Raw genomic sequence first — 70,482 nt, 5'->3', positions numbered from 1 at the left:
TCTGAGATGCCCCAGATGCTCCTGACACCCTTCTTATGTACCAATATACCCATTCATTCATTTAACACATATTTGCCAAGCACTGTGCTGAGTGAGGAATTGAATTGGCTTCTGTTTCTGTCATTTATGACCCAAACCGGAATCACCTAGGTATCATGTTTATTTCACAGGTACGAACGTGGGGTACAAGAGGGCATGGGTGAGCCTAAACTCACCCTTTGCCAGTGAGCCCTGGCATGGGTGAGCCCTTTGCCAGTAACAGTGGAGCTGGGGAATATACCCTCGTCTTAGCTCCTTCCCTCAGGGAGATAATTGTCAAAACTTGTCTGCATTCTGCTTAGACCAGAAGGTAAATATGCATAGTGTGTTATCTCAAGAGGGACACACGACCAAACCTCCTGGGTAAGGTTGAGGAATTTGATGATATTCCTGGCTTTTAAGGAAGTACACTATAGTAATTGTAAAAATGGACTCTAGGGGTGCCTGGGTGGCTCAGTCGGTTAAGCATCTGACTTTGGCTCAGGTCATGATTTCACTGCTTGTGAGTTTAAGCATCGTATTGGGCTCTGTGCTGACAGCTCAGAGACAGGAGCCTGCTTCAGATTCTGTGTGTGTGTCTCTTTCTCTGCCTCTCCCCTGCTCGCACTCTGTCTCTCTGTTTCTCTCTCTCTCTCTCTCAAAAATAAATAAATATTAAAACATTTTTTTAAATGGACTTTGAGGGCCAGGAAATATGGGCTCAAATCTTTATCACTTCTGAGTAGATGACCTTGATTAGCTTACTTTCTGAGCCTCAGTGTCCTTCTCTGTAAAATGAGGATGTTTATAACTACCACTCGTGTTGGTCATGAAACTTCACTGAGATAATGCATGTAAGGTCTGAGCTCTACATGCTTGGCAAGAGCAAGTGCTCAGTGAGTACCGCTTGTGATGGTGATGATGATGGATGATGATGGTGATGATGATGGTGATGCTGCTGCTGCTGGAGACCAATGCAAAGTTGTTCAGGTTGGCAGACGTACTATGGCCCCAGGTGGTTAATACTAACGAGTTCTATTCAACAAGTTAGCCTGCTTTATTTCCTGGTGGTTATGTTTTATGGTTGTGAAGGGGATGATATTGGTGTGTGCTGTGGGGCATGTGAACGGTCAATGGTGGGTACCTTCATGTTGTCCAGGTAAGGTTGCCTTTGCTACCATTCGTGCTAAAGACCTCTGGGAAACTCTAGCCCGGTTTTTGATTGGGTCCTCCAGAGCATCCAAGTGGCTCGGCAGAAGAGCATGGGCTGGGCACAAGGTGTTCCAAAGCCCAGTGTGGGCACAATTAACGTGGCATTCTGGGTAAGACAGAGATCCCACTCAGCACCTTAAAGTTGCACCATAGCAGCAACATCTTGCTTGAGGTCACTGGTCTTTCAACAAATAACAGAGTTTGGGTTCATTTTGGAAGACACAGTGGGTCTTAACTGCCATGCAATTTCTATCAAAATCTCAGCAACTGGGGAAAGCTTTCTGTCTTCCTTTGTCCTACCTTGCCACCGGGATGGGAGTAGGGAGAGAAAGTCCCCAACCAGGAAGTGGAGCTGAGCTCAGACCCAGGGTGAAATCCCTAGCAGGTCTTAGGGAAGCAAACCACTGAATCTCTGTAACTGGGCTGTGAGTAAGAACAGTCCCTTGGCCCAGATCACTGTGCAACAAGCCCTTCATGAACAGCTACACAAGCACTTTTTAAATAATTTTTTAATGGTTATATTTGAGAGAGACAGAGTGTGAGTGGGGGAGGGGCAGAGAGAGAGGGAGACTCAGAATCTGACACAGGCTCCCTGCTCTGAGCTGTCAGCACAGAGCCCGATGCAGGTCTCGAACCCACAAACTGTGGGATCATGACCTGAATTGAAGTCAGATGCTTAACCAACTGAGCCACCGAGGCACCCCATACAAAGGCAATTTTAAAAAAAGCTAAATATTATTGTATAATTTAAAAATTTAATATCTTAATAAAAAATTCATGTATTATTTAAATACCGTCTTTCCCTATAAAGAATCTGGGGGAGGCAGAGAGAGAGAGAGAGAGAGAGAGAGAGAACCCAAGACACGGACAGAAGTAGAAAGAGAGAGCTTTCAAATATCATTTAATGCCTAAATGTCACAGGTTTAAAAAATTCAACAGAATTCTCACGCATTCTTTTCCCATAGGGGGATACCCTTTAAACAACGACCTTTAAAAAAAAACTGAAGCAAACAAACAGCTTTGATGCTGACATGTTCTTTATAGGCCTGGAGAGTCCATTGCTGACAGGAAGTTTACCAGCCCACATGGTCAGTGTTGGGGGCAGTGGATCTTGAGATCCAACAGATTCTTGTGGACCTCATCTGTCTGGGGTGATTGAGTCCCTGGTTCTTACATGATGAAATGGTTTAAATACCTATCATTTCTTGTGGTTGTAAAAATTCAATTTTGACCTTCTAGCTGTGATGATTTATCTGAAGGCTCTGGGGAGACGCAGGGTTGGAGCACAGAGTAATCTATAGGACAACATATCAATTACATTGCAGATGCTTCCTCCCTAAAGATCTCAGAGTGGCTCAAAAGCCAAGGCTTCATAGTGGAAAGGGCATGGTACTTGATGTCTGAAGGCTTGGGTTCATGCCTTGATGTCATTAATAAGCTCCCAGGGGGAGCTGTAGGGCCAGACAAAGCAGTCTTTCCAGATAATAGATGTTTTGCAAGCCTACCAGAGAGCAACTCTCTTGATATATAAATATAAATATGGGTGGTAAGAACTGCTTAAAGTGGGAACATTGAATAATTACACACTGAGAGTCTGATAAATCTTCGTAATTAATATTAAACATGTTGATACATGGAAGTGACCTTCCCAGCTCAGACTGGTGTGGGATCAGACCAGCTCGGGTCAAGTTTCAGCAGGTCCTTGGTGACGAGAAGAAGGATCTGGGTTGGCTCTACATATAGAAATAATTTTCTTAGCTAATGGACTCATTAATTGCTGATGAGGAGGAATTGGAAGTTAATTATCTGAATTTTACTCTATATAGTATGATTACAAATATTCTATTCTCAGTCCTTTGACTGTCTTGAAAAATGGCAGCCCTTTAGTGTGTTAAGAAAAAGGTAAACTCTGTAAACAGTTGTCTCCAATTCCTTTCTTCTGTTCTCTCTTGAATCCATTCTGATTAACTCTTGTCAGGGTCCCCAGTGACCAAAGCTAAATCCAATGGTCAATTCTTAGTTGTCATTCTCCTTGAACTCCCTAAGCATTTGGCTTGGCTGGTCACTCCCTCCTTCCTGGAATACTTTCTTCCCTTGGCTTCCAGGGCACCATATTCCCCCAGTTTTCCTGTTGCCCCTGCACATACCCCACCCTCACCTCCACTGCTCCTATTCCTTCTTAGTGTTCTTAGTGTTCTCTCCTCAACTTCCTGACAGTTTAACAATGGAGAATGCCAGGGCTTGGTCAAGGGACTTGGTCCTTTCCTTCTCTACATCCAATCCTTGGAGATCTGACCCAATGCTATGGTTTTGACAACCATTTCTCAGCTGAACCATTAAAAAAAAATCATCACTTTGTGGGTCAAAATAGCGGAATATCGGCATAGTCATATGGTTAAACCCAGTGATTCCCAAACGTTATTGCCTGTGAACTCCAGATATCTCCATCTACCTGTATATTGGGCTTGATCTTTTCTCTTGGATGTCAAGGAGGTATTATAAGCATGGCTTGACCAAAACCAAACTTGTGATAACCCCTTACCACTGCCCTGTCCCCTACCAAGACCTACTCCTCCTGCATTCTTGCTTATTTCAGTCAATGACAATTCTACTTTTTAAACTTTTTAAAATGTCTATTTTTTAGGGGCGCCTGGGTGGCGCAGTCGGTTAAGCGTCCGACTTCAGCCAGGTCACGATCTTGCGGTCTGTGAGTTCGAGCCCCGCGTCAGGCTCTGGGCTGATGGCTCAGAGCCTGGAGCCTGTTTCCGATTCTGTGTCTCCCTCTCTCTCTGCCCCTCCCCCGTTCATGCTCTGTCTCTCTCTGTCCCAAAAATAAATAAACGTTGGAAAAAAAAAATAAAATGTCTTTTTTTTTGACAGGGAGAAAGAGAGACACAGTGTAAGTGGGGAAGGGGGAGAGAGAGAGAGAGAGAGAGAGAGAGAGAGAGAGAGAATCTGAAGCAGGCCCTAGGCTCTGAGCTGTCAGCACAGAGCCTGACGTGAGGCTCAAACTCACAAACCAAGAGATCATGACCTGAGGGGAAGTCAGGCACTTAACTGACTGAGCCATCCAGGTGCCCCCATTTTTTTCAAGTTCTTCAGCTAAAAATCCTTGGAGTTATTCTTGAACCCTCCATTTCTCTGACAACCAACGTCCAGTCCACGTGCAAATCTTTGTGACTCTAACTTCCAAATATATCCAGCCCTAGTATGCCCGGGTGGCTCAGTTAAATGTTCAACTCTTGATTTTGGCTCAGGTCGTGATCTCATGGTTCATGAGGTCGAGCCTCAAATCAGGCTGAGTGTGGAGCATGCTTGGGATTCTCTCCCTCCTTCTCCCTTTCCCTCTCCCCTGCTCATGCGTACTCAGACATGCGTGCACTCACTCTCTCTCTCAAAACAAATAAATAAACATTTAAAAAATATATATTCACCCCTGCCAACATTGGCCATCTCCACTGCACGTTGGCTGAGCCATTATTATCTCTCTTTTGGCTTGTGCAGTAACATCCTACCTAATATTCTTGCTTCTGTCCTTGCCCCCTAAAGCAGCCCGGGGACTCCCGTGAAAACGCAATTTAGATCATGTTCATCCTTTGTTCAGAAACTTTGACTTTACTCAGAATAATAGTCAGACTTCTTACAGTGGTCTCCCACTGTCTGTTTCATCCCTGGACTTAACTGTGGACTTCTCACTCTCACCTACTGCAGGTACACTGGCTCTTTTTCTGTAGACATGCTTCTGCCCCAGGGCCTTTGCGCTGGCTAGTTTTTTTCTGCCTGGAATGTTTCTCCCCTGATAGCTATATGGTTCCCTCCCTCATCTCCTTCCAGGCTTTGCTTAAATGTCACTTTTTCGTGAAGCTTTCCCTGACGACCAATTTCAAAAGTGCAGCCCTCCCCCCAACTTTCCTGCATTCATTTTGGCACTTGTCAGTCTCTCCCCCACCAGGTAGAGGATTTCTCTCCATGTATCCCAACACCCAAAACAGTATTGGGATGTAGTGGCGTTCAATCTATTTTTGTTGGATAAGTAAGGAGGTACCAGGATCAAGCTGTCCGTGGGAGGGGGGATGTAGCCAGAAAACTTTCAGAGAACTATTTTTCTTAAGTCGACACGGAAGGAAGACAGGCCTGAAAGCAGCCACACAATTTCTACTATCCGCCAGTGTGTGCCAGGCTGTGTGCGAAGTGCCGTGGATACCGCCGTGGTACCTACGCTCCCGGACCTTCTGTTTAGTGGGGGAGACAAATATTCATCGGGTAGTTGCACAGACACGTGCACAGGGGGAGCTCAAACGAGTGGTGTGAGGGAGAGAGCCTCAGCGCAATGAGAACTTACTCAGGCGGATCTGGGAGGGCTTCTCGGAGGTGGCACTTGAGCCGGGACTGCTGGAGGGATACGCTCCTCTGAGCGCACTGATTGGTGCAGAGGTGGGCACGTGACTCTCCATAGGCCAGCGACCCTCTCCAGGCCACCATCCTGGGGACGGTTCCCGAAAGGGCGTGGGAGACAGTGATCCTTTTTCTTCCAGGTAGCTGAGCTTTTGGCCGTGAGCCCAGCGCGGCTGGAGGCCACATCGCTGTGGTGTGAGGGGCCTGCCTGCTGGGGGAAAGAATCAAGAACCTCTGAGAAGGGAAGACTGGCCCGAAGGGCCTCTGAAAGTGGGGGAGGCCCCTGATCCAGTGTCCTCCCAGTTCTTTCCCTGGGTCATATGAGCCTGTCAACCCGTTCAGCGGTGTAAGGATGCTCAGTCAACCCAGGGTTTCTCTGCCCCTTGCATTGCGGGTATCCTGACCAATCCTCTCTATTCCGTAAGAGGAACATGCGGCTGGATGGTAGAGGTGAGTCCGGGAAGGAGAAGCCCAAGTCCACAAGTCTCACGCTCTCCCTTCCTCCTCAGTACTGGGGGTCTCTCTCACGAGGGTGGGGCCAGAGGAGCAAAGCGTCAGGGACTCCGTGGGGCGGGCCTTGTCCACGCCAAGGATCATGACACGGCTGAACCAGGTGGGGCCTCAGCTGTCTAGCAGGTGTCTCACCTTTTCTAAAGGGACAGTTAGGGGCTGGAGAAGAAAACTCTCTGGGTCCAAGATAAAGTAATGATCACCAAATGCTCTATCAGAAGTCCTTTTCCTTTCTTCTCTCTCACCGCAGGGGCTTCCTGGTATAAAATGCAAAAAGCTCATAGTGAAAAGTCGGTCTCTCTTTGTCCCCCGCAATGGTGAGTTCCTCCCTTTAGAGACAGTTTCCCGCATAGCCTTCCAGAGGACAAGCGAGTATATAAAGCTGAGTGCCCACGATTTCACACAAGTGGTTTCATGCCACACACACTGTTCCATCCCTTACCCTTAGTACTTAATGTATTTTAGATCTCGCTCCATATGCACACATGAAGTGGCCTCATTCTTCCTCACAACTGCAGAACATTCTGCTGCGTGGAGATAGTATAGGTGTTTATCCAGTTCCCAGCTAATGGATGTTTAGGTGGTTTCCAATCTTCTGCTATCACTAAGGCTTTCTTGAATGTCCAGTATGATACATGCATTGTTGGGCCCGTGCACAGGGCTCCCTGTAGGGTAAATTTGGGGCATGTTTTCCCATTAATTTTCATTTTATCCTTCTGTGGATCGGAAACACACTCTCCTGGCCCAGAGAGAGGGCGCGATTAGGTGCAGGTCACAGAGTGAGTGAGGAACAAGCTAAGTCAGAATTAGAACTCAGATGCCTGGTTTCCTGGTCCAGCACCAGCCCTGCCCACCTCCATGTGGCCTCCCTGGGAAGGGACAGGAGTGGACTGGGGGAGGGAAGGTGGTCACACCCCAAACTGTGGATAAGCAGGGGACCAAGGGAGGGGCCCCCCAAGGGTGTCTAGGATCTGGGGAACAGGAGTGTGAATATGTAGGACCAAGAGTGAATTTAGGGGTGAAAACCGAAGGCGGGTGTCCACTCTCCCTTTCTTCCATTGTAACAGAATTTTAGCTGGGCTCATGGCCACCCACGATAAAAAAGCACGTTTTCCAACTTCTCACTTGACTAGGCTCTGACTCCCAGGCTGTAAAGAGATGTGTCCGGGATAACCCCCAACAACCTTAGATAAAAGGTAGGTTATGCACCAATCGCCCCTCTTCTTCCTCATCCTGCTCTGCTACCTGGAAGGCAGGTGCCTTTGGTATGGGTTGTGGGATGAAGGCCACACCTTAGGGATGGTATTGAGGGCGCCTGGAAACAGCTGGGTCCCTGACAACTTTGTGGAGTGGAGCTCTCCTAACAGCCTGGACCTCATGCCTCCAGACTTTTACCGGCAAGATTAAAAACCATTGTGCTTGGGGCGCCTGGGTGGCTCAGCTGATTAAGTGTCCGACTTCAGCTCAGATCATGATCTCATGGTTTGTAGTTTTGAACCCCACATCAGGCTCTGTGCTGACAGCTCGGAGCCTGGAGCCTGCTTAGAATTCTGTGTCTCTGTCTCTCTGCTCTTCCCTACTCGACTCTATCTCGTTCTCAAAAATAAACATTAAAAAAAACTAAAAAATGATTGTTCTTAACCCAGGACTGTTCTGGGTTTCTTTCTTTCTTTCTTTCTTTTTTTTTTTAATGTTTTTACTTATTTTTGAGACAGAGAGAGACAGAGCATGAGCAGGGGAGGAGGAGAGAGAGAGGGAGACACAGAATCCGAAGCAGGCTCCAGGCTCTGAGCTGTCAGCACAGAGCCCGATGCGGGGCTCGAACTCACAGACTGTGAGATCATGACCTGAGCTGAAATCGGACGCCCAACTGACTGAGCCACCCAAGTGCCCCATGTTCTGGGTTTCTTTGTGCAGCTGAGTTGAGTCTTATCTGATACAAAAGGCCAGCATGTTGAGCACGTGGGGTTCTTACACTCATGACTGAATTGTCCCAGGCTACTTGGGTTCCATCTGCTAGATCACCTGTCAGTGTGGTCGGTAGTATAAATGGAACGGTGGATGGGCCTGAGGAGTCAGGGAAGCTGGGTCCTCAGCTGGCCCTGCTGCTGTCATTAAGGTACATGGCTTTATGCAAAGAACTCTCTTTCCCAGGGTCCCTGTTTTCTCATGTGGAAGATGAGAAGTTTGAGCAGGAAGTCTCTAAGAGCCCTTCCAGCTGTGATGATCATAGCTCTGGATCAGACACTCAACCTGGGTCCTTTTCCCTTCCCACCTCTGCCCCTGTAACTCCCCACATTTCACGGGCGCCTCCTGTGGGACTGTGGACATAGTCGACCTTGCACATGCCTTCCTGCTAAGCTCTCTGAGGTCAGGATCTTGGTCTTTGTCTAGCTTCTAGAATCGGGCCTTGGGTATAATGGGTGTTCAGGACACATCTGTTGAATAGATGATCTTGTGGCTCAAGACAGATTGGAGACAGAGGGGCAGAGAAAGTTCCGACAATGATGAAAATCATGATGTGGGGTTCTTCCTGGCCTTGCGTGGTGGCCTCCTATGGAAACAGGGTGGACTCGCTGGGGTCCTCGTGTAAAGGAAGGAGTGTTGGCATTGGAGGCAGGCAGGCCGCTTTGTCCGTCACCAGCCGGTGGCCTTTGGCACTTTGGCAAACTTCTTTGAGCCTTAGATCTTTCTTTTTCCTGGGGGAATATTATGCCTGCTCTTCAGACTGTCTGCCTCGACGAAGGTACTCACATCAGCTCTTACTGTAGCCCGTGGCATGCAGGGGGGCTCGGGGAAAGTCCATTCCCTTCCCTCCTACACCCCAAAGTGTTCTTGCCACATCCTGTCGGGGCTGGGGCGGGGGCAAGGACCAGTGGGCTGCTCGCTTTCTCCAAGGGAGAGAGCATGAGTGACCCTGGAGTGAACTCTCCTGATGTGCTTTTGGATTCGGCACCTTCAGGCCTAGCCTTTTTGAGTTCATTCTATTACCGTGATCTCCTTCATGCTTCAACATACCAGCAGACAGAAGAAGCTGCACTTGAGGCGACCTGAGCTCAAGATCACAGCCATGAAGTTCATTTTGGGTCGTCTGCTTCCTCCTGTTAGATCATCTGCCTGAGTATCTGTCACCGGTGTGGGCGTTTGCAGGACCAGGCTGAGGTGCCACTGGCCAGGAGCAGGTGGGGTCAAGAATAAGTAGGCCTCGGGGACAGTGGTGTGCACCAGGAATCTCGGGTCCCAGGATAAGGCCAGGGACTGAGCCCAGCAGTGGGGCAGAGTCTGGGGATGGAGCAGGGACCAAGGACCAAGGAGGGACTTTGGAGGGAAGAACGAAGCACTCTTCAGTCATCACATGCCAGGTTCTAAAGTGTGAATAGAGGCCCACAGACCTCGGCCTGACATCCAGCCTGCTGTTTACCAGTGGTGTGACTTGAATCTATCCCTTAACTCCTCTGAGCTCTTTCCTTGGGAAACCGGGAATAAAAGAATTCCCATAGCAAGCTTGTGAAGATTCATGAGATAGCACGCATCCTGGCATGTATCAGCGGGTACCATTCTTAACAGCTCTATTCTCTTCTCCTATATACTCAGTAGGTAAGTATTATTGCCCCATTTCAGAGATGAGAAAACAAAGGCTCAGGAAGGCTAAGTTTTGGCTACAGCCATAGGCTGGAAAAAGACACAACAAGAATCTCATCCCAGATGTTCATGCACTGGGGACGCCCCCTACCCCAGTCTGCTTTGAGCTGGTGGAAGCTGGGAGAGAGAAGGGGGCTGAGGGCTGTGGTCCACACCCACCTTCCCCAGCAGCTGGTAGGTGGATGCACAGCTGCACCCACACAGGGTTTCCCTGTCTGACCTTGTTGCTAATTTCAGTCTCTGTGGCTTGGTCCTCCTCAGTCACACCTTCCTGTGAAGTCCTCCAGTCCCCACCCCCCAACCACACCAAAGGCAGGGAGATATCACTGATACTGCACTGGGCAGGGCTTTGCCCAGGCCTTCTATTTCTTTCCTTTCGAGTACTTTATCCTCCTCATGTCACCCCTCCCACCCAAGAACTCTGTGAGCATCACTTTCTTCTAGTGTGAACACCAAAAAGAGAAGGAACAGAGTGGGTGAGCAGCTTACCCCCAGTTATACAGCAAGAAGGTCTCTGTAGGCAGTCAGCTCCTTAGTGGCCACCTTGAGCAGAATGTGACAGAAAAAGGTAAAGACCCCAGCCCTACAAGGTTCCCATTCGTCTATGCTCCGTGTGTATCAGAATCTTTCTCTGTGGCTGGGGAAATGCCCACCTTGGTTTTGCAGGAGGGATTTGGATCTTCCCAGGCATCTGAACCTTCCTCCATGCGCCTTCCCCTCTCCCTCACACTGCCCACTGATCGGCCCCCTCTACCACAGGGAAATCCCGGTCCCTGCCGCCTGGTCTCTGCTCCGCTCTGGACGACACCACGTTCTGTCATATCCATGATGGTCCACCATTCCCCTTTGCTGTCGGTAGCATTATTATCCTTATTCTAGAGAGGAAGACACTGAAGTTCAGAGAGGTCCCATGACTTGTCAAACGTCACAACCCTGGTAAGGTGTACAGCTCAGCTCCAGAATCGGGTCTGTAGACCCCAAGCCCGGTGCCCAAGCCCCTACGTGGGATGGGGTCAGCCATGCTTTCTTCCACTCTTCTGACAAACTGCTTTGCTTTTTTCAAAAAAAATTTTAAATGTATTATTTATTTTTGAGAGAGAGAGAGAGAGACACAGAGTGCAAACTGGGGAGGGGCCCAGAGAGAGGGAGACACAGAATCTGAAGCAGACTCCAGGCTCTGAGCTGTCAGCACAGAGCCCGATGTGGGGCTCAAACACACGAACCGTGAGATCATGACCTGAGCCAAAGTTGGATGCTTAACTGACTGAGCCACCCAGGTGCCCCCAAACTGCTTTTCTTTAAAAAAAATTTTTTTTAACATTTATTTATTTTTGAGACAGAGAGAGACAGAGCATGAATGGGGGGAGGGCCAGAGAGAGAGGGAGACACAGAATCTGAAGCAGGCTCCAGGCTCTGAGCTGTCGGCACAGAGCCTGATGCGGGGCTCGAACTCACGGACCGCGAGATCGTGACCTGAGCGAAGTCGGACGCTCAACCGACTGAGCCACCCAGGCGCCCCAACCCAAACTGCTTTTCTTTTTTTTTTAAATTTTTTTTTTCAACGTTTATTTATTTTTGGGACAGAGAGAGACAGAGCATGAACGGGGGAGGGGCAGAGAGAGAGGGAGGCACAGAATCGGAAACAGGCTCCAGGCTCTGAGCCATCCGCCCAGAGCCCGACGCGGGGCTCGAACTCACAGACCGCGAGATCGTGACCTGGCTGAAGTCGGACGCCCAACCGACTGCGCCACCCAGGCGCCCCACCAAACTGCTTTTCTTAAGAACACAAGCGCCACAGTTGACTGTGGTAAATCAAGCACTGACTGTGCCAGGCATGGCTCTAGCTCCCTGAATCCTTATGTCACCCATAGTAGTAGGAGATACTGTCATTGGTTTATAGCCAGGGAGGCTGAGGTCCAGAGAGGCGAGGGACTTGTCCGTGGTTACATCTCATGGTTGGCAGAAGTGTGAACTTGACCCTGGGACAGACAGCCCCAGTGCCCAAGGATGGGGCCACCTGCCTGGAAGGAAAAGCATGGATCTGAGAACGCCGTAGGTGCGGGTTTGAATCCCCTCTCTGCCTCTGTCAAGCTGGTGAAGGCTCCTACCGTGGGCTCCTAGGTGTATAAGGTATTGTTGGGTTGTGTTCAGGCAAGAGAGGCATCCAGAGATAGAGCTTGTTATAGTCTGGTCCTGGGCACAGAGTAGGGGCTCAGTCAACTGCCTTCCTTTCTTCTCTTTCTGGGCTTCAGCAAAGGCCCTCTGGCCTTAGACCCTGGGGAAGCATCTTGGGTTACAGCAAAGGGACATTCTGCTGGATTGGAAGCAGACTCCTTCTTGGGTGTTTCAGCTCCCTCAACCTTGCTCCGTGGGGCTGTGGGAGAGGCTATGGCTCATGGCTTCCTGAATTTCGTCTCCTTTCCATCCTGAATTTACTCTCCTTCCTCTTCCTGCCCACCCAGGCATTCTCTCCCCACCTCTCTCTCAATCACACTGCCCGTACGTTTCCACCATGGAAAAGCCCCTCTGTTTAAACTCCTCTCTGCTTCCTGTGGTTATCTGGGCAGATTCTCTGAGTGGGCACATCTCTCTGAGTCACTGTCCCCTCCCCAGCTCCTATTGAGTCAGCAGTGGACTTCTCTTTGTCTTCTTCCTGTCCCCATGCCCCACCAAAGTGAGCTCCTCCCTGTCCACTCTGACCACCCTCCTCCTCCTTTGCCAGCTGCCTAGAGCCTCAGATAGAGGGCAGGGGTGAATTCCAAGCCCCCACTCTCTCTGAACAACTACTCGGCGCCAGGCACTGTGTTCAGCACTTTCCATGCTCTGTCTTATCAACTCTCACAACGTCATGATGTGGTCATGATAAGTTAGCAATTGTTTCCTCTTAGAGGCTCAGGCAAATTAGGGAATTTGCCCCCAAATTATAGAACCAGCAAGTGGTAGAGGCAGGACTTAAACCCACGTCTGGCTGACTCCAGATTCCAGGCTCCTGAACATACTGCCCCAAGTAACATTTGGTTCTGAGGCAGACAGAAAGACAGACAAGAGTCCTTGAAGCTGTGAGAGTTCAAATGCCCCCTTGCTCATTCAACTTTTGGGGAAAATGTGGCTCCTTTGCACACACTTTGAGCCCCAAAGCAGCCCTGGAATTTCCCAGAGAGTGAAGAGGGCCACTGTGTGTGGGAAGGAGGAAGTGTGAATTTTCAGGGGCCTGAGGCTTTCTCAGAACTGAGAGCATCAAAGCCTGGAGTCCAGAGGTGCTGGGGAGGGTTTCTCAATGACTCGGAGGTCAATGATTTGGACTGGGCTGCTCGTTTCCTAGCAAACCTTCACTGCAGGCCATGTGTGGACCTGCTCTTTGCCATCAATGACCCCCAGCTAGCCGGAGAGACAGACTTGGCCACCAGCACTTGGCAGGGCTGGGTGACAAGGCTTATGATGGAAGCAGGCAGAGAAGGAACTCTGGTAGCTTCGAGGAAGGCTCTGAAGAAGATTAAGGACCTGCTGTCCCCGAAGGTCGGTAAATCTAGTGCAGCATAATGGAAGGTCAGAGGCTGCTGGGTTCAAATCTAGGCTCTGCCATGTCTGAGCTGGAAGATCTCCAGCAAGTTTTCTCTGAGCCTTATTTTTGCAATCTGTGAATTAAAAATAATGATCTATTTCACTGGAGTGTTATAGCTATTAAATAAGTTATAGTTATTAAATAAGGTGGTGTTGCAAAACACCAAAAGATATCAGATGCTACTCCCTGCCTCCATGCTGGCCTTGCCCCATCATCGAACAAATAGCTGCAGGAACCATCTCCCCCAGCAGCCACGGGTGTTTTCAAAGTCAATGGCTTGACTCTCAGGTTAGACAGTATCTCTGGGCTATACCCTTGTTTTCTAATCACAGACAGTTTTAGATAAGAGACTGAGCATGACTTGGGGGCCACTTCCATATCTCCACTTAAAAACAAAGCAAAGAAAAACAAACGAACAAAAAATTGGGGTGTCACAAGTTCTGGGGAATGGGAACTTAAAAACCAAAAGATGTGATTCAACTCCAAAAGGGAGGTTTTGCAGAGAAGGGTTAAGAACCTAGAATTCTGGACCCAGACTATCTAGGTTCACTTCTTGGCTCCATAATACAGACGATGAATGAACTTGGACACCTTTTTTATAATGCCAGTCACCTTGTATTGGGTCTTAGAATCCTCAACTGTGGAATGGCCTTCTTAATAGTACCATCAGGATCTTCCTCCTGGGGAACACGTGGGGGATAAAGTGAGGTAGGGTAGCAAGAAGCTGAGCACACAACCTGGCGTATAGAAAGCTCTCAATAAATGTAGCTGGTTCTTTTATTGCTGCTTGGAAACTGTGGCTTAACCTTAGAGAAGGGCAGGGCAGATGAGGACCCCTGGGGGGCTATCTAGATGCCTGGTTTTCACCTGGGGTGCTCCAGAGTGTGGGGAAGAGCTCCAGGAGCCCCTTGTCACAGTCCAAAAAGGGGTAGAGGGAGAGGAGCCCGCCTCTCCTCCACCTCTACCTCCATCTGTTTCGTAGTTTGGAGTTCCCTTTTTATTGACATATAGCTGACACCCAGTGTTACACTAATTTAAGGTATGCAATATAGTGATTCCACAACTCTATATGTTATACCATGCCCACCACAAGTGTTGCTACCACCCGTCACCATACAATGCTCTCACCGTACCATTGACTATATTCCCTATGCTGTACCTGTCATCCCCATGACTGAGTCATTCCATAACTGGAAGCCTGTAGCTCCCACCCCCCTTTACAGTTTGAGGTTCCCTTTAAGAGTTGTATGGATAAAAGCGCAGGGAGGAAAGAAGTTGTGTTGGTCTAAAAAGTTTGAAATCTGCAGATTTGTCCCAGTGATTTCCAACTCCCCCCACTCCATGAGGACGTTTTGACGGTCTTTTCCCCATGGATACTTATCATATTGCTTCCATGATCCCATTATACATAGGTCCACATGATCTATGAGTTGAATCTCAGATCCACATAAATGTACTCTGGAAGAATGCATGCTTGGAAACATGGTATCTGGGAAAAACCCTCAGATATGGACACTGCACAACACGTGTGTTCCTTGGAGCGTAAACACAGAAGCAAGTACCCACACAGAGATGCTCAGATACTCAGACACATATATGTATCTCGACGCACATAAGCACATGACACGCACACATGTACATATATGCCCAGATTGGAATGAATTTTCTTTGAGGCCAGTTTGATCAGCTCTGTCTTTGGAAAAAAGAGAACTGGGATTTACAAAAAGGAAAATTACACCAATAATAGGGTACAATTACATTTTCACTAAATTGGCAAAAAAAAAAAAAAAAAAGGTGGATGTGAGGGTTGGAATGATACACCCAATACTGAGAATGATTTTTTGTAAAACAGATGTATTTATGCATCGCTGCTAACAGACTACACTTACATTTCTTTTGGAGACATTTTGCCTATATGTTCCAGGAATCAGATTCACACCTCCTTTTCTTATAATTCCACTTCTAGGAAGTTAATCTAAAGAAAAACATCACAAGGTGAAAATGTGACTTACAGAAAAGTAGTCACAAATATTGTTCTTTAGGCAATAATGGTAGCTAGACAATACCTGTAATTAAAGATGTCAACTCTGTTTGAGGTAATATTTTTCAGTTATCACAATGGCAATTAGGGAGGCTCGGGGGCATTGCAGAAAATATTTCTGATAAAACCAGTGAAAAAGGACAGCACAGAATTGGGTGTTTGCTGTCATTGGGATGATATGATTTGTCCGTGAAGAGCTAAGCAATGCTAACTGTGAGAAAAGAACAGTTCTTTGAGGGCTATAGGACTATTAATGATATGTTTGTGTGTGTGTGTTTACTTTAATGTTGTTGTAAACTGATTTCAATTCTAAAAGGTATCTATAATATAAAAGATAAACCCATTCTAGGCCAACCTGATAACTGCACTAGAGATTTAAGCCATTTATGGATAATGGAGACTTAGCAGCTCATATGTATGAGAAGCTCTATGTACAGACATGTCATATATAAGAGTGCCACATGTTTGTTTGCCTTTGTCTTTTTTTAAATTAATTTATATATTTTAAGAAAGAGCACAAGCAGGGGAAGGGGAGAGAAGGGGGGCAGAGGATTCATAGTGGGCTCTGTGCTGAGAGCCTGATGTGGGGCTCAAATTCACGAACCGTGGGATCATGATCTGAGCCAAAGTCGGATGTCACCCAGGCACCCCTCATTTGACTTAGTCTTAAATAGCAAACTACAAAGTATCCATGGTACTTTACATGTCTCAGACTCCGCTCTGTTATTCTTCCAGGCCCTGAACTTGAGTGCTTAATCTCTGTTTAACACCAATGTCTGACCTTACACTAATCTTCCCGGATATGCAGATCTGTCTCCCAGGAGATAAGACTTGGTGGACAAAGATGTCTGGAATCAGGAGGGCTGGAGACTAAGTCCTTGATTCCGCACCATCTAGCTCTGTAAGCTCCAGCTACTATTGTTAGTATTCATTGGGAATATACTCTGTTGTGTGCTGTGGTGAATTCTTAATCCTTGCTTCTCAAATTTTTGGAGCACCAGAATCACCCAGGAAAACGGTAATACAGAGATTGTTGAGCCTCCCCCCAGAGTGGTAGAATTTTCAGTAGATCTGGGGTAGGGGCCGAGAATTTGTATTTCCAAGAAGTTTCCAGGTGATGCCCAAGCTGTGGCCCGGTATTGACAACCACTGCTCCACTTTTATTGTTTCATTGCTCAAAATAACCTTGCTGATGAAGTACCTTAAATATCCCTCCCACTAACTAAGGGGTCTGAGAACATGAATGTCTTGGCAAGTCATTTAATGGGCTTTGTTTCATTGCATCTAAGAGAGAGTCATCAGATTATCTCCTTTCCTTTCAAGGACTAAAGAATAGAATGGGTATGAAAGAGCCAATCCAGATAGTGGCCAGATTTGCTTTGATACATATACCAGCACACACACACTCCACACATATCCACACATACCCCCCCCCCACCCTGTCCCACCATGTACACACAGGGACACAGAAGCACCCCCCACCTCCCAATACACACCCTCTTCTATTGTGGAGACCAGCTGCCTGCCTTCTCTTCAAATGTGAACCCTTTCCAGGTTCCAGGCCCCTGACTTTTCTTTTAGTTGGAGAGAATGAGTCAACTCAAACACAGCCTACCTGCATGACTCCCGCGGTCACTTGGAGGGCTCAGCACAGTGACAGCATGCACTGCTAAGGACTCTGCAGATGCATCAGGCTTTGTGGCCTCAGGCTTAGCATTCAGTCCACTGTGCTGCCTGCATGAGCTGGGTGCCAGGAGCATGCAGATGAGCAAGAGGAAATGCTAGGTGTTTGATGAGGGCCTTGGCAACCTCCCCTTTCTTGGAACCAGAGGGCAGGCTTGATTCAGCATCTCCGAGCTGAGCACATCCACCCCAAACTCTGTGATGTGGGGACAACAGGGACTCCGGACTCAGACGGGCCTGGGTTCGAATTTGGAGCTACTACTTCATAGCTGTGGGCCAGGATCTCTGTGCATCTCAGTTTTGTCATCTGTAGTCTGGGGTAAATGATGCTGACCTTCCCTGGGTACTTGTGAGGTTTCAGTGAGCTAGTACATGTAAGAGCGTAGCCTGGGGCCCGGCAGAATGTTTCCTGGAACTTGATGATATGGCTCAAAAGTTTGTATAGGAGGGTAAGAAAGTAAAAATAGCCAGAACACTTCTGGTTGAAGAATAAAAAGCAAACAACAAGCGAAAACAAAAACAAAGAGATGGGAGACTTGACTTTACCAGACACCATGACTCACTATGAGTTATAAGTCAATGCAGCGATTGACAAGTTGACCAAAGAAAGGAAACAAGAGAGCCCAGAAACAGAACCATATATGTATGAAGCCATGGTCAAGTTCATACATTACATCAAAGGGGAAAGGAAAGACTGTTCAAAATTAGCTCTGGAAAAATGACAATCCATATGGAAGAAAGATGAAACCAATCCATTACACCAGATACAAAAATCAAGTCCAGATGCTTGAATGGTTTTTTTAACTTTTTAAAGTTCGTATGTTTATTTTGAGAGAGAGAGAGAGAAGGCATGTGCACACATACACATGCACAAGTAGGGGAAGGGCAGAGAGAAGGAAGGAGAGAATCCCAAGCAGGTTCTGAGCCATCAACACAGAGCCTGAGGTGGGGCTTGAACTCACAAACTGTGAGATCATGGCCTCAGCCAAGATCAAGGCTTAACTGACTGCACCACTCAGGCATCCCTAGTTGCTTAGATGTTTAAAAACGTTTAAAAAATTTGTAACAGAAAATTTAATAAAAATAATTTTTAAACTTTGGGGAAGGAAGAGATTTCTTAAACAGGACATAAAAATAAAAGAAAAGATGGATAAATGTTTCTGGATTAAAATTATGAGCCTTCATTCTTAAAAAGACAGCTTAAAAGTAAAACTACAGATTGGAGAATATATTGCAAGACACATACTAACAAAAGATTGATACGAGAGTATGTCAAGAGCTCTTTTATATCTGAGGGAGACTCTATTCTTGTTTAAAATGATTTGGAATATGGGAATGCAAGCTGGTGCAGCCACTCTGGAAAACAGTATGGAGGTTCCTCAAAAAACTAAAAATAGAACTACCCTACAACCCAGCAATTGCACTACTAGGCATTTATCCACGGGATACAGGTGTGCTGTTTCGAAGGGACACAGGCACCCCCATGTTTATAGCAACGCTATTAACAATAGCCAAAGTATGGAAAGAGCACAAAGGTCCATCGATGGATGAATGGATAAAGAAGATGTGGTATATATACGCAATGGAGTTATTACTCGGCAATCAAAAAGAATGAAATCTTGCCATTTGCAACTACGTGGGTGGAACTGGAGGGTATTATGCTAAGTGAAATTAGTTAGAGAAAGACGAATATCATATGACTTCATTCATATGAGGACTTTAAAAGACAAAACAGATGAACATAAGGGAAGGGACACAAAAATAATATAAAAACAAGGAGGGGGACCAAACATAAGAGACTCATAAATATGGAGAACAAACTGAGGGTTACTGGAGGGGTTGTGGGAAGGGGGATGGGCTAAATGGGTAAGGAGCACTAAGGAATCTACTCCTGAAATCATTGTTGCACTATATACTAACTAATTTGGGTGCAAATTTAAAAAATAAAATAAAATAAAATAAAATAAAATAAAATAAAATAAACAATGAAAGCCCATAAAAAATGATTTGAAATATATTCCCTACATCATTGGCTTTGTTTGGACTCAGCCATGTAACTTCCATGAACCAATAGAATGTGAGCAAGTATGACACCTGCTATATTCTAGCAGAAGCCTTAAAAGTATTGCAAGTTTCTGCCCATCTGCTTTTTCCTGGACCCTCTGCCAGGAGAATGTCATGTCCTAAGTGAGAGCTATTCCTTCAGCCGGGGCCCAGGTGTGGGAAGACATAAACAAGGATCTGACCTGACCCACAGCTCAGAGAGGAGATTCGGTTGACCTATTGAGAGCAAAAAAAGAAAGGTTTCTTGTTATAAGCCACTGATATTTTAGGGATGCTTTTGTTATTGCAGCGAAAGCTGACCATTACAGAAACTAGTACCTAGAAGTGGGGTACTGCACTCACCAAAGAATAAAGTGTTTGGCTTTAGGGCTGAGTGGCAAGTGGCGAAGAAATTATTATAGGGGACGAGAAGAAGCTATGTAAGCTGGTAGTGAACTATTTGGTAAAACATCACATGTGATCATTTGGAAGGTGGGAAACATACCTACGGAATTTATGGCTTTGGAAGAGGTTTTGAGACAGAATGTGGTTCGTGCGAGCTGGTTGTTACTAACTCCATTTTATAAGGTTCACGAAGGAGATGTCAGCAGAAAAGAATCGGTTTCTTTGCAAGCAGAGCTGAAAGGGAATCTAGAAAGTCTAGAAATTCTAGGGCTTCCAGAGTTGAAAGGGGCAATCATCCCTCATTTCCAATCTCTTCAGCATAAAATGTTCTCAAAATAGGACACAGCTTAAGAAGCTGTGGTTATGAATACTCAGTCTTTGAGGTTCAAGATCAAATCAAGGGTGTGACTTATGGAAAAAAACTGGATCTTACAAAACCTGATAGCGTCAAAGTAATTGACATCACAGCTAGAGAGAAAAAGAAAGGCATGGCCTCAAAGTGAATTGTGAGTTTGGCTGCTGATGTTCCAAAAAGTTTTTGAGAGAGTTATATTACCCAAAATGCTGCTGGTCTACACTAAATAAAACTGACTTTTCAGGCCATAAAATGAACTTGAGCCCCAGCACTCTACAGGCAGGAAGCAGGCTGATGGTATCAATATGAAAAACAAAACACCCAGGAGAAAAATAAAAAACAACAACAACACAAAAAAACAGGAACAGACAGTTCACAGAAGAGGAAACATCTATGGCTGATAGACAAATAAATGTTTAACCTCATTGTCGGTCAGGGAAATGCAAATCCATACAGAAAGTGATCTCGATGAAAAATAATCGGTTAGCAAAAACTGAACAGTCAGATGATACCAGATGTGGATGAGAGAATGTGGATCCATACGATCTCCCATACTTTGCTGGTGTTTTCATGCAGCTACTTTAGAAGATGATTGGAACTATCTCCTAACAGTGAATATTCTAGACCAGCAATCCTACTTTTTTGTATATGCTTTGTAGAAGTCTTGCATATACAAACATGTTCAGAGCTGCACTGTTTACAATGGCAAAAATCTGGAAAAACTCAAATGCGCCTTTGAAATGCCCATTTGAAAGCAGATGAGTCAATAAGAGTATACTTAACCAGTGTAATTTTATACAGCAGTTAACACAAATGCACTGCTGTGGCACTCAATAATGTGAACGTATGTTGACAAAATGCTATACAGCACAAAGGAAGTCTCTAAAATCTAAAAGTATGATACCTTTGCAGTAAGTACAATTAACCTATGTAAAAACATATACATTTTAGAAACCCATACAGATTAAAACTATGGAAAAGGGAAAGCGAGGGAATTCGGGGTGTTGGTTATGGTGGGTTGGAGGAGTCAAGGAGAGTAGAAGAGGGAAGATATGGTTGGAAGGAGGTTATTTACAAGGTGTTAGCTTTGTTTTGCATGGTGGTTCACATGGGTTTATGGCGTTATCAAAAAGAAGTGTTAAAAAAGACTCTTAACTATAGAGAACAAATTGGTGGCTACCAGAGGGGAAGTGGGTAGGGGGATGGGTGAAATGGGCTTAAGAGGGGATTAGGAGCACTTAATCATGACGGGCACTGAGTAATGTATAGAATTGTTGAATCCCTATATTGTACACCGAAACTAATAGAACACTGTGTGTTAATTGTACTGGAATTAAAATAATTTTTTTTTTAAAGAGTGAAAACTGGAAACAGACAAAAGTCCATCAACAATAGAATGCACAGATTGTGTTACCGTAAGTAGAATACTATGTTGCAGAGAAAAGTAATGAACTACTGCATATATCATATGCGTGAGTCTCAAAAACATACAGTTGAGAAAAAGAAAAGTAAGTCATCTAAGAGAGTGCCCTGGGATTCCATTTATATAAAGTGCAAAACTGAAAAAGAAAAAAAAAAAGGATAGATAGATAGATAGATAGATGATAGATAAAATCAATAAAGAGAATCAGGAGAGTGTTATAATTAATAATCAGAATAATGGTTACTTCTGGGGTTGAGGGAGAGGCGTGGTCAAGGAGAAGCCCATAGGGCTTTTAAGCCCCAATAATAAGGATCTAAACATGAAAAAAAAAATGAAATTACTTCAAGAATCTGCATCCCAGGGGCCCCTGGGTGGCTCAGTCAGTTAAGCATCTGACTCTTGGTTTCAGTTCAGCTCATGATCCCAAGGTTCATGAGTTCAAACCCTGCATTGGGATTCTCTGTCTCCCTCTCTCTCTGCCCCTCCCCATCTCCATCTCTCTCTTTCTCTCTCTCAAAAACAAACAAACAAACAAACAAACAAACTTAAAAAAAAAAAGAATTTGCATCCCAGGGGGGAAAAAAAAGAAGTAAAATGTTAAAAAAAAAAAAAAAGATTGTTTTGATTGCTATTTTATTTTTTTTAAATTTTTTTCTCAACGTTTATTTTATTTTTGGGACAGAGAGAGACAGAGCATGAATGGGGGAGGGGCAGAGAGAGAGGGAGACACAGAATCGGAAACAGGATCCAGGCTCCGAGCCATCAGCCCAGAGCCCGACGCGGGGCTCGAACTCACGGACTGTGAGATCGTGACCTGGCTGAAGTCGGACGCTTAACCGACTGAGCCACCCAGGCGCCCCTTGATTGCTATTTTAAAATCACAGACTATTAGAGTTAAAAGCATCCTCAGAAGTTGGTTTGTTCTCCTATTTTCCAAATGAGAGAACTGAGGCCAGAAGGGGGAGAGACGAATCCAAGTCACGCAATTCCTTCGTCCCTTGGCCCAGCCTGCTCCTCTGGTAACCCTCCTGTCTCGCACGCCCAAGCCACAGCTCCATCCTTCTGGATTCTCCCTGCCACGGAACCCCTCCCTCTGTCATTTCTGCTGCTACAGCACACTTGGGTCCTTCCACTGAGCACCACCTCCCATCAGCAGAAGCTGCCAGAACCTCTTGCATGGACTTCTGCCATTACCTCCTGGCTGGTCCTCCTACATTCTCTCTTGCTCTCCAAAAAAACCTGTTTTCCATACAACTCAGAGAAAAACCTTATTATTACATTTTTCAAGTCGGTTCCTCACCCTGACTAAATTTCTCGGCTGTCTTCCCAATGTACTTTGAATACAATTCAGACTCATCATGGCCTACCAGGCTTCACATGAGCTGTTCCCTGCCTTTCTCTGACTTCATTTCCTACCAATGTCCCCCAATACGTTTCATATGCCCCCCTCACTGACTTTTCTTTCTGGAACACTCCAGGCTGGTCTCTGCGCATGGTAGACGTGGCCAGTACCCTGGTCACATCCCTCAGCTAGACATTCTACCTTCAGCGCCTGCCAGCTGACCTCAGCCACGCAAACCTGCTCCTCCTGTAAGCCAGGCTGGACAGAAGTGTCAGGGAGCAGCCCTCACCAGTGACAGGAGTTGGAGTGTAAATACCCCTGCTCCCTCGCTCCTGTGTGGCCTAGCTCAGGACCTTGCTTTGCGCTGTCTCCCATGGTATCCCCTGGAGATTGAGTTCTAGTCACCTACCGTGGAGCTGCCTTATTTAGTCTTCCCCTTCCTCATTTTATACCCTACTCCCTTACTAGTCTTTCCTGCTAATACTCCCTTACTAGTATTTCCTCCCAAATAAACCACTGTCACTTAAATCTTTGTCTCAGGTCTTCTTCAGAGTGTGGTGTAAGCTAAGGCGCCATGTTGGGCCTCAGCACAAGATGCTCCGGCCTAGCACATTTCACCCCTCTGTCTTCATATCTTCTTGTCATTCAGGTCTCAGCTCAGATGATAGTCTTTTCATCTCCACCCAGTCGTGTGCCTTTGTTATGTTTCTTCAATGACTTATCCTATTTGAAATTATCTTGTTTATATAATTAGCCTTGAAAATTATGTCTTTCCTGCAGGGTATTAACTCTACAAGGGCAAGTGCTATCTGGATCCTGGTTCCCAGGACATAGGAGAGTGTCTGACACCTAGTAGGCATCCTTTAAGTATTTGTTGACTTAGTTAAAGGGTGTTTGTTGCTGGGAGGGATGTCATATACTGCATCAGGAGTAAGATTTACAGAGGCTGTTGGAGTATACGCATTTATAATTGAACAGCAATTGTTGGCACGTAAATGGATATTATGATTGTGTTTTTGAGTGGATGATTCTCTTTTGTGGGCTTAATCTGCTTCCAGCTACTTTAAAGAGCTCACTATTGCTCTGCTAATTACAAATCCCGATAAACTCTCCATTAAAGCATATCTTCTAAGTGCCTTCAACCTGATAATACTGGAATTAGAAGGAATTATGAATGGTTGAAGGTAGAAAACCATATTTACTTAATGATCTTAAATTCAACTCACCTTTCCGATGCCTGTACCTGAACTAGCAAAGCCATAGTGCATTTACCTACTTGCTTAATGACACAGGTCAGATGTTAGCAGGGGCTTGACCCTGGAAATGCAGATGCGGGGCCACAAAGAATGCTCTGTGTGAAGTCCTTTAGAGAAAACTTGTCTTCTTTTGGGTGTTGGCCCATCCTATGTCCACCTGGCATGAACCTGCTTTGACATGGGCCTCATCGGGCCCAACACTTTGCCGAGGGCATTCAGGTAGAGGCAAGCATGTGTGTGTTATTAATCTCTGTGAGCCTTGATTTCCTCATTTGTAAAATGGATTTATAATAATGATTCCATACCTTGTGAGGCTCAGAGTTACACATGGGTGTAAGGGACCAAGGAAGCCACAAATTGCCATGAACATATAAAGACTATCATTGTGACTGGCACCCACTGCTTCCTGCTTAGAGAGAGTCCTGTGTACATGAGATATGTCTCAGTGGTCAGGTTGTAACTGTGTGGCCCCATGAAATGACTAGAATATGGAAGAAGGCAAAACTCAGACATCTTGGGGTTGGGTCGAGACACTGTGGAAAAGGCAGGATTTTCAGATGCCTGGAAAGCCACAAGGAGCAGGGACAATGCCCTGAGGAAGCTGGGGCTGCCAAGAGGGCCTCTGAGCCAGGGAGCAAGTGTGTGTGTGCATGGTTGTATGCATATGAGCACGTGATGGACCTGAATGACACGACTTAGGTTAGGTTAAGGTTAAGCTTAAGCTTAAGGTTAAAGTCGCCAGCTCCATCTGGGTATGGATCAGCTCCCTAGGTCACCTCTGCATTCGTTAGCAGTATCGCATGCACTGTGTTGAGCCAGGAGCTCAGCGTCCAGACAGGAAGGCAGGCTTGGGAATGAACAGCTTTGTTATAAGGCAGTGGGTGGAAGACAGGGGGGAGCCCACAGTGCCCGGGATCCAGAGAAGTGGAGCTTTGGGAAGAAGGGAGAAGGCCTGGCAGAGCAGGTGTCTTTGAACAAGAGTGGACACTTACCAGGGGGGTGAAACAGGCATAGGGCTCAAGTGCAAAGACCAGGGTGGGGAATCCAAGGTAGGGGCATAGAGTATACTTTGGGGATACAGGTGGTATAGGTTGTGGCCAGATTAGGAAGAATGTTGCAGGATAAGTTTAGATGTCTGGGCAGCTCCTGGGGAGGGGGAGTCTGTGCTGAGAATCAGGGCAAAGTGCTGGTTGAGAATTGGAGTCCCACTGCCTGTTTGTATCCCACCTGCCTGATGACTAGCTGAGTAATCCTGGGCAGTTTCTCTGTGCCTCAGTTTCCCTATCTGTGAAATGGGGTATTGCCCTCTACTTCCAGGGTGTTGAGGAACAGTAAAAGGGCTAACACATGTGAAGCGCTTAGAGAAGTGCCTGGCACACGGTAAAGTTAGCTATTAACCACCACCATTCCTTGAGGGCTAAGGGAACACCAGGGTTAAGGGATGAACAGAGGGCAAGGAGCCTCTGACCAAGTGTCTGACATCACAGCCATAGGGTTTGGAGGAAATCCAAGAAGGCCTGTCATAGAAGCCATGGCAAGAGGAAGTTTCTGGAAGGGTCAACACAGTCAAGGGTACCAAGAGGTCAGGCAAGACAAAGCCAACGGGGCCTTGCATTTAGCAAGAAGCAGGTCATGGGTGGCTAAAGTTGGCCACTGCAATTTCCATGATGTCATAGGGTCAGAGTCCAATGTGTGGTGTAAGAAAAGGTGGGTGGGGAGGAACTGGAGCCGGGAGGGATGAAACATCGCAGCTGTCTGGCTGGGGAAGGACGCAAGTGAGAGGCAGTAATGGTAGAGGGGCACGAGGCTTGGTAGCCATCTGTTTTGCCAAACACCCATTGTACCCAGCCATTGTCTCCTGCAGGGCTCATGACCTCTGATCAGCTAAGCACGGGGAAGATTGGGATCCTTCTAGATAAGGACACTTAGGTTGGCAGAGATTAAGAGCGGCAGAGCTGGGACAAAAGCCAAGCTACCCATTTCCTCTCCCTTTTGAAGATGCTGGTAAGTTTGTGTGCAAGAAGAGAACGGGCAAGAGGGCGTAGGGGGCTTAGTGCCATCTAGCTGCTTTATCACACCTGGATCTCAAAGGGCCCGTCCAGTGAAGGTGGCAAGGGGAAATGCTGACAGATCCCTTTCGTGAGCACCTAGCATATGCCGGGTGCCCAAAGTGTTCCATCTGGCCGAATCACATCACATCTGGGTAGAAGTCTTTGGTGGAGATTTCTAGCTCCAGCTGGAAATAGTGGGCAGGATGGACCTCAGATCAGCAGAAGGAATACTACCTATTTTCACATCTGCCCCTTTTGCCCAGTCCCTTCTCTGCCATGTGAGATCTGGCTGCTGGCAGTAGTCCTGGTTTTTGACTCCGCTGCAGGGGAGTTGGGGCTGTGACTTGAAGGTAATGTGTCTCTCGGAACATGCTTGTGGGAAGTGAAGTACATGCTTCTGGCTTATTTGGGAAATGTCTTTACATTGAGAACTTTGGAACAATAAAACCATGATGATATGATTTGGGAAAGTCACCTTCCAAACCTGGGTAGAGGAGACCCAGAGGGGGCTGGAGGAGATTCCAGGGGGTAAACCAACAGATGTCCATCCAACATGCTGCAGAAACACGACCAGAGGGCTGACGGGGACAGGGCAGCTTTCGTGGCATGCTTTCTGTGCGGTCCCTGCTGTTGCCATCTTGACATGCTTCGTTTTTGAACAAGGATCCCTTATTTTGCACTTGACCCCGCAAATGAGGTGACCTATGCCGGCCATGGGCACAGGTGGTGGGACACACAGACTGAGGACTTTGGCTACGTCTGGCAGGCAGCAGCCCTGACTTCAGATGCTCCCCATGTGAACTTGGGTCCTGAAATGCACCCACCTCTGACAAAGCTCAAAGAGCCAGCGGTGGTGGAGAAACAGGACTTGGCCAGTTTAAAATCGCCTCTTCAGAGCAGCTATGAAGGTGCCTCACACAAAACAAGCAGGGAGGGAGGAAACACAGAGCGCTCCCCAAAACCACGATAGATGAGTCGGGCTCTGTGCTGGAGGCCTTTGCACATGGGTCCGTATTAACCTCCTAAGACAGAGCATAGTGAATCCAGCTTCAGAGATGATGCCTCAGAGCTTCAAGATGATTAGAATTGACCAGGTGCTAGTAAATTGCAACCTGGATTAGAATGCAGGTGTCTGGACCCCATGTCCAGTGCTCTTTCCATCACAGTAGAGGATTGGGGTGGAGACGAGGAGACCTGGATGTCCGAGCTCTGCTGGCTAGCACGTCCGAGGCACGGCTCCCATTCTGAGGGATGAGGAGTCTGGGCTCAGGGCACAATCTGTCGTCAGTTCTGCTCACTCGGGAGCCCAGGGGGCCAGACCCGGTGATGGGAGCACCCCTGGGGGAGGGCCAGCTCTGAGCTGGCCTGGGTTCACAGGGCTCTGGGCACAGGATGTAGTAGGAATTGGGCGGTGGGCCGTGCTGAGGCCCGGGCTGTCCACTTGCCACCACAGGAAAAGAAAGGCTCCCCAGGGGGCTTTCCCAGCAGTTTATGGGTGTGTCACCTGAATCATGAGTGGCCTTGTTGGTTTTGGTGGGCATACTGTAGAGTCAAATTGCTGCCACTTCCTGTCCCTGCATCTTTGCACTGCAAGGTGGAAATGCTGGGGCATTTTTTCCACCATTCCCTGCAAAGTTGGCCCCGTGCCCCGGCCTCCAGGTGGGCAGCGGGCTTTCCAGCATCTTAGGGGTCCTGATCATGCCCACCTTCTCTCTTTGGCCACAGTACAGCTCTTTGAACATGAGCACAAGGCCAGAAAATCACAGAGGAAGAGCCTGGCCTGGCAGTTGAGAGGTGGGGCTGTCTTTGGGCCTCTGTCACTGGGTCCCCATGTAACATCTCACTTTTCTTTTCAGGGCCTCCAGATCCTCATCCATAATGTGAGATGACCCACCCTAATTCTTCCTAGGAGCTCTCCCTGCTCTGTGGGGAATGGGGCCCAGAGGGAGAAGGGCAAAAGGGCTAACGTTCCACCGGGTGCTAGGCTATCTGTGGCGCACACCTGACCCATGCCAAGTCCTTGAATCCTCATGGGGACTTTGCAAGGTGGATATTTCTGATCCAGGGTCAAACAGCTCAGGGACCACGAAACTGAGTCCACCACACGTTTACGATCCAAGCCCATGTCATGCCTCCCAGGCTTCTTTGAGCTTCTGACTTCTGGGTGCTTTCTACGTTCCAAATGAGGCATTTTATTTATTTATTTTTTTTTCTTTTCAACGTTTTTTTAATTTATTTTTGGGACAGAGAGAGACAGAGCATGAACAGGGGAGGGGCAGAGAGAGAGGGAGACACAGAATCGGAAACAGGCTCCAGGCTCCGAGCCATCAGCCCAGAGCCCGACGCGGGGCTCGAACTCACGGACCGCGAGATCGTGACCTGGCTGAAGTCGGACGCTTAACCGACTGCACCACCCAGGCGCCCCCAAATGAGGCATTTTAAATGTAGCCCATGACTCCTAGAGTCGGGGGTGGGGGGCGGTCTTAAAGGGCTCAGGGGCTAGCATTAGCCCAATGAGGCTCTGCTGCCTGGTTCTTCACCAGAAGTACCCACCCCCCCCCCCGCCCCAGCATAACAGGCTTGATCCAAAGACCAGTTCCACTGGGGGTGTTTGAGGGGGCTATTTGGGGGATGGGTGGGAGTCTGCCTGAACTTGGAGACTCGGAGAGCCATTAAATGCCAGACCAGAGGGGGTCTCAGTGGCCATCCAGGCTAGGGGCTTCGGATGGGGTGCAGCGGTGGGGCTGGATTGCCCGGGGTAGGCATTTCGAGACCCTCCAGTTGCCCTGGATTCAGAATACACCCCTCCCTCCCAAGCATGTGTCTTTTGATAAAAGCTTCCCAAACGACCCTATTATGAATCCCATTTGTGGGGAAAGAGTCCTTGACTTAGGTCAGCATTCTCACTTTTTAGGTGAGGAAATTGAGGCCCAGAGAGAGGCAGTGACCCGCCCAAGGTCCCACAGAAAATGAGCAGCAGAGCCCAGAGACCTCATATCCTAATTGTCACATGGAACCTCCTCACCTGTCACCCCTTCTGGGTTCGTTCAAACCTTCAGGCCTCCTGCCTTTTTCTGCTCCTTATTTCCTTTGGCCTCTAACAAAAGCCTTCAGTCCAAACCAAAAATCTGGCTGCACCTTTTTCCTGCACAAAAGATTGCTTAAGACCTCCTCCTGCCAATAGAGTCAAGTCCCAAGGCCCAAGTCTCATAAACAGGATCTTGTGGAACCAACCCCTACAGTCCTGCTGGCTTCCCTCCCAGCCATTCCCTGCAGCCTACATGGTTTCCCCCATGCTCTAGAAACACCAGCCTACACACTGGCTACCCATCGTTGTGAAGCAATTGTTCATTTTCCCTTAAGAAATATGTCACATTTATTTTCATACAAGCCTATTACAGATATTATTATTATCCCGATTTGGGGGGGAGGCTCAAGGTTGAGCAACCTGAAAGAAGTCAGTCACACCAGCAGGAGCACAGAAGAGCTGGGAGTGGATACCGGGCATCTCCCCAGAACTCACTGCACCCGTCCTGTCCACCCCTGCCTGGCAAACGCTGCCTTCGCCCTCCCTGCCCCCGCTGAAATGCCGCACGGCACCCCAGCCGGACTGGGCGTGCACAGCCTGTGGCTTTTGCATGATGGCAGTTGTAGCCTGTCTGTGCTGCTTACTGGTTTTCGTGTCTGTTTCCCTCTCTAGGCTCTAGTTCTGGAAGTCAGGTCTCCTCCCAAACCTGACTGCCTGCACAGGGGCTGACAGAGTGGGTCCTTGAAGATGTCTGCCCGAAGAATGGATGAATGAATGAATGAATGAATGAGTGAACACATAAGGAACTGAGATGTGGCACCAAGGAGTAGGGCCAGCAGCACTGATGCAAACAGCCTGATGCCTATCCATGTGCGTGAGGCAGGAGACAGACAGTACGGGGTGGTACAAACACGCACAGCCCTGGGGCCGGAGCTCCCCACCTTCGCTCTGTCACTTGCTCAAACTGTGCAGCTCCTATAAGGCCCAGGGCCAACATTTCTCATCGCTGGCCGGGGTCGATGATACGGATAAGACCTCTCCTTCCTCCTTCAACAAACAGTCACTGCACACGCGCCCTGTGTTGGGCACTGGGGCATCAAAGGCAGCCCGCAACGGAGGGACCCTGCCCTCCGGGAGCTTCCAGATACGGCAGGTGTATGGACCGCCAGGCAGTTACGACAGTGAGAGTCGCCTGCCCTGAGGAGCGAGCCCGGCTCACCCCGCGAGCTCAGGTGGGACAGCCGTGGGCAGTGAGCCAGCTGGAGACGGAACAGGCGGCCCAGGCAGTGGGGCGGTGAACCCCTGGCGCGTGTGCAGAACAGTGACAGTGCCGTGCAGCTGGCGCTCTGTCGGCCACATCGCGCAGGACTTTGTAAGCCGAGCCAAGACATCTGTACTCCCCCCGCCTCCCCCCGGCACCGCGGTGCGAGCTCTTGTCAAGCCCAGGAGCTCAGTGGCTGTGGCTGCACGTGGAAAAGCTGGCGATCGTCCCTGCTGTGACATTCCTCGGGCCCCCAAGGTTCGCCTGTTGCTATGAGAGCAGTTCAATGTCTCCTTCACATTGTCACTGAGAAGGAGATAAGAGAGACTGCCTTAAAAGAAGGAAAGTGCTGGGTGTTAGAGAGCAATAGGGGATGAGGGGACCTAGGCAGAGTGTAAGAGGCACTGGAAAATACCAGGCAAGGCTGTGAGTTCCAAGGCGTTTGGGTGCTGGGGGGACCTTGCCTTGTGCTTGCTGATGTGAGGCTGGTGCAGGGCTGGGGCCAGAGGGGACGCTGTGCTCACGGGGTCGACCACAGCAAGCTTGCCTGGGTGTTGGGCAGCACTGATTAGAAGGGAAAGGGACTGGGGGAGCAGCCCTGGGTGGGGAGGCGGTGGCATTGCCGGGGTCATGTGACGAACCTCGGAGGGTCCAGGATTGAGGGGTGAAGAGGAGAGGAGGGCGGTTTTACTGAGCACCTTTCACTATGTGTCAGGCCCCGTGGGAAGGATTTCCACCTACGATGCAACTCACAGGACACTGTGCCTCCTTTGGAACATTTACCACAACTTACCACAATTCTCCGTACCTGCCTCCCCTAGTGAGGCTCCCCGTGGGGCTCGGGGCCGGTGTCTGCCTTGTGTCCCCTGTGTCCCCAGGACCTAGTGTATAGTGGGTGCCTCACAATGGTTATGAATGATTCAACTATCTTTCCTTTTCCTCTCCTCCTTCCTTTTCTCCCCCTCTTCCTTTCTTTCTCCCTTGTTCCAAGACCAGGTGAGAAATCTCGTTTGCTCCTTCAAATAGCACAAAGCTGGGTTAAGGTGTTTGGGGAGCCGGTCTTCAAAACAGTGGCGGGAGTTTGTACCGGTCCAGCTGGCAGTGGGTTTCATAAGGATGGAAAGAAGGCTCAGAAGTGTTAAGTTACTTGCCTGAGGCCACACAGCTAACAGGAGGTAGGGCAGAGATCTGACCCAGTTCTCTTAGAATCCACGGTATGCTTCCTCCCTAAGTGAGGGAACGGAGAAGACTGGGCCCCTGAGGTGGACAAAGCTGGGCCAGTATTTCTGCAGCTGTGATGTAGCAAACGAGTCCTCCCCTGTGGGTTTCTATGTCCTGGTTGGCAAAGATCAGGTAGAAATGTGACTGGAGAGCAAGTAGACAGGGCCAGGCTGCAGTCCACTCAAGGTCACTCTTGGACACCCCTGGTGGAAATGAACTTGTGAGAGATCCACACCAGCTGAGCTCTGTCTGGTCTCTAACCATCCTCAGTCAATGGGCACCTATTTCACAAAAGATAACTGATAAGAAAGCCTTCCTGCAGGCACTTCCTGGTTGCAAGCTTCTAAGAAAGGGTTGCACCTCTATGCCATGTTCCTCGGAGGGAATGATTAAGCCTTTCTGTGCCTCTTTTCCCACCCTGGGCTCGAGGTGGCCACAGGGAGGGGGAGGAGGGAAAGTAAGTTTCCGTCCCTTTCTTGAGTGGGCCAGGCAGCATGCCTGGGAGGAAGGGAAGGGGGAGGAATTTTCTGGGTGGCAAGGTAGCCTCTCTCCGGGCCCCAAGTGAGTGAGAGCCCCGGGATTACATGGTTACATTCAATACCTTTATCTCCCTTCTCCCCCAGGGAGACTCTGCTAAAATGATGGGAGAGGAATCCAAAAGCATCAGTCTGTAAGGACCAAGGGAATAAGAGAGCGGCAACTGTGGGTTAGTGATTTCTGCTACTTCAAGGGCATTTTGGGTGGCAGGATGGAGGGGAATTGATGGAGCAGAGCAGCCGTTAGCTGTGGTCCTTGCTGGAAATGTGTTCTCAGAGGCGGCCACGCATGGAGCTCAGATGAGCAGATGACCTCAGCATCTGCTGTCCCATCTCCACAACAAATTCTCAGTATGACCTTGGGCAAGTCTGTTTCCTCTTTCTGAGGCTCCTACTGGAGCCATACTGGACCCATGATCCTTCTGGTGTCTGAATGTCCTGGAGGTTTTTTTTTTTTTTTTTTTTTCCTTCAACATGTAGAGGCACCAAGTTTTGATTCAGATTCTGGTATTTGCATTTTTTTCAAAAGCTGTCCCAGGAAGCTTTAAAAGTGCCTGCTGCAGATGGTCTTTGAGAGCCCATTCAATTCCAACTTGTCAGGACTCCCACCCAGGTGTTAGTTTGGAGAACACACTGGGCTGGGGTGGGAGACTCGCAGGGATATAAGACCTTCGGGGGAGTGATCCAGGAGGCTTTGAAGGAGGCCGAGTGCCCATCTGCTGGGGACGGCAGAGGCTCTATACAGGGACAGTGGCATTTGAAAAGGGCAGAAAGCCCACTGAGGGAGACCGTGAGGACGGCCCTGCAGGTGGAAGTCCCAGTAGGAGCAAGATCTTAGCAGTAGGGACACTTGTGGCATGTGGGGGAATTACAGATATTCAAATGTGGAGACAGCACGAGGAGCCATGAATGTCCAGGAGAGCACCTGCGCTCCATCTATCCAAATGACAATGGGGAGCCACGCAGATCTCTGAGCTAGAGGGTGCACGAGCAAAGTATATCAGCCTCACCAGCCCTCTCTGGTTATTTAATGCACGTCGGCCTCATGGTTTTAATACATGGGTTCAGCCCCGCGACCTTTTCTGGAGCAACTACTATGTGCTGTTTGTGCCAAGCACTGCTCACGGTGTCTGGCATGACCTGGCCACTCTGTGGCTACACAGCCGCATCTCTCTCCTGCCACTTCCCTACTCAGTCCACTTTCCTTACCCCCACACCCTCAAGGAGTGTGGTCCCCCATGCCTCCCTGTCCTTACTCAAGCCCCTTCCTCTGTTGGCACGCCCCTTCCTACTTCAGCCCTTCTGCAGGAGGCTCTGCGTGAAGAACATTCCCCTGGGCGGCCTTTCGGATGCCCTTGGGCAGTTCCTGGTCCTTCCCGTCCCCCTCCAGATGGCACATCCACTGCTGGCCTCACACTGTGTGGCTTTTACTTGTTAATCTGTGAGTCTAAGGGCAGCCAGGTCAAGATGAGGCACCACCCGTTAGCGGTAGCTGTCTTTCCTGGGGCTCCCTGAGGATTTAGGGCAGAGCAAGCTGTTGAGGAGTGTTGAGTGATTGAAAAAATAGTAATGGCAACGATCTGGGCCAGGCACGTGACATAGCAGATTTACCTCTCATGGCACACCCTTGGGACGTGTGTCACTCTCTCCACCTTGCAGCACACGTGTGACTTGGGATATGTGAGTTTGTGCAACTTCTGTCCTGCAGAACGGGGCTACAACACAGGTATGCCTCAGCCCTGGCCCTCCTCTCCACCATGTCCCGGGCCAGCCACTCTGGCCCGGGCCAGAAGGATGTGGGGTCAGAGAAGCCACAAACAGGCAACTTCCTTTCTCCTGTCTCCACTTCCCACTCAGCTGGGACGGCTCCTACTCATTTTCTCAAGATCCTTATCTGCTCCTGCACTCGGAGAAGTTTCCCCATACCTTGCACACTACCCAGGAGAGGTGGGGAAAGGAGTGTTCCATGTGGTCACTGGGCGTGGGTAAGCATCTCTCCTCCCTGTGACTTCCCCGCCTCTGCACCAGAGGCTGGGAAACCCCACTCAGGTCATCGAATAAAAGCTCTGGGCCCCGCAGCATGGGCCAGGGAAGAGCTCTTAGCTTCACCAGACACATCGAGACCGCTGCAAGGAGGTCTGAGCCAGACCCCCCAGGATGAAGCTCATCACCGTGGCCCTGGTGTGCCTGCTGCTGGCTGGGATGTGGCTGCACGAGGCGGACAGCAGGAGCAGTGAGTGTGGTTGGCGTCACTACGCTCCTCCTTGGGGAGGGTGCTCTGGGCTTGTGGGCAGGGCTTGCCCTGAACTCAAGGCCTCTGTCTCCCCTCCTCCTGGAAGAATTCTTCCTGAAGAGGGTGAATGGAGGACTTGGATGCGGTAGGGGCAAGGGGCCGGAGGGAGAAGGTGTTTAGGCCAGCGCCACAGCTCAGCTGCCAGCCTCATCCGAAGCAGGCCCTGCCTCATCCAGGGACCTCTGAGGCTATTTAGGCAAGCCAGGAGGCCTGAGGCCCAGAGGAGGGACTGGGTCCTGCCTCTACCGGGGAACAGATAACAGGCAGAGTGTAAAGTCAGGACCGAGACTAGAACGGGTGGCTAGTCACTGTCGGGCAAGTGTTGGCCCAGTGACTCAGGCCAGTCACTTTACCTCTCAAACTCTTCGTTCCCTGCTCGCAAAATGGGATTGATAATGCTTGTCCTCGGGGCTCTGGAAAGAAGACTGACCTAATTCCAGGCACCTGAAAAACGCTGCGTAGACAATGAAACGAGGAGGAAGGAGCCAGGATTGGAATTTGAGTCTCTTGGGGGGTGGGGGGTGGCAAAGAGTGTGTAAAGTGGCCGAGTTGGGGGTGGAGCCTGGACAGGGCTGAGGGCCTGGGAAAAGGGCATTCTAGAGAGGGGGTGGAGAGCATCTCAGTTCCTGAAAGCTCTTCCCTGGTCATCTCATCCGTTTGAACTCCTTGAACCATTCCTAGTCTTGACCGAAAGCCATAGACCACAGTTGTCCTGTGTGCACCAGGCTCACTGGGCCCCCAGAATGTGGAGTCCTGAGCCCTTAAACCCAAATATTGGGCCAGAACCATGCACTCATGGTGGGATGTCAGAACTGGAAGCTTCTTAAAAATCAGCCCAAAAAGTCCTATTTGACAGATGGGAAGTCTGGGGCCCAGATGGGGGCTCATCTTGGTCAAGGCCACACAGCTGGATTGGAGGGAGCTGGGATCTGAACCCCAATGTCCTGACCCTCTGCCTACCTACAGAACTAGGTGGCTGATGAGACAGCACTGCACTGGGCTGGATGTAGTCCCCAAGCCTGGGCCTGTCCCAAAAGGTTTTGTTTGTTTGTTCGTTTGTTTGTTTCTAACCACTTGGATAAAAGGAACAACGTCCAGGTTAAGAAATAGATGCAAACCATTTTTTTGTGTGTTTTTCTTCTAGTGCACGTATCGTCCTCCAACTGTTGCTTCACGTTTGTGGAGAAGAAGATTTCCTCGCAGAGAATCCAGTGTTACAAAAACACCAGCTCCGCGTGCTCCCGCAGTAGTCTAATGTGAGTGGCCCTCCCTGGGTCAGTTCCTGACTCCCTCCTCCAGGGACCAGAAATCAGCCCACCTGGAATTAGAATGGCAGACGCTAGATGGCGATGCTCCACCAGATTCTGGTTTCCGAACCTGGAGCAAGGCCGCCAAGATCTAGGTGTGCAGAGCCCAGCATGGGCGCCAGGGGGAGCGCCGCGCTTCTTAGCAGGTGCCAGGAGGGATGCCCCTGCGCTCCCACAGTGACTTGGGTTTCTTGGAACTCCAAGGCGCCAAGTATTATATCCTGATATTTTATGTCCAGAAGAAGGGACTGCTTAAAAGCTCCAGGAATTACTGTGTAGTGGGAAAAGTGAGGGGGTCACAATTATTTCCTGCCTCGGGATTTGCCAACCTATAATCTTGGTTGACCTTGGGCGGGTAACTCTTCTGCACCTCATTGTCTGGGCACTCCTCTGCACTCCTTATCTGTGAAATGGAGTTAAGGTGACAGTCGCATCATAGGGTCATTAGAAAGTTAGACTGAGGTAGCTCACCCCCGCTTTTCAGTATCTAGAAAGCATTCACGTATATGATCTTGGCTAACCCTTTTGGGGCACCCATTTTCATTATCATGAACAGTGAAGTTCAGGGAAGTAGAGATATTTGTCTGAGGTCACCCAGATAATTAAAGTTAGAATTGGTCTATAGTTTGGTTGGACAACAGCCAAGTTAAAGAGGTGGGCAGGAATGAGAAAAAATGAAATATGGCCTTTTGTAGCAACGTGGATGGAACTGGAGAGTGTGATGCTAAGTGAAATAAGCCATACAGAGAAAGACAGATACCATATGGTTTCACTCTTATGTGGATCCTGAGAAACTTAACAGGAACCCATGGGGGAGGGGAAGGGAAAAAAAAAAAAAAAAGAGGTTAGAGTGGGAGAGAGCCAAAGCATAAGAGACTGTTGAGAACTGAGAACAAACTAAGGGTTGATGGGGGGTGGGAGGGAGGAGAGGGTGGGTGATGGGTATTGAGGAGGGCACCTTTTGGGATGAGCACTGGGTGTTGTATGGAAACCAATTTGACAATAAATTTCATATATAAATAAAAAAAAATAAAAAAATAAAAAAAACAAAAAAAAAAACAAAAAAAAACCCCCCAAAAAAACAAAATAAATAAAAATAAGTATTCAAAACATCAAAAAAAAAAAAAGAGGTGGGCAGGTTAGAAAAGAAACACACACACACACACACACACACACAGTGAATCTAAAGCAATGACTGAGGGTTCCAGATGGACACAGACACATGAAAAGTTGGGTCGAGGGCCCTCATAGATAGTCTAGGACGGAAATTTCCATACTAGCTAATCCTCAGTGTCTGCAGCCCTTACCCCGCCCTAATACAACAAATCACACTCTCCAGAAAAGGGAGAAACTCAGTTGAATAAGCTCTTCCCGAGGTTTGGGAGTTCTTCCCAGTGTACAAGCCGCAGGTCTTATGCCACAATTTCATTTTACAGGCCCAGAGAGAGAAGCTTAGGGGAACCCAGCAGCAAGGAGGGGGAGATGGGACTTGTGTGTGGCACCCAGGGGGCAACTCAAGGTGATTCGGCTCCTCCTTTGTTCTTTTCCCACAGAATCAAGCTGAAGGGAGGCAGAGAGACCTGTGTCTTGCCGACAGCCCAATGGGTTAAGCAATCTTTAAAGTCCAAGAAACCGTGCCTGCCAAAGTAAACACGAGCGGATTTCCTTCCATCCTGGACTCTGAAGACCGCACGGCTTCACCTGTCCCCCGCCTCAGCCCCTGACCCCACGCCTGTCCTTCTGCCCAGCTTTGCAAGGTCGTAGAGGGTTGACTCAGTCTTAATAAGCTATGTTGTTGCACTTTACATATTTAAATGCTAGAGTCTTCAATTCCTGCCTCCCTGGGCTTCTTGGATCCCACAGGGATTTCGGATGCAAACTTGATTGGCACTGAGAAGCTGGGGCCAGGAGCCAGGTGGGTGGGGGTGGGGAAGACTGGTTGGTGCCAGAAGACTTGACTTCTTATCAACAGAGACAATGAATGACTTGCATGTCTCAGCTGACTGCCTTTTCTTGGGGCGTGGGGGGAACATTAATTCAGGACAGTGATGTAGATTCTCTGCTTCCAGGTTTGGCGGGGGGAGGGGGGGTGGGGGGAGGAAGGCACGGTGAAGCAGAAAACGGGAACTCAGGGTTGGGGTTCCCAAAGTCACAGCTGGAGGGGATCTTGTGAGGTCATCTGCCTGTAAGATGTTGCTAGGCTCATTCTACAGATGAGGTGACTGAGGGTTGGAGAGGGACAGAGATAGGCCAGAGGATACAGAGCGAGTCAGGGTCAGGTCTGGTGGTAGAGCCTGGGGCTCCTGCCTCTCAGGCCAGAACTCTCCCGTGTGTCCCAAGATGGCAAGTGACGGCCTGACACAGCATGCAAGGTGGACACATAGGGGAAGCGGAGGCCCCGTCCCTGTCAAAGGGGTAATCACAGGCCCCGACTGGTGCAGTGTGGGACTCCGGGGAGAACAGCAAGGGAGGGATGTGGCTTCTGGGTCTCAGGGTTGGTGCCCTTAAAGGAGTGGCCTTAGGGGAGAAGTTCTCATGGCTGCTCTAAAAGAGGCTTCTCTCCTTTCCCTGGCAGCACAGTGTCTGTCTGGCCCACTCTTCTTAAACTGCCTCTTCCCTTCTGCCCCCACGACCGCCCTGCTTCCTCCCATCCTCTCTTGTAAGGACCACCGCAGGGCAGTAAGTTGCTCTCAGCTCTCCTTTGCCAACTCCTTCCAGCCCAGGGTCCCAGGCCACCCACCCTGGCATGCCTCTGCCCTCTCCATGGCTCTTGAGGGCTTCGGCCCCTCCCTCCTGCCTTCAGAACAGACTCCAAACTCCGCCCGCCCGCCCGGCCGCCCGTGGATATTCCAATCCCTCTACAGCCCCGCCTCAACCTTCCTTTCTAAAGGACCCTACCTCTTCCGTCCCCGGAACCCCAAACTCCAGCCCCTCTCCCTTCCTTTCCATCCTGTGCTTCCTCTAGAAGAATCTTTGCCGTGACTGCGCTCTGGCATCCTTCAGGGTCGCTACCAACTAGGACCGGGTCATTTCGTTTTCCCCTGGAGGTCAGGTGCACGTAGTGTCTGTATTACTCTGAGGACTGCTTGGAGCGGGGAGGCATGGTGGCAGAGAGACCAGTTAGAAGCTGATGTTGGGGCCGGAGTGATTGTTCTAGAACATGCTGGGCTGCTGATCCAGGCCCTCTGCGACACTCCGATGAGCCCAGGTCGGCCAGCCACCAACCTCGCGAGGGCCTCCCCAGGTCGGCCGCATTCCTCCAGCGCCCTCCGCCAGCCACCTGCGCCTGGGAGCGCCCCCTACTGGTTGGAAGTGCCGCTTCCCCAAGAAAACAACCTTAGGAGATTTTAAACAAAACGTATTTTCTGCAACAAGCCCACAATCTTACCAATGGCCTTCTCCTTTCTGCACTAACCTAGTTAGCTACACTTCACATTCGCAAGGTCTTCCCCTCCCCGGATCGCAGCAACCCAAGATCTGGAAGCCCATACAATGGCTGGGGAGTTAGGCAGAGACAGACCTGCTGCTGGCAGCTTATAGGTCGGGGAACTGGGGCTTATGATGGGAAGCAGCTGGCTCAAGGCCTTGCTTTAAAAAAAGATCACCAGGGGCGCCTGGGTGGCACAGTCGGTTAAGCGTCCGACTTCAGCCAGGTCACGATCTCGCGGTCCGTGAGTTCAAGCCCCGCGTCGGGCTCTGGGCTGATGGCTCAGAGCCTGGAGCCTGTTTCCGATTCTGTGTCTCCCTCTCTCTCTGCCCCTCCCCCGTTCATGCTCTGTCTCTCTCTGTCCCAAAAATAAATAAACGTTGAAAAAAAAATTAAAAAAAAAAAAAAGATCACCAATATTAAAAACAACCCCAAGACCGGCAGCAATTCAAATAACATTAAATATTACTTAAGACCTAGTACTTTTTTTTTTTTTTTTTTTTTTGCATCACAATATGGAAAGCACCCTGTTTGAAAATTACAGTAAAATTAGTCCAGGGTATAGCCGGGCAGGCTGGAGGTGAATAAATCGTCGTTTCTCACACTCTGGCTTGGTCTTAGTGTGGCTGGACGAGTTCAAGGCTTCAGGGCACGAGATTTTTGACTGAGCTGTTTCACATACTCCTGGACCCATTTCTCCTTCGGGTCAGCACAGATCTCCTTGGCCAGCTTCGTCCTGAAGCTGTGGATGCAGGAGGGCTGCACAGTTAGATCCAGAGAGGACTCACTGTGCTCTAAACCCTGCGTGGCCCACCTGCTCCAGGTCAGGGATCCTCCCCGGGACAGGAGGGAGGGGGGGTTGTGGAAAGAAGGGGACTCTGGAGGTAGTCGCTGTTCTTGGAGGCCCCGGAGAAGCTGGCCTGGCATCAGACAAAGCAACTGTGAGATTGCAAGCCCATTCGGGGAGCGGGGGTGGGAGCGGGTGTGGGGGGGAAAACAGCCCTCTCTGGGCCTGTTTTCAGTGTAATCACAGTCTGGTAAAATCGTACCCCCTGAATATAAGATCCCGGGTTGGTCTGATGCCTGTCCTCTGGGGTGGCACTTCAGGTGCAGGGATGTGGGAATGAGGTGGGGTGGGGTCAGGGAGCGGGTGAGCAGCGTTTTTCTACCTACATGACAGCTGTCTGGGGACAGTGGCTGCTGGTGATTCGATAGGTCGTCAGCTTCGGCAAGGGGATCTTCTTATTGTTAAACGTGAAACAGCAAGGGAACAGGGCACTGAATGCACCTAGAGATAAAGTCACAAAGAAAAAGCCTTTTCGGAGGCGCTAGGTTCTTCTCAGCTTGAATAGGGCAGGAAGCATCTTTGGGGACAGGAAAGGAAAGAGGCAGAAATGGATCTTATCCACCCCAGGTCCAGTGCTCCTGCCCGAAGTCCCGAGGTGGGGTGAGACCTGGACCACGTGGCTCAAGGTTCTCTCAGCTGCGTGGTGCGGACACGTCATTGCAGACAGAGGCAGGCCAGTGTGACAGGTCCTGGCTCTGGCGCTCCATGTGCCGAGTTTGGGAAGGTCGGCCAGGGTCAAAAAAAAGGCCCTGGATTTGGGGTGAACGGCTTAGGTTTTATCTTGGCTCTGCAATGGCTGGGGGTGGACGCGTAGGACCCCTTTGTCCCCAGCTTGGTCTTCAGCTTTCTGTCTTTAAAATTAGACGTTAAAGTGAAGCTCTGAGGATTCCCAGGGCTCTGATAGGCTCAGAAGTGGGACACTTTGGCTTTGGGCTTCCTAGAAGGAGAGGAAAAGGAAAAGAAGGAGAGAGGGCGGGAAGGAGGGAGAGAGGGGCTTACCTGGCTGGGCGAGCGCCTGGAGGCTGAAGGCGGCAGCTGCCAGCAGCAGGCACAGAAGCGCTGCGGAGACCCTCATGACCGCAGGGAGCTGGGGCGTGAGATCTGGAACTTTCTGGGCTGGTCTCAGCCTCTCTGCAATGCTGGTGGCCCTGCCTGCCTTTTATAAGGAAGCAGAGAGGGCAGGGGCCACCAGAGGGACAACTGCCTGGGCCGTGTCATGATCAAGTTGAGATGCAGGGCGCTCCCGAATCTGCTGAGCTGGGGGTTGGCTACCAGCGTTTTCCAGGAATTTCAAGAAGGAAGCTGTGGCTGCAGCAGGGCAGGTACTGTTTCCTTCCAGCTGCCCAGGCCACAGAGAGGAAGTGGGAAGACAGACGTGGTACCACTCTCCATAGTGAGTGCTCCCAGGAGCTGTTCCAGGGCCTGGCTTTCTCTGCAACCAGAGAAAGAACGCCGTGTGAGGGCTCTGCATGGGCGATGTATCTAGTCCTGACGAGGTGTATACCGTTATCATCGTGCCCATTTACAGACGAAGATGCTGGGGTGCGGAGACATGAAGTAACTTGCCCCAAAGTCTTGTGGGAAGTGAGTGGCGGCACCAGAAGAGAGAGCTGGTCTGTTTACATATAATCACTGCCACTGAACTGCAGAAGTCTTCCTCCGGGCGGGTTTATGTGGAAGTCTCGTACTTGAGACCAATCAAAGCCAGCTTCTGATGGATGACAAGGGCTCCTCTTGTCACCTACTGGTGCCCCCTTCTGCCACTCAGGCCCAGAGAGATATGGCTTGAAGTCCACTGATTTGTCCAGGACCCCTGTTTTCAGGGAGGACTGTTGAGTTTCTAGAGCGGTTGCCGGGAAGGCAGCTGCAGAGTAGAACAAAGTGGGGTCCTTGCTTCTGGGCCTGGCTCCCCACTGCAGTGAGCTTCTGGCTGAGCTTGAGCTTGGGCGAACATCCCCGTGTGCACGGTGGGAGGGGGAATGGGCTTGGACTCTGGGAAAACACCTGCCAAGGGGCGTGGCCTGAGCCTTCTGTTCCCCATGCTTCTTCCCAGCTCCCAGACCTTACTTACTTTTTGGACCTGCCTGGAATGCTTTCCCCTAGGTTTTCTATTCTTGTGTGTCTTTCCACTCTAGCAAGTTGTTTTTCACTTGTGTGCAATGAGGGTAAAAGCATGGAAATAGAGAGCTAAGATTAGTGAAATAGAAAATCAAATCATATATACTGGAAAGGATTGATGGAGCTCAAAGTCGGTTCTTTGATGAACCTACAACGAAGCTAATGCTCTCCTGAGACTCACCATGAAAAAAAATACAAAAAAAGTGGCACCTGAGTGGCTCAGTCTGTTGAGTATCCAACTCTTGATTTTGGCTAAGGTCATTATCCCAGGGTTGTTGGATCGAATCCTAAGTCTGGCTCCACGTTGAGCGTGGAGACTGCTATAGATATTCTCTCTCTCTCTCTCTCTCTCTCTCTCTCGCTCTCGCTCTCGCTCTCCTTCTCTCTCCCTTTCTCTCTGTCTGTCTCAAACATACATGCAAAAAGGCACAGATAGCCAGCAGCAGGAATAAAAGGAGAGGTGTCACCCTGGAGCCTGTAGACTCCAGAAGGAAAATTGGACCCTTATGCCAAAAATTTTAATTTAGATGAAATGGATGACTTCCTAAAAAATATAACTTACCAGACTGCCAAAAAAAAAGAGTAATTCTAAAACTACTGAAAAAATGGAATCAGTCATTGAAAATCCTCCTACAAAACATCCTCTGGTTCCAAGGGCTTTCATAGCTAATTCCTTCAAGCATCCCATGGATTAATCTTTCACAATTTTGTTCCAGAGAATATCAAAAGAGTGTGCACTCCATCTCATGTTTTTTTTAACTTAATGTTTATTTATTTTTGAAAGAGAGAGAGAGAGAGAGCAAGTGGGGAAGGGGCAAAAGGGAGGAAGACACAGAATCCAAAGCAGGCTATAGGCTCTGAACTGTGAGCACAGAGCCTGACATGGGGCTGGAACCCATAAGCTGTGAGATCATGACCTGAGCCACCCAGGCGTCCCCACTCCAACTCATGTTGTACATCTTACATAACTTTGACACAAAAATTTGTCAAGAACCACACGAGAAAGGAAACCTGTCCCCCGGACACACATTCCTTTATGGTCCACCCTCTTCTCTGACCTGGGAAGCCAACCTATGTGGATCTCTAGAGTAGGACTTCAGGTCTGCCGTCTGTGGGCAGCGCTTGCGTGCTAGGGAGCCCCTTGGGGCGTGAGAGAGGGCGTAGAGTAAGGTGAGGTCTGCTGCCTCTTCTGGGCCTCAGCGTGGATGCAGTCCTCAATCAATGGCTTTCACTTCTCTCCAGGGGCTGGAGGGAGGGGGGTGCATACCCTGGCCTTTCCTCTTTGGGTTAAGGGTCAGTTCCTACACTGTTACTAGCCTCAGAGTACTAATGCACCCCTGTGGTTTCTCCACATTTCAGCCCACATCTTGCTAAATAGCCTCTACTAATCCATCCCCAGATCACTCAAATTTAAGTGTTATCTATTCCTTATTAGGACCCTCGCTGGCATAGGTTTGGACCCAGTACCAGAAATGGCTCCTGGAAATGGTCCTTCCACATGGGATTCTGGGATTGGGTCGCTCATATATTTTAGGAGCGTCTGTTGGCATCATGGTTGCTTAAATCATCACAGGTAAGGTTGTGTGGCCGACTGTGTTTCAATGAACCCTGCAGGTGATTCTGGTGTGTACCCAAGTTTGGGAACCATGGAGTTGCAGCACATCCCATAGCCATCTCTGATCTCTAGTGAAGCCACCAGAAAGCCTTGGCAAAAGAAGCATCCAGGGGCCTTCCCTGGGAGCAAGTAGATCCCTTTCAACAGATCCACTTCTCTGAGACTTTGCACTCCTTCCTAACACCCCAGGGAAGTCTCAGAATTACAGATTAAGTAACTGCAGTCTTCTTTGTAAGCCTAGACTCCAATCAGCCAATCTGGCTGAGCATTAACATCATTTCCAGGTACTTGTGCTAACACATTAAATCCCGAATTTTCCGCAAGTACGCCTATGTCAATAAATTGGACGGAATGAGTCTTGTGTGTTCTTCTGCCATTAGTGACCACTCCTACACATGCACCCTGAACCCACAAATCCAGTGGGTGAAGGGACATCCAAACCCTCCTGACTGTAGGGACTCCTGTCTGTCCTTCCCTCTGCTTCGGGACATGATATCTCATAGGAGAATGGGGTTAGGAGCCAGGGATCTGGAGTCAGCCAGTCATGGCTTCAAGTCCTATATCCACCATTGACTGGTTATGTGATTTAGAGTAAATCGCTTACCTCTCTGAGCCTCTAAGAGGAAACTGATGGTTAGTTATTACCTCACTTTGATGTCAGAGTTGAATAAGATAATCCATGGAAAGTGCTCATCACAGTGCCAACAACCTCCATTTCTAACTAGTGACCAAGTGATGCTCACGCCTCTGGTCTGGGGCCCATGCTGGGGAACCATGCTGTGATACATCTGAGTCTGGATCCCACTGGGAGGAGTGGGATCTGGGATGGCACAGGCTGGACAGTGCTGCTTCTTGAGCAGCAGAGACAAGGTGGGCACAGTTGCCCCCCAGGAGCCCCAGGGCTGGAGAGGTAATCTGTGTTTTGGCCAGCAGGGATCAGTGGCAGCGGTTATGAGATCCCTAGACGTGAAATGGATGGGATGCTTACTAAGGGACTGCTTGACTTTAGGCAGAAAATTCTAAGTTTTATGGGCAGAAACCTAGTACAAGTCCCTGTATCCATGGGACTTGAATTCATGGCCTCTTGAAACCCAATACAAGTCTCTGTATTCATGGGACTTGAATTCATTGATTCATGGCATCTTACCCAGTTATCAAATCTAAACAGTTTCATAGACCTGAAATCTTCAGATCAGGAAGACCAGGAAGGGCCCTTGCAATGCTAGGCTGCAGGTGAAATACAAGACAGTTGATTAAATTTGAGTTTCACATAAACAGTGAGCAATTTTTTTAGTGTAACTATGCAATTGGCAGTATTTTTGCTAAATCTGGAAACTCAGAGGTCTATACTGTAAATCTTTGCTAAGCCTTCCCCAGAGGAGCCTACTGCCATATAACCAGGGTGACTCTGCCCTAGGGAAAGAAATACTGAGACCTTCTGGGATTATTTGATGATGGCTCTAAATGGACGCTATTCTCTGGATACCTGAAAATTCACCCAGGCTCCCTGGTCAGAGTGGGAGCTTATGGAAACTCTATTGGCTTGGGGTTTCACTCAATGATGTTTAGAGCAGAAGTTCAGCTACCTCTTTTCTAGCTCAATGATCTTTATACGATATAACTCTCCCAGAACTTAGAATCCTGTAATTTTAGAATCATTTTCTTGTGTAGAGTCTTAGGATCCAAGCCTCCTGCAAGCAGTGTCCAGTTGCCCTGGGCAATCTTAGTGCCCTGCTGTCTTAGATTGGAACATGCTGGAGTTGGCTTCACTATGTCATGTTGTGATTTTCAGAGGTTTACCCATTGAAGTCTATTCTCGTGGAATAACTTGTTGGGAAGCCTTGATCTGTCACAGCTTAAAGCTACGACTAGTCAGAGAAGCACCCTGTACTTACGCTTCCCCCTGTCCATCTCACTTTACTCTTCAAAGCTGTCAGGAGTATTGAGATAGTACAGTCTTTCCACTTTACAGAACGGATATTTGACTGCTAGAAAGGCAGTCAATGGGAAGGGAGTGAGCCAGCACTAACTGGCACTCTCTGCCCCTGGGCTGGTCTCTCCAGAGAAAGGCAAGCCTGCAGAGGAAGTGATTAGCACCCTTGTGGCACCAGAGGAGGGAAGTCCCTCCATCCCCCCGCAAACAGTGCAAAACCGCTTGCTTACTCCTTCCTTTACACCTCCTTCTCTCCTATCTCCACATTCACTTATAATATCCCATCCACCTGCAACATTATTCCTTCCATTTGGCCCCCAACAGGAATCATGTGAGGCCCGACTTAAATTGTGCTTCCAGCCCATACAGATTCCACATGGGACCAAACCTTGTTCTGAATGGATGCTTTACAGAAAACAGGACAAATCATAGAGGAACATTTTGATAAATGGACCGTATTAAAATTAGGAAGCTTATTTCATCAAAAGGCATATTTAAGGGAGTGGAAAGAAAAACCACAGATTATGAGAGGTGTTTCAATTTACACATCTGACAAAAGATTCCTATTAGGAATACAGAAGTTACTTCTATTAATTTATGATAAAAAAGACAGCCAATCTACAAATGGACAAAATCTAAATCTAAGCATTACCAAAAATGGACAAAAAGCATGGCCTGGGGTTCATGAAAGAAGACATCCAACAAATATTTGAATAGATGCTCAACCTCAGCAGTCATGAATATAATGAAATTTTAAACCGCTACTATGTGGATTATGGGAAGTTATAATCAGAATGGCTAACTTAAAAAGAATTGACAGAAGTGTTGCAATACCAAATGTGGAGCAACTCTAGTCCTTATACATTGTTGGTGGGTGGGAGTGGATGTAAATTAGCACCATAGTTTTGGAAAATATTTGGCAGATTTGAAAAAAGGTTTGGTGGGTGAGCATATATTCAACATACACATATCCTATGATCTCTGTGTGTATTTCTATCAATCACCAATCATCTATTTATCTATCATCTACATTCTACCTCTGTATTTATCTACCTCTGTGTCTATCTATCTATCTATCTATCTATCTATCTATCTATCATCTGTCATCTACCTGTAAATCCTAACATTTGCAACAATACCTCCAATTTCAGGCCAACACAACATGCTTTTTTCCCCTAGCTTTCTGACATTCCTATGTTTTGTCTATGGAAACTTCTCCAACAATAAGTGGCTTGACTTCTGTTATCTGCGATATATTTGCTTATTTGCTACACCCTTCTCTATGTCAACATTCTCCTAGTTATGTAGCTAACTTAGTCCCAATCTTGTTGGCCCTGAATTGTAGGCCACCTTCTTGGACCCAGTCCTAACAAATATGCTGGTCAAGTTCACGGTCTTGTCCAAGCCCTGGTCCCAAAGAGCACACTGGGCAAGTCCCTGATTCTGGTCCGAGCCCCAGCCCAGGTGAAAACCCCAACCAAATTCCCAGCTAAATGCCTGGCCCTGAGCCAGTGAACTTGTCTGTTGAGATCCAGGCATTGACCAAAGGAAAGGAGAACAAATACTGACTGTATGAAGCCATGACTCAATAAGACAGAGCCTTAGATGAGGACCTGTGTACAGATAGTTCATTTGGAAGTGATCAATGGAAAGGGATCAAGGATCCCAGGGATCAGGACTGAGCAGGTGGCAGAGGTGGAGAAGGAGGAGAAGCCAACACAAGTATGCATAATCCAGGTCAGCATAGAGGGTAGTGGGGACTGATTCCCCTGGGACTACCTGAGAAGCCTATGGAATGGCTCCCAGAATCCACCACTGGAAAGAAGGGTGGCAGGAGTGTGTGAACTACTGCCTCCACTCTTCATTGGCAGTAGGTTGTCACCCTGTGTTCCCTCCCCCACACTTCTGAGCCTTGGGTGAATGTGTAGGCTGAGCCAAATCCCAACCTGAGAAGGCACACAAAGAGGAGCCTGTGGGCAGAAAGCAAGAAGTGAGGAGGACACTGGCAGCATATGTGGAGAGACTGAAGTGAATCACAGCCTGAGGCAATCTGTGACCTGAGGGTGAAATCAGAGGTGTGCCCAAGAGGATGGCCATCATCTTCAAGTGACCTCCCCAGTCTTCACTCCTAGTTGACAAGGGAATAAGTCGGGTTCACAGATATTAACCAATCACTATAAGGATGTGGATTTCCAAAGCACTAATGTTCAAGTTAGGCCATGTAAAACATAAATAACTTAAATGAGATGACACATTACTTATGTGTTTATGTTTAATGTTGTGAACAAAGTTCGTTGTAAGTTGAAACATGATGACACAGTCCTGGAGTGCAGCTAGCTGGGCAAAGCTCAGGGGAAACAAATGGATTGTGTTTTGATTGTGGCCTGGGTGTCATTCTAGGCTGTGTCTTCTTACATTGGAAACTGGATTTGTGGTCAGGCTATTTCATGAAACCCTGGTCCCAGACGTCATCAGCCAGCTTGTCCTTGAGGCTGTGGAAGAGAGGTGAGAAATGGATGGAGCTCTTGTGGCCAGAAGTGCTCCTCTTACCCAGCTGATACTCAGCTGCTTATTGTCCCTGGGGCTTGACTGTGCTACCTTGGACTTTAGTGGAAAGCTGGTCTTTAGACAGGTGATATATCTGACTTGTAATAGGCTAGGCTCCTGACTGGCTCAATGTTTGTTTTTTTTAAATATGTATACTTTAATGTTTATTTTTTAGAGAGACAAAGCATGAGTCGGGGAGGGGCAGAGAGAGAGAAGGAGACACAGAATCTGAAGCAGGCTCCAGGCTCTGAGCTGTCAGCACAGAGCCTGATGTGGGGCCTGAACTCACAGGCTGAGAGATCATGACCTGAGCCGAAGTTGGATGCTTAACCAACTGAGCCACCCAGGTGCCCCTGGCTCAATGGTTTTAATCCTGGGTGCTTTACTTCCCCAATCTACCCCAGCTAACAGTCATGGCCAAGATTCCAAGAGACATGGAGGGGGCTTGTGAGGTCATCTGCCAGGTCCCCTCACTTTCTGCCTGTGAAACAGCACAACCTCCCATTTTGTATGGGGCATCTTAATGCCAGAGAGAGAGATCCAATTGTCCTAAGTGACATAGAGTCAGGGTCAGTTCTGGGACCAGATCCCAAGTGCCATGCTTCCAAGTGTACTCAGATTGTCGTATCCCTCCACATGATCACAGATTACAGGCCCTGCAGAGCTGGGTCAGTGAAACAATAGTCCTCTTTCCCTCAGGGAGTGGTCTGGTCTTTGTGCCTTACTATGGTGGGCCTCATGTCTGAAAATGGAGCCAGCCATGCTCACGAAGTACAAGACAATCTTGACACCAAGAGACTATTAAGGAAAAGAAGTCCCATGCCTTCAAACAGATGCTTGCAATTTTGGGAGATTGGGGCTGGAGATAGCTTAATTCTGTGTCTCAAGGGCACCAGCTGTCTCTAAATAGTTGCCTTATGAGATTGTAAGAGAAGGTCTATGTTCCAGGTCAAATGCTTTCCCTCTCCAACATTTAACATACCACTCCATCTTGCCCATTCTACCTAACCTCACCCCCACTCCCAGCCTGCTTCACCTCCCCTGTACCATTACAGTGGCCTGCCTGCCCTCAGGCCCTCCCTCACTTACTCCGACCCCATACTCAGATACCAGGTCATTCTTCCTCATGTGCATCTTGGAATGTGACACTGTCCTTCACTCCTATTTCCAAAACTTTTAGTGCGTCTTGTTTTTCCAGAGTCCAGCCAGATGGGACTTCCCCCTCCATCCACTCTCTTCCTCCCCCTCTTGTACCAGCTCTGGAGAATCTTTTCATTTCCCATTGCATGCCATTCCCATTCAAGACCAGTCCTGTTCAAGATTTTGTAACGAAAAGCCTTGAAAGAGCTTCTAGGTTATAGACATCTAGTTTCCTCTAGTTTCACTACTAGGACAATAGTCTGGGTTTGAGGATTAATTAGTTAGATAAAAGTTGGGGTTGGGGCGCCTGGGTGGCGCAGTCGGTTAAGCGTCTGACTTCAGCCAGGTCACGATCTCACAGTCCATGAGTTCGAGCCCCACGTCAGGCTCTGGGCTGATGGCTCAGAGCCTGGAGCCTGTTTCCGATTCTGTGTCTCCCTCTCTCTCTGCCCCTCCCCCGTTCATGCTCTGTCTCTCTCTGTCCCAAAAATAAATAAACGTTGAAAAAAATTAAAAAAAAAAAAAGTTGGGGTTATGGAGAAAAGTTTGAAGCAAGAGAGAGACCGGACAAAAGGAGGTGTGATGAGAAAAGAAATGTGCAGGTGATGTTAGAGACTGGAGCCAAAGGCTGGAACACCCTGAACCTCAGTTGAATCTAAAATACTTCTTAGAGGATGGCCCCCAAACCCTAAATTGCCAGCCATTGCTGCTGTTTTTTTCCTCCTAGCTAAATGTTACCCCATGAAAAATAAGACCAAGTTGTTTAGGGGCACCTGGGTGGCTCAGTCAGTTGAGCGTCCGACTTAGGCTCAGGTCATGATCTCACGGATCATGAGATCGAGCCCCGCGTCAGGTTCTGTGCTGACAGCTCAGAGCCTGGAGCCTATTTCAGATTCTGTGTGTCCCCCTCTCTCCGTCCCTCCCCTGCTTGTGCTCTCTCCTTCTCAAAACTAAATAAACATTAAAAAAAGAACAAGTTTAAAGTCATATATTTTTTCTTTGAAATTGCCATATAGTCATTAAATAACATTAATTTCAACAACACTACACAGCAGTACAGGAGCATTGACTTTCTAAGAATTCGGAAGTGTTTCATTCTGATGATCCATGGAAGGACCTGATAATACTGTAGGCAGGTTGGAGGGAGAACAATGACATCCTGCCATGAACTTGACTGAGTTCACAGGAAAGAAAACATGCCACCAGATTTTATACTTTACATTTGCTAACATTTATATCAGACAAAGTCAAAACATCAATAACTTAAATATAATTAAATAATATTTAAGAAATGTGCTTTAAATTATTATACAAAGTGCTATTGTTGGGATTGTAAAAAAATAATATCACTCTGCCCTTGGGGAGGGTTGGGGGAAAATAAATAAGATTTTCTTCAGGCTCTGTCTCTCCAGTCCGGGTATAAAGGTTCAAGGTTTCTGGGTTTGGGACTTTTGGTCCAGGCGCTTCATGAAATCCTGGACCCACTTCTGCTTGGGGTCAGCACAGATCTCTCTGGATGTTTTGGTCTTGAAGCTGTGGAGGGAAGAGAAGGCAGTTAGATGGAGCACCTTGAGGATTTTGTCCAGGAATGTGGCCTGTTGCACCCTAAACCTGAGCAGCTTTTTCTCTCTGGGTGAGGGGGCTGGATGGGGACAGGTGGGGGAGGAAAAGTCCTCAAAAGGAAACTGTGCTCTTGTCCCAGGGGAATCCCTCAGGCTCCTGGCTGAAAGAACTTGGATGATCTGGCCAAGCTCCCAGAAGGTTAGCCTGGACAGAGTATGGATTCCCTCCCGTGAGCTCAGTTTCTCCATGGGGTAAAAGTTCCTTTGGATTAGATGGTATATTTATCTGACTCATTTGGACATGCATCCCGATATCTTTCCCTTGTATGTAACTCAGATAGAACTTTTGGTGGAGGGTTCCAGGGCATGATCTACTCACATCACAGCTTCCTGGGGACACTGGATGTTGGTGATCCTTGTGTAGCTCTCTAGCTTCTGCATAGGGATCTTCCCTTTGACCACACTGAAGCAGCAGGTAATTGGGATGGAAACTGAACCTGAAAAACATTTTGCAAAGAATGATACAGTTATAATGCATCATAAGCATGCATTTGCAAGGGCAGGTAGAGAAGCTAGGAAAAGACAAAACAAACATACAAGTTCCAATGAACACTGGGCACTCCCAAGTCCAGTGCCTTAGTTCACATTCCACAGATGAAATGGTGCCCAGGAGTCAGTTTCCTCTTTGGGAGTCTGGAGACCCTCATTGTTGATTTGGAATGGAGAAATCTCAAGTGACAAGACTAATCTGGTAGTGCCATTAGGAGGATCCACTGATCCAAAACCACTGACACCAAAAAGATAAGTTCTAAGAACTTGCTTCCCAGCTTTCTGTCCCCATGGGCTCTAAAGCCAACCTCTGTCACATGCTGAGAGGCCCCTGGGTCCTTATTATTCTTACATGGCTGGCTGTAATTCAAAATTTGAAACCCCAAGCACTAATTTTTTTTCCTCTGCACTACTGCCTGAAATGTTCTTCACATCCACAATGAGAAATGGTCCTTCCTTCTGTGTCACATCCCCAAACAATGTAAGGGTCATTGAGGTAGTGGCTGCATTTAGTGTCTCTTCTCCAGCTGGTGTCAGGAAGGACCATGGGGACTGGCCTCAGTGGCCTGGGCATCTGGTTCTGGTTCTGGCTAGTTGTGCCATGACAGCTCTTTTTATCTCTGCTGTTGGTTTCAATTTCTCCATCTCTGTAATGTAGGCTATGCAGCAAGCATGCTGGGATGGTAGTACCTACAACAGTTAAAATGGTAAGCCTTAGGAAGAGAGGGCCTTACCTGGCTGAGCAAGCACCTGGATGCTGAAGGTGGCCACTGTGAGCAGCAGGCACAGAAGCACTGCGGAGACCTTCATGGCAGAGGGAAGCACAGAAGCTTGGGTGTGAGAGATGGAAGTTCCTGGGTTTGTTTCAGCCTCGCTGTTCCTCTGGACACCCTGCCTGTCTTTTATAGAGAGCAGAGTGTGTGGGCGGGGGCATGAAGTAAGACTTTGAATATGCTTAGTAGGCACCAGATCCTGGGGGTGATTTCCAAACGCTGGAAGAAGGAAGCTGAACAGTTTCTATCATTCACTTAGACTATGTGGAGTAGAGGTGGAAGGGTATGTCATTGTACCAAGAGAAATACAGGAAGTGACCTCAATGGAATGTTAAGGAAATGGAAATGGAAATGTTTGAAATGGAAAATGTTCTGTTGGAAAGGAAGAATGGAAGCTGAAGTCATAGTGAAGTGAAGACAATCAAAGATCTGGCCCTCTCTGGAGCCCAGGAGGCCTGAGACTGGGCTTTAAGTCTTTGGCTGTACTTTCCATCAGACTCAGGTCCCTGGCATCCTAAACTAGTCAAGCTCCTGTAGAACCCCACACAGGTAGCCTGATAGAACCCTGGCAGAATGGTGGAATCCGGGAAAATCTTCAAGTTTTAATGCCATGGAATCTTATGTTATGGGGCATGAGAATTGGACAGCACATACTGATCTTGTAGGGTGGTGTTTCCAAATATTTTATTTAGACACTAAAGTTTCTTTCCAGTGAAATCATAAGGAGAAACTCAATATTTCATGCAGGTAGAATGGGTCTGTTTGAGAAAAACCTTCAGTTCCCTTTGTTTACATACAGTGGGGTAGGGGTGGAGAGGGAAGGGAAGGAGCTAGGTTTGCAAACCACTGACCTCTTCTACTCGCCTCCCCTCATGTATCTGCCATTACAGTATCATGTGGAAATCCCACTGCCCTGAGACTCCCCTCTGCTCCTCCTCTCAAATCTCTGGCTACCACTGATCTTTATAATATCTCTATATGTTTATTTTTACAGAATGTCATACAGTTGGAACCATATAGTATGTAGTCTTTTCAGATTGGCTGCTTTCACTTAGAAATAGGCATTTAAGCTTCCCTTGTGTCTTTTCATGACTCATTTCTTTTTATTGCTGAATAGTATTCTATCATATGTGTGTATCAGTTTATTTAACCATTCCTCTATTGAGGGACATCTTGGTTGCTTCCAGTTTGGGGCAATTATGAATAAAGCTGCTGTAAACATTCTTGTGCAGGCCTTTACGTGGACATAAATTTTCAAGTCATTTGGGTAAATATCTAGGAGTGTGACTGCTAGATGATATGGTAAGACTATGTCTAGCCTTGTAAGAAGCCGTCAAAGGGTCTTCCAAAGTGGCTGTACAACGCATTGTTCATTCTCACTAGCAAAGAATGAGAATTCCTGTTTTCTGCATCTTCGCCAGCATTTGCTATTGTCAATATTTTGGATTTTAGCTACTCTCCTGGGTGGGTAGTTGTTTCTTATTGTCTTAAACTGCAATTCTCTAATGACATATGATGTTGAATATATTTCATATGCCAATTTTCTATTTGCATATTTTCTTTGGTGGGTGTCTCTGATGAGGCCTGTCACTACTTTTAAATTGGGTTGTTTGTTTTCTCATTATTGAGTTTTAAGTGTTCTTTGTATATTTTGGATACAAGCCCTTTAACAGATGTGTATTTCACAAAGGTTTTCTCACAGTCTATGGTTTGTCTTCTCCTAATGGTGTCTTTCATGCAGGATAAGTTTTTCATTGTAATGAAGTCCAACTTATTAATTTATTAATTTCATGGATCAGGCTTTTCGTGTTGTGTCTACAGAGTCATCACCAAACCCAAAGTCATCTCAATTTTTTACTATGTTATCTTCTAGAATTTCATAGATTTGAATTTTACATTGAGGACTATGATCCATTTTGAGTTACTTTTTGTGAAAGGTATAAGATCTGTATCTATATTCTTCTTATTTTATTTTATTTTATTTTATTTTATTTTATTTTATTTTATTTTGCATGTGGATGACAAGAACCATTTGTTGAAAAGATTTCCTTTTCTATTGAATTATCTTTGCTTCTTCAATATTGATTCTTCCTATCCATGAACATAGGATCTCTATTTACTTAGTTCTTTAATCTTTCATTAAAATTATTGTAGTTTTCCACATATTGATATTATACATATTTTCTTAGATTCATTCCAATGTACTTTATATTTTAGTCCTAATATATATAGTATTGTGCTATTAATTTCAAGTTGAAATTGTTGTTGGTATGTGGAAAAATAATTGAATTTTATGTATTAACTTGGTAGCTTGATACCTTGCTATAATTGCTTTTTTGTGCAGGAGGTGTGTGTGTGTGTGTGTGTGTGTGTGTGTGTGTGTGTGTGTTTCTTTTCCTACATGGACAATTATGTCTTTTACAAACAAAGACCTTTTTTTTTTCAATTTCTTCTCAATTTGTATACCTGTTTATTTTCTTGTCTTGTCTTATTGCATTAGCTAGGACTTCCAGTATTTTGAATAAGAGTGGTTAGAGGGAACATCCTTGCCTTGTTCCCAGTCTTAGGGGAAAAGCATTTTTTCATGATTAAGAATATCATTTCATTGTTTCTACATCAGTAAATATGATGTTAGCTGTAGGCCTGTTGTAGATGGTCTTTATTAAATTGAGGACACATCTCTTTATTCCTAGTTTGCTGAAAGTTTTTTCATGAATGGGTGTTGGATTTTGTCAAATGCTTTCTATTGGTATCATCATATTGATATCTTTGTGTACTTGGAATAAACCCCACTTGATTATGTTGTGTAATTCTTTTCATACATTGTTGAATTCTATTTGTTAATATTTTGTGGAGTATTTTGTATCTATGTTCATAAGATGGTCTATAGTTTTCTTTTGGTTCTTCCAGGATGGCAGGATTTTGATCACTTTGGGGACAGTCCCCCTGCCAGATATACCATGTATCACTGATCTCTATGGGGCTGTGTAGGCTAACAGGTCAAATTTGCTTATATTTTTAATTTGGAAATAAAATCATTGTCTTACAAAATACCCTGAAGACCTCATTTTTAATTTCTCCTCTGAGCAGTCTTCGTATGGAAAATGCATCTATAAACAAATGACAGAAATAATGGTGGAAATCATAGTTCTTGGGAATCAAAAAGGAATAATCAAATGAATAGAAATAAATGGCATGTCCTGAGTCTAATCCTGATTTAGCCAATAACTAGCTAATGACTTGCCCAATGTGACCATGAACTAATCTTGACTCTGAGGTTCATTGTCCTCATCTATAAAGTATGGATTTTTGAAAAGTTCAGGGATGGTAAATAGTTTTCAATCATGTATTAACCTGATGGATTTATGGTAGGTGACCAGAAAGGTTTGTTGGGAAAACAAATAAACAATAAGCCTTCATTTGAGTATTGAATGTAAAGTCACGATTGATTATTGATGTCTGCCATGGGTACAACAGTGGGGATTGGTACTTCCCATGTAACATAGTTTCTTTTCTAGGGTTAAATCATATTTAAGCTCTTCTGTAACTTAATTTATGTATGATTATCTGCAAATGATCCAATCAGAAACCAGAGAGGCTGGGATGCCAGGAACTTGCAGACAAGTGTTTTCAGCTGTCAGCCCCAGGAAAGACAGTACAGCATGGTAGTTAAAAGTCTGGATTTAGATACTAGGATTACTAGTTAATATCTATGTCAGAGAAGGCACAAGTAATCTAATTTCTTTGTAGTTCAAATTCTTTACCTATTCTTTGTTTTTCTTTTTTTTTTTTTTAATTTTTTTTTCAACGTTTATTTATTTTTGGGACAGAGAGACAGAGCATGAACGGGGGAGGGGCAGAGAGAGAGCGAGACACAGAATCGGAAACAGGCTCCAGGCTCTGAGCCATCAGCCCAGAGCCTGATGCGGGGCTCGAACTCACGGACCGCGAGATCGTGACCTGGCTGAAGTCGGACGCTTAACCGACTGCGCCACCCAGGCGCCCCTCTTTGTTTTTCTTATATGGAAATGAAGTTTATTGAGAATATTAAACTACCTAACACTGAAAATTTACTTTGCAGAGTGAGTGGCGTATGGTAATACGTGCAATAAGGTAGCCATCAGCAATAGTCAAATAAAATGAGTGTTCTGTCTAGAACAAGCTAGAAAGGAACTCAAAATGTAGTTCTTGGTCTCTTATACCAGTTCCCCCCAAAACCATTTCCAAACAAAGATATGTGATAAAGACAGGCCTCCCGAAATGCCTACACTTTAGATGAAGAAAGAAAAAGAGTCTCCTGGAAACAGAGAAGTGACGTCCTGCCATGAACCAGAAGAATGGAATGTTGTGGAGTCTCAGAAGAGATGGGGGTCAGATCCCAGTGTTGATATGCCAAAGAGCAGCAGGCTCCTAATTCTACAGGGAATTCAGAGTTCTTAGCTGGCAAGTCACTCTGATTATGCAATTTCCCTTTCTTGCTTTGTTTTTAAACTGAAATCAAGAAATCCAAACATAAAAAAGTTAAAACGAAACTTTAGCCCATGCAAGTTCATGTCTGTCCAGCAGCCTGGCTGTGTCGTTCAAGGAAGTGGTCATTCTGCCTCTTCCCTTTCCCTTCTCCACAGTGCTTTCCCAGCAAACAAATTCTTGAAGCAGTTTTGACAACCCACCTACAGGTCAGTGGCTGCAAAGGGGAGCTTGAGGTCAGAAGCCTGTGAGTAGCAGGCAGGAAATGAGTATCCTGGAAATAGATCTGAATTTGTAGGTGGTTCTCAAGGGATGCGACGGGAATGGGAGAGCACGCGGGAATCAGAATTGCTGCGTTCATTTTCCACTTCAGTCTCCAGTGTCCTCAGTGGTCACACAATTATAGATTGCATTGGAAGAGACATTTGCATTTAATTTCACTAATCTTTTCACTTCACAAATGAGGGAAAGAATTATGGAAGTGAAATGATTTGTCATGGATTGTACAGCGACTACATGACAAACCAAGACTGGTCAGTGGTCATGTCTGAACGAAAACCATTTTGAAATTCAAAGTTAGGAGACAAAGACCAGGTAGAAGACTGCAGTGAGGTGCTCCAAAACCCCAGGGACCATCTAATGTCCTAGTCCCCAGATCCACCTATAATATCAGGATTCTCTGGGCAATTATTAGTAAGATATGCCTTAACCACTTCAGTATAATGAGTGAGAATCTTTGGAGATGATGTCTTAGAATCTGTTTTTGAAGTGAGCGGAGTGATTTTTAATCAGATCCATTAACCTAGTTCAAATGTCTCATTTACAGATGTATAAACTGAGGCACAGGGTAGGAAAATGATGTGCCCAGAGTCACTTGGAAAATTTAGTTAAGAACTGATACCAGAATTCAGAGATGCAGGCACCATGCTTAGTTATGCACTGGGCATCTTTGGTCCCTGGTACAGGTAGGGTCTCAGTCTAGTGGAGGTCCCCAGATTTCCAATGTCTTGTGTCTGTAAGTCTGTTTTGCAGGGAGAAACGATTATGGGCCCAGCTGGAATGTACATGATTTCAAGGAGGATTACTTGATGGGTCTTAATAAGAACAGCATGAACAGATTCTATTTGGGCTCGAGGATATGTAGCTTATGCCACCAAGCCCTTGACCATCATTCCCACTCAATGCTTAAGATTTTCTTGGCACAGGGGATCTCTGAGACTCAACAAACTAACTAGTAATGTCTATTCCTGTCCTTTATAACTCCATGCAATCGATGGGATTTTAGGATAAACTCCTGAATGGTGTTTGGGGCTATGGGCTGGATGTGAGAAAGAGAGGTAAGCAGGGTCACTGGACTCAATGTGAGGGCAAGACTGTGCTATTATGGCAACTAGAACATTGTCTTAATAATAGTGAGCTGTTCAGTTGTTCCTGGGTCTTTGCTGGGAGCCACTGGGATGTGGATTAAAGTCTCTGAGCCTGCTCTGCCAGTTATGTGGGGGGCATTTGCTGTGATCCCGGCTTCCTGGCCGGGTTGGTAGTGTGGATTCTAGGTGCTGCCTCACCCTACTCTGTCCCTGCTGGAACAGTGTGGTATAGCACAGCACAGCACAACATCACATGGGGTGTCTCTTACCCAGCTTCTGGGGGTTCCTTCACTAATAAGTGAGTGGAGGGCTTTGGTACTGCTCTAGTCTTTCCTCACTCGGGCTGTCGGAGTCTTTGTCACCAGGAATACCCTGGTCACTGTGGCAGGTCAGAGACATGGGGATTCTTGTAATAGCTCTAAAGGCCTCTGCCTTAAGTGACACATGTCACTTCTGCTTATATTTTATTGATCAAAGTGGGTCATACAGCTTGCCTGTCTTCGAGATGGCATGGAAAGCTAATCCTACCATGTGACAGAAGAATAAGAACTGAAAATTTCAGGGGATGTCTCTAGTCACTACCACCTGCTCCGTGGTATCTACCTCAGTTTATTAACTGTTAAACTTTGTAAAGAAGTGACTGTTCTATGTGACATTCTTTGATTAAACGATTTCTTTTACTTCACATTCAAAATAGTCCACTCTTTTTAATTTTTTAAATTTTAACTTGGAACAGATTGGTGAATGTAAATAGTTTCATCATCTACAGTGCACCTCTTGGCATTCTAAATCAAACATGATGTATTATTTTTGTTCTCCTTCGGTAAGTGACTTTTATCTAAATGTCAGGGAACTGTACCAATGACTGCCACACAAGGTTATCCACATCAACTCAGTAAAGTGGGAAATTATGATAGAGCCCTTAACGGATACAGGTGTTAATTGTCCCTTAGAGCAATATTTTTATTTCATTATTTATGAAGATCACAATTAAACTCATGAAGGCTAAGAACCTCTACTATGTAACTAAGAACCTCTACTAGTAACTATGAAGCACTGTGAAGGAGCCTTTGTGCTATTAAACGTTCCACCTCACATACAAAACAGTCGCCGTTTTATCAGTATTTTTTTTTTAAAGTGGGACCGTGTAGTCTACCTAATTTAATATTATGTTATACCCCATAACATTCTGGACCAAACGTGTTTTATGATCTTTACGTCAAAAATAACAACTAGTTTTTATTCTAGCTTTAAAAAAAAGGAATGCATAACGTTAAGTCAATTGTAGAAACTTCAGGTCAGTATGATACACACTAATGTATTCCACCATATGAATGAACTGAAAACGTAAAACCTCCCTCTCAAGGCACCTGCCAACACGGGTGATTGGCAGCAGGCGGATGTGATGTCAGCACCGTCCCGGAAGTGCACGTGCACACGCCCACCTGTAGCAGCAATGCTGGCCACCTTCCAGGCTACGGATCGCCAATAAGAAATTGTTCGTGCAATTTGCAGCTGCCACGTGTTCAAGTTTGGCTTCATGGTTTTTAATTCAATTGTTTTCCCTATTCTGATCTCCAAGGTGGTTCTCGTCATACAGAATCGGAGGGTTCTGTTGCAACTCTTGTTTGCTAGCCAGGGGCTGCTGCCATCCGCGGGAATACCGTGCTTCCTCCAGAAGCTGCCCTTGAAATTCAGGTCTCTCATTTGTGGATGGTAGCACACTTCTTCACTCGTCTGCAACATTGCCAGGACTTGTAACATCTAAGAACGACTTCTGGCATGTTTCCCAGGTCCAGACTCTGGCATTTTCCCCACCTCAGAACAAAACACTGAAGGACTTTTAGTGATTTTTAATGATTGCACTCTCTTTGTAGGAAACATAAAAAATATACAGAAGTGCCTAAAAATGAGGACGAAACGTACCTGCATTTAGGGTGACCATCTTGTCCTGGTTTGGCCTAGAATTTCTCGTTTTTAGCACTACAAGTCCAGTATCCCTGGAAACCCCTCAGTGTTGTCTCAGTCATGACAGCTGGTCACCCTATTTGAATTTTAAATACTGAGATTGAACTTGAGCTGATATTTTTATTTTATTCCTCTTTTCTCTCTTAATTTCACTGCATGTACATATACATATGTAAACATATATGTATATATGTGTTTTTGTATATCTACACATACATATACCCATATATCCATATGCACATATATAGACATAATACACACATGATGATATTCACAGCTTAATTCACTTAACATTGGTCATATACTCTTTCAAATCATTTGATATCCCTTAGTTGCTTGAATTTTAAAGACTTCATATTGGTCCTCTATATAAAGCTCATTATAGTTGGGTATTATATTGTTTATGTTTTCATTTAAAAAATAATTTTAATTATTATTATGATGAAAAAGCCAGTTTAAAAACCCTGCCTATGTCTTTATTTATTTCTGTAGCTTTGGAATTGATATATCACAAAGTATAAAATGCTGAGGCTTTGCATATCACCATAGCACTTTCTAGAAAGTTTTACTCTGGACAACATTTACTATTTGTAGTAAGCAGAATAATGGACACCACCACTGCTCTAATTAGCCTCACCTAGTCCCTGGAACCTGGGAATATGTCACCTTACCTGGCAAAGCGGTCTTTGCAGATGTGAGTCAGGGTATGGACCTGAGAGGAGAGTATCCTGCCTTCTCCAGCTGGGCCCAATCTACTCACATGAGTCTTTAGAAGTGTGGGACTCTTTCCTGATGCTTCAGTGACAGGAGATGGAAGAAGAAGAGATTCAAAGTGAGAGGGACTTGGTCCACATTACTGGATTTGAAGATGGAGGAAGGGGGCTCTGGGCCAAGGATTACAGCAACTTCTAGAAGCTGCGAATGGCCCTTACCTGACAGCCATCAAGAAAATGACGATCTCAGTCCAATGACCCAAAGGAACTGAATTCTGCCAACAAGCCAAATGATCAGGAAAATTGATCCTCCTCTAAAGCTTCTAGGAATTAACACAGCTCTGCCAATGTCTTGATTTTAGTGTGATGAGACCCAAGGCCTACCTCCAACCTCCAGCGCTGTAATTTTTATGTTGTTTAAGCCACTAATTTTGTGCTAATTTATTATTCTTTAAAAATGTACGATGCTTTGTTAATAAAATATTATCATGTATATAGGCAAAACTAACCTATAGTGATAGGATTCAGCCTAGAGGCTCCCTTTCATAGATATGAACTGGCAGGAGCATATGAGGGCAAAAGGGAGGCTCTGGGGTTGGAAAAGTTCTACAAATGTTGATCTGGGTGGTGGATGTGTGGAATGCATACATGTATAAAAATGACTTATCTGTATTGCACTTTATGGTAGGAGAGTATAAGATAAGAAAGATAAGAAAGAAGTAAAGAGAAATCATTCCAGTACCTGCTTGTTCAAACTTTTATTACTGGTGGATATGTTGACGTGCATGTTCAATGGATTATGTTTTTATTTTGTGAATTATCTGATAGCCTCCCTGGTTTGGGAGTTCAGGTATTTTTTCTTATTTATTTACAAGAGACATTAGGACTTCTACCTTTTGTTTATTCTCTGTGTTGAAAACACAGTATCCTCTCAATGATACAGAAGTTCTAGCACTGGAAACATATCCCTGACTCAGGATTTCCTCTTTAAAGAAGACAGAACTTAAGGCCTCTAGGATGGCAGCTTTTTTTTAAAGTGTTTGGGACTGTCCCTGCCCGTTGTGTCACATAGCACTGATCCACACAAAAACCACACAAGGCCACCGTTCCATTGAAAAAGTCCCAGTTATATTTATTCTCCAGTGATGTGGCTTGATAATAAGGGCACATCTGGAAGCAAGAAATAGAAACAGCAGCTAAAATCCCTTATGAGGACAACGAGTGGGTTTGTAGAAAGCAAGAGGTGAATGTCAAACAGGCAGAATCCTGGCCTGCTTGTTAAGTAGCTATGTGACCTAACTAGATTCCATCAGGTCCACCCTGCCTCATATATAGAATGTGGGAATGCCCAAGATCAGGGATGGCAAGGGGCCTCAGTGCCAGTTTCAACCCAAGAGGGTGGTTGGAAAGACAGTGAGGCCTTATCTCATGCTATGAGAAATAGTGATCCGATTCTTTACTGAAGTCCTCCATGGGCACAGGTCGAGGGATGACCCCAGCTTTGTGACATGTGGCCCACTTCTAGGCCAGGAGATACTTGTGATCCCTCCTTTTTTTTTCATTTTATTCTTCCATGATTATCTTCTTGAAATGAGTCCAGTCTGAGAACTGGACATCTAGGAATTGGCTGGAAAGAGTTCTTTGCTGCTTTGCTCTAGGACCAGCGGGATGGTGGTCACGATAATGCACTCTGGAGCCAGACTGCCAGGTCTTGGATGCATATTTCAACCTGTGTATCTGTTTCCTTTTCAGTGAAATGAGTGTGAGTTAAACAAGTTGACACAGGAAAAGGGAGTTGTTAGCATATGGTAGGTATTTAGTAAGTTACCTGTTATGCATATTCAGAACAAGTGGGTGCAGTGATTAGAGGAGGGGCCCCAGGTGTGGGCTACTGGACAGAAGCATTCCCTTAGCAGTTTTCATGGTTCCGGATGAGGTCACGTGACAGAGGTGGACCACAGCGGGAGCTTTGCTGTCCATGAGGAAGTAGTGCGTCTCCTGGATACAGAGAAGAATGAGGGTCCCGGGTCCTCACATGAACCAGAGGCACAGAATGCTCTGAGCGCAGAAGCAATGGGAGACAGATTCCCAGGTAGGACAGACACCAAGAGGCACCACGGCCAAGTTCTGCAGGGAGATCAAAGACTGCAGTCAGTAAATCCCCCTGATTTCACAATCTCCCTCCTTTGCTTTTGGTTTCAGTCTGGATTTGGGAAATCAGTGTGAGAAGCTAAAACGAAACTTAGGATTGGCCAAGTCCTGTGGCCGCTCCATTCCCAGGAAGGTGGTCGCCCTGCCCTCCCCTTCTCTCTCCTCCTAGTTTGCAGTTAGCTGAAGCATGTACGACCACGTGCTTGGACTCTACTAGCTGCCGGACAGCGAGACTGTGGTCTAGACAATAAGTCAGTGGTGGATGGAGATAGATGAGCTTGGGAGAGAAATAGGTCTCCTGCAGTGGAAGCTCTTCTTAAACGACTCCCAAGTAACGTTAAGGTCAGATGGAAGACTATCCTGGAATCACAAGTCCTGGCCACCTTTTACAGCTTCACCTCAGATTTATTCAGAGGTTGCAACATCATAGAGACAATGGAGAGAGATGTCAAAGGAAAGAGGTGAAGTGCTTCCCAGCAGGTCACAACGCTAGTCCAATGGTGATCCAGGAGGGGCAATGACCAGCAGCACGTGGTCATTGACCAAGCAGGTCATTACAAAGACTGCCTTGCAAGTTCAACACAGGGCAGGTGGGACCAAAAGTTGAGAGCACAGAGGAACTTCAGAGAGCATCCAGTGCCTGGTCCCAGACCAGCCTGTGCCTCAGGTCCCCAGGGAAACTAATTAAAAACCTGAAAGGGGCATTTCTCCATAAGCCAGTGTTCTGAACCAGAGTGTCACAATAAAGCCTGGGAATCTGTGTTTTTAGAAGCAGTCCTGGCAATTCTGATTCACTGCCAGTTTGGAAGCCATCAATCTAGAGTGAAAGCACTCAGCACTGGTGGCTGAGTCTCATGCAAGGAAGATGGTTTGCGCAGTCCTGGTAATGTAGCGCAGAGGCATAGCCTAAAGAAAAAGCCGGGGATGCAACGATCAATTATGTGTCATGCATCTGTGTTTGGTCCCTGCTACCCGGTAGGAACTCTGCGTTTCAGAGGTCCCAACATCTCCAATGCGTTGAGTTTACAGGTTCATGGGCACAGTGGGAGGGCAATGGACTGAGGACCATTTCCGAATGAAGAGCCCTGGCTTTACAAGAAAGAGGGGTTGAAATGAATTCTATTGGTGGTTGTGCACATGGAGCCCACCTCACCACTCCCTGCCCCTACCATACTCTACCTTCTGCCCAAGCTCAGAGTCATTTCTGAGTATCAGGATGCATGGTGACATGTTAGTCATCTGTGTGTGCCTACCCTTGATTGGATCTTCAAGGGTCCCGCTTGATTGGATTTCAGAGATGAGATCTTGGTGGCAGATGGCACACAGAACGACCGGATCTGGCATGAGGATGGAAGAAGTGGCCTGTTTGCTAAGTGCTCCCAGGACTTTGGGTGTCTTTGGGGGCTTTGATAAAAACTCAGGGTCTGGGCAGGCAACGATGGAGCAATGGAATGGGTTTGTAGTAACGCAGGACCTACATGTAAATTTGAAACACTTTTCCATCCAGCTCTTCCCCAGCTAATGCACATGATAATATTTTGCTAAGAGACACGGTTTTTAGAGCTGAGGGAACCTGGGAGGTCATCTGCCGGATTCCCTCACTTCCTACCTGGGACACAGGATCATTCTCATTTAATGGAGAGGAAAACTGAGCCCCTGAAGGAGAACTTGATGTGCCTAAGTGCATGAGGGAGTCCCCAGGCTGGAACTTTTTCAGTGCCCCAGGCTCCTGAGTGTGCCGCTGTCCACAGCAACCATCTCTCCCTGAGACTGGCAGGCATGAGTCCTGCTCGTTGGTCTTTACCTTGATGAGGAGGCTGGTTTCCATACAAGCGGATTCCATTTTGGAAAGAAGAGCTGGCAAAATTCACATACCACAGTGGAATTTTAGGGGGCACCAAAAAACGCAGACCCTGTCCCTTTAAATATATGTACATAAATCTCTATAATTAGGGTTTAGGGGGATAGTGATGGAAGAAAATTTGGGTCTCAGGTGGGCATGCTCCAAAAGACCACCTTGTGGTATTGGGGAGCTAGTTCTAGGATCTGAGTCCCTGGCCCTCTCTCTCTCTCTTCACACTAAAAATCTTCGGTAAAATCCCAGTGTTTTCCATCCCTCCTGAAACTGCCTTCCTTTACTTCTTGCCTGAATCATTGCAGAGACCTACTCTTGGGCCCTCCCTTCCACATCCCATCCTGCCCACAGCCACCCGCTTTCTTTTCCCCAAAACACACTTCTGATGGTGGCATTTCCTCTCCCTGCTGGCCAGTGTCTCCCTCTCACCTTCAGAATTGCACCCAAGCTGTGCATATTGACTTTCAAGAGCCTCTAAAACATGACTCCAAGCTTGCATCCTAAACTTTCTAGACCTTTCTCCTGCTCCTGCACAAAAATTGCCGCCAAATTCTGCTTCTCACCTCCTCTTCTCGTTGTCCAACCTGAGTCAATGCTGCAGAACATTTGCCTCTCACCTCATCCCCTCCTTAAGACAGGTCTTGTGGTGCCTCTTTTTCAGTGAAAAGTGTCACTTGATGATTAAATCGGTGTCCCCTAGCTTTTCTCTGAGGTCTCAGTTCACAGAAGATCAGCATTTCTCTGGGGCTGAGATAGATGGGTGGGAGGAACTAGAGGTGAGGAGAGCACTCTTTTTTTTTTTTTAATTTTATTTTCAACGTTTTTTTATTTATTTTTGGGACAGAGCGAGACAGAGCATGAACGGGGGAGGGGCAGAGAGAGAGGGAGACACAGAATCGGAAACAGGCTCCAGGCTCCGAGCCATCAGCCCAGAGCCCGACGCGGGGCTCGAACTCACGGACCGCGAGATCGTGACCTGGCTGAAGTCGGACGCTTAACCGACTGCGCCACCCAGGCGCCCCAGGAGAGCACTCTTAAGACCATTGCAGTCGTCCGAGTGGGAGTCTCTCGCTGGTAGAGGGAGAAGTGGTGGGCAGCCGAGGGAAGGGATGGGTGTGAGCTGGCACTGGGCGTTGGAACCCTGGTGCTGGAACAGCCCTGCCCGTCTTGGACCTGTGTGGAGACCAGCCAGGTCAAAGGGCCACTCATCAGGGCATGGCCCCAAAGTCCTAAACCTGGGGGGGTGTCTGGGTTTGTCTCAGCCTCCCTGTTCTCTGTTCTGCCAGTTTTTATAGAGTTGATATCCCTTATTTTGTAAGAGGTAGAGAGTTAGGGGGAAGGGAGGGAAGCCTTTCCCTTGGCAGGGTCATGGTCATAGAAAGGTGAAATGAGATCTGGAATCCGCAGAGTAGGCGCTGGGCCCCGGATGGCTTCCAGGACATCAGAAAGGGTAGCAATGGGCCGGGGCACGGCCCAGTTCCGGGGGTGAGATAGGAACGGGAGGTGGAGTCACGCCCAATCTAAGAATAAGAGATGTTTCGTGTTGGCTTATCTTCAGGGCTCCATTTACTCTTGATGGAAACTCCTCTGCTGCAGCAAAAGGAGGAAGAAGGGAAAGTGGTCGCAAGGGAGGGGAGCGGCTCTTGTTTCCACCTTCTGGCAGCATCCCCGTGAGGGGCTCAGCACCGTGGCAGGATCCCAACCAGAGACCTGAAACACCTCTCTGTTCCTGAAGCCTGCTGACTTTGTTAGAACCCTGGACAGTATTAAACTCAAACTTGGGCTGGATGAAGGACTCCAGGAATCCTACAGTTACGAGGCTGTTGGATCTCAGCATCAGAGAATGTCAAAGCTGGGTGGCAGATACAGATGTCGGAGTGCTGTGTTTTTCCAAGCTCGGTTTGGCTGGCAAAGCCTTTCCCTGAGAGAGACCATAGGGGGGAATCCCAATCTATTAGGGCAAGTGGAGCCATCTATGTGACACAGAAGCTGCCGACCCCCTTGTCTCACACCCGGAGCTCCTGGGTATGGCATGGAATGTGGTGTGAGATGGCACTGATCCGGCCAAACTCCTCTTCCCCAACACGCACATCAAGTCAGGGTATAGGAGGCACCACTAATGGACCAGTGGTGAACACCCCCACCCCCACGTGCTTCCTGGGTGCTGAAGACCGGCTTTCTCTAGCAGACAGTTGGTGCAGACATGGGAAATTGTGTACTCCAGGGCATTGGAGAAAAGTGCTGCAGCAAATACTGGCTTGGGTGCATTTTAGGGACATTTGCTCAGATACCCCTGCGTTCTGTACTCATCCCTGCTTTTGGCCAGGTTCCCTCTGCCCCAGCAGACAGTCGTCATCGAAGACCTATGATGTGGATGTGGATGTGGAAATGGCATAGGGACTGTGTGCAGAGGGGACTGGACACCTCTTGTGGATGTCACATCAATAGGTCAAGGGCTATGGTGTTCAAATAATGCGGCCCCTTCCTTCTAGAGGCTTCCTCAAAGTGAAGGTCCAGAACACCCTGGCCCCGGGGCCGGGGAAAATGCCTACGGTGTTTATTAGATAAAAGCCCTTTGTTCATCAACCATGGGATGTAGGAAAGAATGAGGTATAGGAAGCTGGAGCTTAGTTTCCCCTTCTGGAAAGGGGGCTAAAACAAGGTGTGAGGGTTAAATGGATTGATGTGTGAAAAGGTTTTTTTTTCTTGAAGAATTTAAATGATATTTATTTATTTATTTTATTATTATTATTATTTTAATATGAAATTTATTGTCAAATTGGCTTCCATGCAGCACCCAATGCTCATCCCAACAGGTGCCCTCCTCAATGCCCATCACCCACTTTCCCCTCTCCCCTCTCCCCCACCCCCCATCAACCCTCAGTTTGTTCTCAGTATTTAAGAGTCTCTTATGGTTTGCCTCCCTCCCTCCCTCTCTACCTTTTTTTCCCCCTCCCCCATCGTCTTCTGTTAAGTTTCTCAGGATCCACAGAAGAGTGAAAACATACGGTATCTGTCTTTCTCTGCCTGACTTATTTCACTTAGCATAACACTCTCCAGTTCCAACCACAAAAGGCCATATTTCATTCTTTCTCATTGCCACGTAGTATTCCCTTTTCACCAGTACTTATACAGCAGTATCTGTGCGGGTGAAAATGTGTTTTGAACAGTGACTTCTATCCTAGTGGTACACCATTTCTCGCATCTGCACCAACCGTCCACTAGAGGGAACCCATCCTTAGCACCTAGAAGCCAGGCTGCGCTGTTTTCCGCTGGTCAAGTGCGTATCGTTTCCTACATTGTGTCTTGCGTGCGTGGAGGGTGAGTAAGTTTACCAGTCATGACTTTTTTTAAAGGGACTTCAGAAGAAGCTGCTGGGAAGGGACTCAAAGTCTAAGACAATGGAATTCTCATAATTCCTCCCCCAAACTGACTCATGGTTCCAAATGGAGACGTGTTACTGTGGGCAAACTTTGCCAGAAATGCCTGCGTTATGGAAAAGGAACCACGAGGAATGCCAGGTAGAGGGAGGAGGTCCCAGAGGACAAATGCGTGATGCCAGTGTCACAGCTGGGCAAGTGTTCAGTGATGCCAGGCCGTCGGTCTGTTATTTTCATTTTGCGGTATCCTCTCCCAGATGCCAGCGTCACGGTCTCTGGGAGCTTCTGTGTGGAATTCCTTAACCCAATCTCTTCCGCCATCTGCGGTCGGCAGCTCTTCAGGCTTTCTCAGCTGCCTTCTGCAGGTAGGTGCTGTCTGTTTTCCTTCCGTGTTCTCTCTCGATGATCTCCTGGCCAGCACTTACCCAAGGCAGATGCGATTCACATTGTTGCTGGTGCATGGATGGAAGTGTGTGATCAGGAATGACTCTGGCAGGAGATGAGTCCCCTGTCATGGAAACGGAGCCCCTGGCTCCCATCCTGGTCCCTAAGGAGCAAGAGTGATTAGGTTACTGTGCAACCTGGGAATCCAGACTCTCCGCTTTCTTTTATAGCTCGGACTTGGATTTCATCTGAGACCACACAACTGGAGGAGGAATTAAATAGGACCCGAGAACACCTTGTCTTCTATCCTCTCCTTTCTCCGCTGGAAAAACTGAGGCCCAAGGACAGCAGCGAAATCCTTCAGGCCATGCAGGGTATGAGAGGCCTCTGTGTCCCAGAGCCCACATCTTCTGCTATATTCTCTCTCAATCCCAGGGCCTTGGTTCTCTCTCTACAGAAGGGAAACAGCTGGCATGTGCTACCGGCCTTTCCCCAAGTTGCTTGGAACTCCCTTGGAAGAAACATTCTACAAACTCATTTTCCTGCAGGGTTCAGCGTTGCAGCTGCTGTGCGGTAAATAACAAACAGTGATGGTTGTTTCTGTCGTATTTGTTCTCCAAGCCAGGGAGTACAGAGTTTGTGTGCCTTCTCCAATTTAATCCTCCTGATCAACATCTGAGATAAGTGCTCCTACACTGCTCATTAGAAAGATAAAAGAATGGCGGTTTAGAGAAGCTAAATGCTTTCCTTGTGTGGGACAAAGCTCGTGAAAGTGAGAGCTGCCTCTCTGTGCAGACATGCCTCTGAACTAGGATGAACACATACCAACACGCCTTTGTTACAGTGCCATTGACCCAGGATCTCACATCATTGGCTAGTGGCAGGTATGTTGATCTCCACCTTACCAGCGATATTAAGCAATTTTCCTGGGAATACATAGCCAGTGCGGGGCAATCCAGAGCTGAAGCAAATCTAGGAAGTAGAATAGAGGTCCCAAGTCCCCCTCTCCCCCTCCCTCTAACACATTGAACTAGAGTCTTTGGGGAAGATAACTTAGAATCTGTTCTTGGGGTGCTTGGGTGGCTCAGTCGGTTAAGCTTCTGACTTCGGCTCAGGTCATGATCTCATGGTTTGTGGGTTCGAGCCCCGCTTTGGGCTCTGTGCTGACAGCTCAGAGCCTGGAGCCTGCTTTGGATCCTGTGTCTCCCTCTCTCTCTGTTCCTCCCTTTCTCGCACTCTGTCTCTTTCTCACTCAAAAATAAATAAACATTAAAAAATTAAAAAAAAAATAAAGACACCATGCCAAAACAACAACTACAATGACGACAACAATCTGTTCTTTTACGGGTGCCTGGGTGGCTCAGTTGATTAAGCTTCTGACTTCAGCTCAGGTCATGATCTCGCGGTTCGTGGGTTCAAGTCTCACATCGGGCTCTGTGCTGACAGCTTGGAACCTGGAGCCTGCTTTGTGTCTCTCTCACTCTCAAAAATAAACATTTAAAAAAGAACCTGTTCTTTTAGACATGTCCCTAGTGATTGTGATGCATAGCTGATTGGAAGCCATACATCTAGTTCAGAATTCCATTTTATAGTTGGGTAGACTAAAGCTCAGTGAGAAAAATGTGAATTTCTAAGAGTCACCTTACAAGGGAGTTACAGAACCAAGCCAGGGCTCAGAGATCGTGCCTCAGGCCCAGGCTTGCAACCTTGGAGGGGATGCCCTGGTGCTCTGCTGGGAGCCCCATCCACCTGTCAGCACTGTTTTTCCCCAGCTGCAGCTGTGTTGGTAGCCGACCAGCCTGCACTGAACGCCTCTCTGGGGAATGCCCTTGGCTGTAGGGAGCCTCCTTCTTCAGGGTCACACTCTCTTTTTCTGGGGACAGCCCACATCCAATGGTTGGTGATATAGGTGTAATAAAGGCATGTCTCTTTCTCGTAATCGTGGACAACTCTGAAAAGGACATCCCAGCTCAGATAATCTCCTCTAAGTAAAAGACTATATGTCTCTTGCCTCCACCATGAAAAAAGAGGAGCGGTGCCTGGGAGTCAACTCCCCTATCCTCGGGAAGACTGCTCTGATCACGTACCCAAAAGGCAATCGT

At 47.3% G+C, this 70,482-nt stretch overlaps 3 protein-coding genes across 3 annotated transcripts; 1 reads left to right on the top strand and 2 right to left on the bottom strand.

Annotated features, from left to right (window-relative positions):
- Positions 1-33,909: 33,909 nt before the first annotated feature.
- Positions 33,910-37,568, top strand: CCL1 (C-C motif chemokine ligand 1). Its single transcript, XM_086685603.1, has 3 exons — positions 33,910-34,217; positions 35,422-35,533; positions 37,138-37,568. The coding sequence occupies exons 1-3, from the start codon at positions 34,142-34,144 to the stop codon at positions 37,232-37,234; spliced, it is 285 nt and encodes a 94-aa protein (XP_086541729.1). The 5' UTR covers positions 33,910-34,141; the 3' UTR covers positions 37,235-37,568.
- Positions 37,569-39,503: 1,935 nt separating this feature from the next.
- On the bottom strand, positions 39,504-41,068 carry LOC112853763 (C-C motif chemokine 13-like). Its single transcript, XM_025917345.2, has 3 exons — positions 40,858-41,068; positions 40,185-40,299; positions 39,504-39,753 (listed from the first exon to the last, which is right to left on the bottom strand). Exons 1-3 carry the CDS (start codon positions 40,931-40,933, stop codon positions 39,648-39,650), a joined length of 297 nt encoding a protein of 98 aa, XP_025773130.1. The 5' UTR covers positions 40,934-41,068; the 3' UTR covers positions 39,504-39,647.
- Positions 41,069-50,184: 9,116 nt separating this feature from the next.
- On the bottom strand, positions 50,185-52,135 carry LOC112853034 (C-C motif chemokine 8-like). The gene is made up of 3 exons (XM_025916601.2): positions 52,057-52,135; positions 51,153-51,270; positions 50,185-50,744 (listed from the first exon to the last, which is right to left on the bottom strand). The coding sequence occupies exons 1-3, from the start codon at positions 52,130-52,132 to the stop codon at positions 50,639-50,641; spliced, it is 300 nt and encodes a 99-aa protein (XP_025772386.1). The 5' UTR covers positions 52,133-52,135; the 3' UTR covers positions 50,185-50,638.
- Between the last annotated feature and the right edge of the window lie 18,347 nt (positions 52,136-70,482).

The sequence above is a fragment of the Puma concolor genome, chromosome E1, assembly GCF_028749965.1.
Source record: "Puma concolor isolate L17-30 chromosome E1, mPumCon1.1.hap2, whole genome shotgun sequence".
Classification (NCBI taxonomy): domain Eukaryota; kingdom Metazoa; phylum Chordata; class Mammalia; order Carnivora; family Felidae; genus Puma; species Puma concolor.
This window is presented reverse-complemented; position numbering and strand designations above follow the sequence as displayed.

Coding starts and splice junctions, on each gene's coding strand:
- LOC112853034 (XM_025916601.2), bottom strand. CDS start 52,132: ATGAAGGTCTCCGCAGTGCTTCTGTGCCTGCTGCTCACAGTGGCCACC. Junction 51,271..52,056: donor CCAGGTGCTTGCTCAGCCAG/GTAAGGCCCTCT, acceptor AATGTTTTTCAG/GTTCAGTTTCCATCCCAATT. Junction 50,745..51,152: donor TGTCCCCAGGAAGCTGTGAT/GTGAGTAGATCA, acceptor TTCCCTCCACAG/CTTCAAGACCAAAACATCCA.
- CCL1 (XM_086685603.1), top strand. CDS start 34,142: ATGAAGCTCATCACCGTGGCCCTGGTGTGCCTGCTGCTGGCTGGGATG. Junction 34,218..35,421: donor CGAGGCGGACAGCAGGAGCA/GTGAGTGTGGTT, acceptor TTTTTCTTCTAG/TGCACGTATCGTCCTCCAAC. Junction 35,534..37,137: donor TGCTCCCGCAGTAGTCTAAT/GTGAGTGGCCCT, acceptor CTTTTCCCACAG/AATCAAGCTGAAGGGAGGCA.
- LOC112853763 (XM_025917345.2), bottom strand. CDS start 40,933: ATGAGGGTCTCCGCAGCGCTTCTGTGCCTGCTGCTGGCAGCTGCCGCC. Junction 40,300..40,857: donor CCAGGCGCTCGCCCAGCCAG/GTAAGCCCCTCT, acceptor CTTTATCTCTAG/GTGCATTCAGTGCCCTGTTC. Junction 39,754..40,184: donor TGTCCCCAGACAGCTGTCAT/GTAGGTAGAAAA, acceptor CTGCATCCACAG/CTTCAGGACGAAGCTGGCCA.